Source organism: Lynx rufus, unplaced genomic scaffold (genome assembly GCF_022079265.1).
Source record: "Lynx rufus isolate CCGP_SWC_20201006 ecotype Redwood Valley unplaced genomic scaffold, mLynRuf1.p SCAF_1, whole genome shotgun sequence".
NCBI lineage: Eukaryota > Metazoa > Chordata > Mammalia > Carnivora > Felidae > Lynx > Lynx rufus.
In genome coordinates, this window is record NW_025814823.1 from 52,127,743 (window position 1) to 52,199,831 (window position 72,089).

At 39.8% G+C, this 72,089-nt stretch overlaps 1 protein-coding gene and 1 long non-coding RNA gene across 2 annotated transcripts in view; both read right to left on the reverse strand.

Annotated features, from left to right (window-relative positions):
• Positions 1-30,468: 30,468 nt before the first annotated feature.
• Positions 30,469-54,035, reverse strand: EDNRB (endothelin receptor type B). The gene is made up of 7 exons (XM_047080908.1): positions 53,355-54,035; positions 37,564-37,676; positions 37,225-37,429; positions 35,475-35,624; positions 34,939-35,072; positions 34,300-34,408; positions 30,469-32,857 (listed from the first exon to the last, which is right to left on the reverse strand). The coding sequence occupies exons 1-7, from the start codon at positions 53,832-53,834 to the stop codon at positions 32,723-32,725; spliced, it is 1,326 nt and encodes a 441-aa protein (XP_046936864.1). The 5' UTR covers positions 53,835-54,035; the 3' UTR covers positions 30,469-32,722.
• Positions 54,036-70,644: 16,609 nt separating this feature from the next.
• Positions 70,645-72,089, reverse strand: part of LOC124514124 (uncharacterized) — a 6,311-nt gene continuing 4,866 nt past the window's right edge. The window contains exon 3 of the long non-coding RNA XR_006962599.1: positions 70,645-71,169. This is a non-coding gene — a long non-coding RNA (uncharacterized LOC124514124). The remainder of the gene's footprint in view (positions 71,170-72,089) is intronic.

Genomic DNA, 72,089 nt, shown 5'->3' on the forward strand with positions numbered 1-72,089 from the left:
AAAAAACAAAAAAAGAAAGAAAGTCTGGAAATCACCTTAGAGTCCTACAGAAAATGAAGAAACGTTTACTTAGGAAACCCTAATATCTCAGTAAAAACAGTAAAAGTCTGTGGCACTTGAGCTATGACCTCTTCTCTCTCTCCCTTCCTGTTTAGTTCATGATGGCAGGAACTCCAATCTGGATGGGTGTGGCCAGAGAGACAAGGCTTCTTCTCTTCCTGTAACTTCCAGTCAAGGGCTAAAGTATCTCTCCCAAGAGAGGGAGGTCATCAGCCTTTTTCATCACCACCCCCCCCAAGCTTTGTGCTGCAGAAGGAGAAATTCCAGGCAGGTGGGTGTGGCTGAGAGACTGGGGGCTCACCTACCTTTACCCAACTCCTCTGGGGGGGGGGGGAAGGGGCCAGTAGAGGCTCTACAGGAGGCATGACAGACTGAAAACACAGGTGCTCTCATTACACTTGTCTGGCTTATTCATTGGATAGAGGACCCACACCAGGAGAGAGAAGCTGAGAAGACCAGAGGCTACAGTCTTTGCCTGCTGTCCTGATCATAAAGCAGAGGTGTCACTCTGAGAGTAGCAGCACTGTCCTGGCTCCCAGATCTGGGGCAGCGACTCAAAGATTTTGCTTTGGATGAAGAGGTAGGATGGCAAAAAGGGCACTGACAATCTCCTTAAAAGAACTGATTTATTTGTAACAGAATATGGGGAGTGTAGCTACCTTATCAGAGAGAATCAGAGAAAAAGAAAGATAAAAAGAGCTCTCTTGAGGCCAGAACAAACCTCAAAGACTAGCCTCAAAAACTACCTTTGCAAAGGAACCTAAATTTAATTGGATCAGGCTCTGGAGCAATTTATGCCCCAAGGCATAGTCTAAACAACAGCACAATCAGTCAGCAATTAGTGGAGCCTAACAGACGGTAGTGATACTTAAAGAGGCGAACAGTTTAACAAAGAGAGCAGGGAAAAAGACAGTCCAAAGGAGCCCAGCTAAAGCTACTGTCATCCCAGGGTGGCTGTGCCATGCCCAGGGCCTTGCCCTCCGAGGGGCAACATCAGAGGTTTCAGACTGTGGGGGAAAGAGACTTCACTAAAGTAGTACAGCCACATCATTAAACAAATAAATAAGCAAACAGCAGCAGTAATACTCCCTAGGGGAGATCGGTGCCTATATTTGTTATAATCGCTATTATCATACAATTATGATTATTGTCTAAAAATGCCCACAATACATTATCTAAAATGCCCACACACAGGGAAAAAAGCAGGCAACAGACATTTCCAGTGAGAGGCTCAGATGTTGGACTTAAGAGTCAAAAACTTCAAAGCAGCCATTATATAAAGGGCCCCAAAACAAAAAGAAACCATGCTTAAAGACGTACAGAAAGATATGATGACTATGTCTCTTAGAGAGCGTATAGAAAGAGATAGAAATTATTATTTTAAAAAAAGGACCAGATGGAAATTTTGGAGTTGAAAAGTATAATAACTGAAATGAAAACTTGATTATACTAGGTCAACAGTAGATTTGAAGTGGCAGAAAGAATAAACTAACTTGAAGAAAAACCAATAGAGATTCTGCAATCTGAAGAACACAGATTTTAAAAACGAAGAAATATGGATGGGGTCTCAAAGAAATGGGAGACACTATTAAGCATATCAACATACATGTAATAGGAGTACCAAAAGGAGAGGAGAGGTAAAAAAGAATGAGGACAAATTACATAATGGCCACATATATATATTATATATTATATGTATATATGTATATATATATATGTGGCCATTATTATATATGTGTATATTATATATGTGTGTATATATATATGTATGTGTATATATATATGTACGTGTGTGTGTATGTGTGTGTGTATATATATATATATATATATATATATATATAAAATGGCTGAAATATGAGGAATAGATACATGGAATCCTAAAGGAAATTTTACTTTGAGGGAATCATAGGCCTAGATTGGCATTCTAGACCCCACACCAGGCTCTCTGTTGTCTTGAGAAGGCTAGCTCTAGGCCCTGTGTAGTTAATGCTGGCAACCTTCTGACTTATTTACCCTTGGTGTGGGGAAATGACTCACTTCTTTGAGTAAATCACATTGAAAGGGAGATCTGAATGATACATGAGAGTGGGGGAGGGTAGTGCATTGGTGCTCCCATTTAGGACAGAGGGAATGTGTAAAGTTTCTTTGAGACAGAATGGTGTCTCAAAGACATTGTGTGCATTGAGACTGAAGGGAAGCAGAAACCCATGTGAGGCCGGGGGGAAGCCAGTGTTAGTTCATGAGATTTGTAAGCCATGGGGATGATGTTTTAAAATTTTCAATTTGAGGTAATTGTAGATTCACACACATTTGCAAGAAATAATAGACAAACTGGGTACCCTTTACCCAGTTTCCCCCAATGATATCATCTTGCAAAACAGCAGTACGACATTGCAGCCATATGTTGACAATGATAAAATCAAGGTACAGAACATTTCCATCAATGAAGAGATCTCTCATGTTGCTCTTTTAAGGCCCTATCCACTTTTTTCTTGCTTCCACCACTTTCCTATTCCCAGGTTAACACTAATCTGTGCTCCATTTCTGTAAGAGCAGTGACAAATTAACTGCATAGCGAGATGGTAGAGTTTGAAGAGCAATTAATTACTCAAGACAGATGTTTTGCAGTGGTTAGACAATTCAAAGGAATCTTATGAAACTGGATCAATACCAGTTTTGGCATGTCACACAATATTGGTAATTCTTAATATGAATTTGGTATTCAGCTACAGATAAATTAGAAATTTTGATTAAATAATTTTGAGTAAAGAAGTCAACAAATGAATTAAATAGCAAAATTGATTGGCCAAGTATAGCTCAGTTATCCAGAAGAGATGTCCAAGAACGTCTCCCAGAAGGCTTCAGGAGGGGTTACAATGTGGAAAAAATAAAAGAAAATTGAAAAGAAAAGGAAGATGGAATGTTTTGTCATTTTTTATTTATTAAGACAATCAGGGTTTCTCTTTAAGTGGGCATCCTTGCACTGGGCTAGGCAGATCCTGACAGACTCAAAACTTCATTCCTAGGGTTTGGAATACTCAATGAAGAGGAAGGAGATCCAGGGTGAGGTAGGCAAGTGCCCATGTGGGGCAGGCTTAAAGTGTGTCAAGAGATATTATACAGATGCTAGTTGGCTGAGAAAGAAAATGGCCCCAAAAAGCTGAGGTTGGGAACACAACATAGATCTGATTTGTTTAATAATTTTGTCCATGAACAAGCATGTTTTGAGACACAGATAAGGGTGAAAAGAGAGCATAGGTCTGTTATTCTCAAACTTGATGCACAGGGGAATCACCTGAGGATTTTTAAAAATGATCAGTGACTCAGTACCATCATCAGAGACTATGGTTTTATTGGTTTGGGGTATGATCTAGGCACCAAGATTCTTAGCAGCTTCCTAAGTGATACTGATGTACAGTCAAGGTTGAGAGACTGGTTAGATGTAGGCCTGTTCACTATGGTAAAACTGATGGTTTATATATTTACATATGATTCTTCCTTTTCTAAGGAACTTGAGTTAGGGTAAATAAGTGAATTTACAAGTAAGACAATTGGAATTAAAAATAGCCCCAACAAATTTAGAACATCCATAGAAATGGTTCTTAACTGTCCCTCCACATGTGAATGATCTTAGAGAGCATTTGAAATATTCTAGTTCCTGACCCCAATCCTTGGATCTGGGCTGGACTCTGTCCCAGACATACAGTATTTTTGAAACAGAAGATCCTAATGTACAACTAGGCTTGAGAACTGCTCAAGCAAAATGCAACTTCAAATAGATGCTACCAGCATCTGAAATAAACTTATTATCTCATTTAATCATTAAGTTGAGTTCAAAGTTCCCGACAGCTAATTCAAAGGGGCTACATGTTACATAGCTACCATTTTCTGGATGAAGTATATAAAACTCTTTTTTAGAGATGACATATTTCTGGAATAGAATTTAAAATTAAATTTTCCTGGATTGTCTTCACGTAAGGTCTTGAGTAGTGAGTCAGGGCTGCAAACAAATCCACACAAAAGACACTGGCAGGATGCTTAAATGAATACTTCTCATAGAGAGCTGCTATGGTACAGAGGATACATCTTTAAAATGGGTCTGTGAAGAAAGTTTTGGCTAGCAAAGAAGCAAGAAGACCTGAGAGAAAGTCTTTTATTATTAACCTAACTTAGATATTATTCAGTTACCCCATTAGAATTAGATCGCTTCTCTAGCTTGGGGAATCATAGACTGCCAAGGAATATCCCTGAGACCTGAAGTGCGCAAGTCCTTCAGTGTTCCGTGAAGAGATTCCATAAAGATCTGTCTCAGCTTTGGCAAAATTCCTTGGTTATTTGAAGTTCATCCATTGCCTTTGGGAGACGGGGAGGGTGAGATAATGAAAGTAGATAGAGAAACTTTAAGGGAAAAGTCTACCTCTGAGACACAAGAGAGGTGGGATCTGAAGGGACCTGAGTCCTGCTTTAGGACCTCAGTAAAAGGGATCTGAGTGGCCATCCAGAAGTGGGATGCTAAAGCTTACCATCACATGTGTCTTGGAGCATATGGCTCTTGTTGTAGCCCACATAGAATATCTGCTCTACAGCTACCAGAAAGAGAATTCATTCATGGAATAACTTCCAATCAGCACTTGACAAGGGTTCAGAATGTGTGAGAGCTGAAAAAGAACCTAACAGACAAGTGTTTTGGCATTATTTGGTTCCTTGAGTTCTGTCCCTAAGTAGTCCTCTTGGTAACCTCGTTTGCCTTGATATTCTTGGGTTGTCTCTGTTAATTGGTTTGAGTCCTCCTTGAATTTCGGGTATCTGCCCCCCCTCCCTGGGATTCATGGTAGTAAACTGTTAGTCCCTCTTCTTAGTGAAGAAAAAGCAAAAGGGATCAATCATTTCCACCAGTGTGGGGGCTCACATTGTAAAACCTCAACTTTCTAGCTAAAAGTTTGCAAGTGGAAAGTTACTTAACTCCTCCGTGCCTCATTTAACTTATTTACAAAATGAGGATAATAATTTTGCTAACTGGTAAAGTTGTTGTAAGAATTAAATGAGATAATGCTTGCCAGAGCACTGCACAACTCCTGACACATGGTAATCTCTCAATAAAACCTAGCTATTTCTGTGGTTATCACAGACATCTTCATCACCATTGCTGTCATCATTTTCCTGGGAATGGAATGCAAAGTTTTCCCAGGTAGGCAAGACAATAAAATAGGATGCTTATTTCTGGAGTACCAGGTTTACTAGAAGATTGAGTTAGGAGGGGGTGAGAAACATTTTTCATTAAAACAAACATAAATGTATTATGAAATAAGTTTTAAAAATCCCAGGGATTTTTAGGCTAGAATATGAGACATCAAAGAAATTTGTGCTTGCAAAACTTCACAAATCTGTGCAACTTTATGTTAAGCCTCAAAACCTCAGAGGTTACACATCCTCTCCCCTCTGCCGTCCATGAAATTTTTCTGGAAATGTTGGGAAGGGATGACTAGAAGAACTCTAGGATTAGTCACATCTGAAAGTGTTCCTTTCTCTAGAAGAGATGTACGCCATTGTAATTCCCTCTGGATGGGTTAGGCACTGTTGAGTTCCTAGTGATGGTGTTGTTGACATGGTGCTTGTAGGAGTCAACTCAAGAGACTGTGAACAAGCAGGGCACGCTCACAAAACTCTGTGTGTTGACAAGAACTGCTGCAGGGAGACAGCTGCTGACACTCTGCGTTCCTAAGAACAGCTGGGAGAAGGGAGAAATCACCAAGCCCTGGTGTGAAATGCGAGGGCAGCAGCTGTTGACCTGCTGACTAGCACCACCACGGGAAGCAGTAGATGGAGTTCATCCTGAGAGATGGTCCTTTTAGGATTCTCCCAAACCCTCCATTACCTCAGTATGAGTAGCTAGAAGGGAAGAGTGTGTGTGTGTGTGTGTGCGTATGTGTGTGTGCGCGTGAGTGCGTGCATGTGTGTGTGTGCCACACACATACGCACGTGCAAGGGAGAGGAATGGGGAAAAGTTAAAATTAGATTGGGATTTGTGGGAAGTGATGTTTTTTTCTCAATCGTCATTGAGAGGGACTAACGGTCTCTGTGGGATACCAGTCCCAGTGGGACTGGATGCCTGGGAATTCAGAGGGGACCCTTGAACCAAATCAGAGAGAGCCAGTAGTAAGTAGGCAACTGGAGCGTTGGTGTCCAAGGCAAGAGAGTTTAGGGAAGAATTTGGAGGATCTAAATGATGCCAGAATTAGCTGTCTCTTGGATTCTTTCTCAACTCTCAGGCTTCCAGCTGTGGAACCTTTTCAGGTACTTGGTGAAACTGAAATCTCTTTTTGAATTTGGTAGAGCTGGTATTCTGTGTGAACTTAAAAGACAGCCACAGTTGAGCAGGTGCCAAGTTGAATCCTGTAGGCATAACCCAGAGGAGACTCATTGCTGCTGTGCATGGGTAGAAGTAGAAAAACTCCAGTGGAGCAGAGGTTTGTACTTCTTGAGTATTTGAACTCATGCATGATATAATCTGCTAAGAACATTGACGTAACTGGAGTCTGCCTTCAGGATTTATGCGCTTCTTTTGGGCTCTGTGATTCTAACCAGTGTACATTTTAGGTGACTATGGCCATCGGTATGTAAATTATACAAACATCTGCTATAAGCACATAATGTACACATATAATATATATATATATGTATAAGTATACATATTGAATATACATACATACATATATATAAGTATTTAAGTTACATTTCCCACTTATATTTGCAATGAAGAGTCTAGTAATAAAGAGGTTAAAAACATGTTTTTTTAAATTGAAAATAGTTATATAAACTGAATTAAAGTTTTACAATTTTTCTAAAATTGAATGAAAAGGAAATTAAAGTCCACAAAATACCATGGAGATGAATTCTGATTCTCATTGAGCTTTTCTGTTTTGGCTCAAAAGAATCTGAATAATATCCTGTTATAACAGGGGATTGAAATGAATGTCTGAAATGAAGCAGGTAAATGATTTTGGCTCAAGTATACTTACGGTGGCTAGACAAAGTATGAACTTCTATAGCCTAAAGCTTAAAGCGTGGCCCTCTTAATATTAAACATATAACTCTACTAATTTCATCCAAAATCAGAATACACTGAAACTTGATAGGAAAAAGATACAAATCATTTTATAGTGAAGGGGATGTTGCAAGGAAACTTGTGTTTTACCTCATTTTCAGCAACATTGCTCACTGAGTCACTGCCATCAGCAGATTGTTGTTAATTTTTCTAATATCATTCTTATTTTTATATGTTGTTTTGATAAAGATGAGTCAAACAGGTTACAACTTTATTTCTCTGAATGAGGTTGCTATGACAGCATAACCATAATAGAATACTGACCCTTAAACCAATGACACTGATATTTCTCGTTGCACATGACAAATTTCCATTAATTACTGGTGGAAGGATGGATTTAAAGTCATGATGTTGTAAAAGCAGCTCATGTAAAATCTGTAGTTGGTCAAAATACTTAAAAAAATTTTTGGAAGTATGATTTTAAAACCTTTCCATGTGAGTTTACATGCTTATCTTTCTTAGGAGGCTGTATGTGGATAGTTCCTCTGTCTCTTTTCCTTCAGAATATTGATAGTTCTTTGTGGGAATTTTTCTTTTACAAATATTGGAAAGTCACACTCTTAAGGATCCATATATGAAATTTATATGAACCTCCATTACATACTTACTTTTAGATTGTTTGTTTAGTATTTGTCCCCTATGGTATCAATATCTGCTAAATATGTTCCATATGAAAAATTTCCTCTAATTTAGGACCCATGAAGGCTTTTTCCTTCCTGGTAAAATCTTTTTGTTCCCTGATATTGAAAAATGATATATCAACGTGGTAACTAGCTCATAACCAACTGTACCCATTTCACTGAAAAGATATAGATCTAGATTTATTTTTTGTTCATATTTTACAGATTTTTAAAATGTAATCTTACTTCTAAATTATCAACTTTTTGAACTCACTTTCTTTGTTGTGGACTACCTCAAATCCCGTGTAGAAATGAAATCATTGTTAAGTAGACTGTCCATGACTTTTTCAGGGTCCATGCGAGGGCATAAATGGGTCACACCAAATTTTTGACCAAAGCTGGCCAAGTCATAGTACGGTTCTAGTGCTTGTACAGATAAAAAAAAAAAAAATAAGGAATAAGGCCTTTTAATGTTTACTGTCCTCAAAGAAGTTTTTAGGATAACCAGGCTGGGCTGGGCCACAGTTTTTCAAAAATTTTCTGTCACAAGGAAATTCAATTAACCCTTCTATGCTAATTATTGTATTCTTTCTATGTGACCGTGGAGCCTTATTGCAAGGAATTTGCAGAGACAATACTACACCCAAAGTATGATGCCAACATAAAAATCTGTAGTACTCTGAAGACTAATAAATGGGATATTTTAGAATTCAGGGACTTTGTTTTACTTCTCAAGTTATCTCCATAGGCAGTTTTCTCTCAGATTCTTTATTTCAAGACTTAATTAAATGGGTCTTCAGAAGTCCATAACCATGCATATGATTCCTGTCTGTGGCAAAACAAATGAATTTTGTGTGGTGGCGGAAATAAATCTCTGTAAGTCTAATTCTCATCTGAATGGGTTTTAATGTCTTTAACTTTTGCTGGGTCCTCTTTGCTATTTGAAAGGTTTTCTATGCAGTCTCCTGGAGTCAATGTGAATGTTTGGGAAGCTAGTCCAAAAGTGGTTCGCAACAGCTCCAAATCCACTGGGAGAGATTGGAGGGCATGATCAGTGAAGGAAGAGAAAAACTTCGGAGAAACTAACTGTCTCTATGCTGCTCAGTCTCCTGTAACAGTGAGTACTCAGAAGAGCCAGCTTCTGAAAAAGGAGAGTGATGTTATCTCCCAGGCAAACTTGAAAAGAGAATAAACAATGCATTCCACTCCGTTAAAGTACGTCACACTGCTGATTTCTTGCATGTAAGAGTTTACCAAAGAAAATCTGGAACCACTAAATGCTACTTGCTCAACCAGTACCCTGTAACCATAACATTCAGCTCCTTGAAAGAAAGAAAGAAGCAAGATGAGGAATATTTTGAAGTATCCAAAGTCCCTCTAAATAGCAGATGCACCAGTCAGTCATGAAGAAGGTCCATGATGTCTGTCGGTCTTTGTCTATAACTCAGTTTTAAATTTTATAAGCTTGATAATGCTATGTGTTTTTTTTTTTTTCAGTTGTATGAGAGAGGAGTTAAACTGAACTGCCTTAATATCAGTGATGTCGTATTTTATCAAAGTCTCCTAGGATATAACAAAAACCCTAGGAGAGTGGGCACTATATTAAAAAAAAAATTGGGGAACCTGGGTGGCTCAGTTGGTTAAGCATCCGACTTTGGCTCAGGTCATGATCTCACGGTTCATGGGTTTGAGCCCCGCGTTGGGCTCTGTGCTGACAACTCAGAGCCTAGAGCTTGCTTCATATTCTGTGTCTCTCTCTCTCTCTGTCCCTCCCCTGCTTGAGTTCTGCCTCTTTCTCTCACTCTCTCCCTCTCTCTCTCAAAAATAAACATTAAAAAAATATAAAAAATCAATGTTTTGTTAAACTTTTTGTCAAAATCAGTTCAGAGATTACCTTTCTGTTTTAGAATAAGAAAATAAGAACAACAAAAATACTTTAGAGAGAACAGTTATATACATTAACCTATAAGATTTCCAGGGAAAATCAAAGGCAGATGCTTCCAGACTAGTTAGATTGACTTCATAGAGTACTTAGCAAATGAGAAGTTTTGGGGAAAGTGTACTTGAAAGTCCTGTGGATGCATGGTTCCATGTGGTTATCTTGTTCCCTAGGAAACCATCAAGCATTTGCTCTGTTGTTTCAGAATTTAAAGATCCTTTTGATGGCAGGACACTACACACTGACACTTCGATGGAAGGCAGAATTCTGTTGTTAATGCCTGCGAAGGAGAGAAGGCTCCTAGGCATGGCCATATAAAGGATTCTCCCCGAGGACAGGGTACTAGCTAGCTGGAGCTGTAGAGGGTACCTTATTGTGGCAATGGGGTGGGATTATCTAGGTTTCTGGGCTCCCTGTGGCTATGCTAATTTGAATGGTTTCAGGTCCAGGATTATGGGGGTTGTTCCTAACTGGTGAATACCTACCTGGCCCTGGGGTTGATTAGGGCTCTTAAAGGAGCCCAGAGTCTGAGAGCTCAATAAGGGCAGTAGTTTGGAGTATGAAATTAATCAGCTGTTCAAGAAGAGGAACTGGCCTCTAACTAGTCAGAACCTCAAAACTAGGTCAAGCAACATGTAAAGAATACAGCAACTATATCACATCTGTGCTTAGTATTGTATATAGGGTACAGCAGGTGTGTGAGAAGATGTACTACTATTAAGTTCTGGAATGGAAGAACTGATTTCTGGCAGGACCAAATTCCAGTTTATACACAAGTGTTCTGCAAGGTGCACAATAAAGAGAAAATAAGGTATCACAATTACTTCAGATTCTGGTTCAAAAATCCGGTATGCGTTTCTGCAGGCTATATCTCTCTATAGACTTTAGTAATTCCCTGTGAATGTCTACTTCTTTCTTTAAAAACAACTGTATTGAGGGACGCCTGGGTGGCTCAGTTGGTTAAGCCTCCGACTTAGGCTCAGGTCATGATCTCACGGTTCATGAGTTCTAGCCCTGCATGGGGCTCTGTGCCGATAGCTCAGAGCCAGAAGCCTGCTTTAGGTTCTGTGTCTCCTTCTCTCTCTGCTCCTTCCCTGATCATGCTTGGTCTCTGTCTCTCAAAAATGAATAAACGTTAAAAAAAAATTAAAAAAAAAAAAAAAGAAAAACCCACCCAGTCTGTGGTATTTAAAAAATAAATAAATAAACATTAAAAAAATAAAAAAAACAACTGTATTGAGATACAATTTACATGTCATAAATTTTATCTGATTTAAGTATATAATTCCATGATTTTTAGTAAATTTACAGAATTTTGCAACTGTTGCCACAATCCATTTTTAGAACATTCCCACTATCCTGGAGAGATTCCTGAGGCCACTTGTCATCAGATTTCTTTTCCAGACCCAGTCCTAGACAACTGTTAATCTCCTTTTTGTCTGTACAGGTTTGCCTTTTCTGGACATTTCATATAAATGAAATTATACATTAAGTAGTCTTTACATTTGGATTTTGTGTCTAGCTTTGATTTAGCATAATGTTTTCATCTATGGTGTAGCATATATCAGTATTTTGTTCCCTTTTCATTGACGAATAAAATTCCATTGGATGGATATACCATATTTTATTTATTCATTCATCAGTTGGTGCACAGTTGGGTTATTTCCATTGTGAGGATATTATGAACAAGGCAGCTATAAACGTTTGTATAGAAATCTTTATGTGAACATATGTGTTCATTTCTTTTAGATACATTCCTAAGAGTAGAAGTACCTGGTCATATAATACATTACTATTCAACTTTTTAAGAAATTGTCAAAGTATTTTCCAAAGCGGCTACACCATTTTATGTTCCCACTAGCAGTCTATGAGAGTTCTAGTTTTTCTACATCGTCACCAACATTTGTGATTGTCTTTGTGATTATATCCATTCTAGTGCTGTGTGTGAACATTTACTTCTCAGTATTGATTTGGTAGCATGTTTATAATATGTCTTTACTGTAGAAAGTCAATTCTATTCCTTGAAATAAGAAGATTATCTTCTGTCTTGGAGCTTGTTCACCAACCTCAAGGGAAGCCATTTGGTTCTGGGAGATGGGAGAGTACCTGTGCACTCTTCTTGCAGGGTTCCACAACATGTGAGGAACATTTCCCTATTGATTACCTGGGTCTAACCAGAAGCTCATGAAAAGGTCCTATGATAGAGGGAAGAAAAGTGCTTACTTCAAGCTTCATCTCTGACAATGATGCAATGGTGACAAATACCTTAGAATTAATTACTGTTGCCTTGCTGTCCTTAGTTAATTGGCAGCATGTGGCAGAAATACTTGGGAGTGATAGATGGTAGACCTAGACAAGATTTTTTGTGTTTCAAAATGGGGAAAGAAGTTGGTGTAATGAAGTTTAAATTGAGAGTCGGAATGAAGATTTGTATTCATATTAGATTACTACTCACTGGACTCTTGAACGTGTTCTGGGATTTAGTTGCCTTATTTGTACAAGGTGAATGGTAAAATAATCCGAGGATTTCGTATTTGTGTTGTTGACGAGCTTTCCTACCTAGAAGCCCAATATGTTAATCAGAAGTAGGAACATTTGCTGTGTTTGAAATGGAGTGAGACACCAAACTCCTAAGGTTTTGCTTTCTCCTGGTGTAGTGCCATCAGAGATCCCTAGGAATCCACCGTAAGGAAATCATTGACTTTATCATCTGTAAAATTCCCACTTAGCAACTAGGAATCTATCAGGAATCTAGCTTTCCGATTTTAGGAAAAGTTTTCTTCTGTTGTGTTGTATGGACTTTACCACTATGAGCAAACAGTTGGCATTAGGGAAGCTCAAAACAACTCATTTGTATTCTACGTAGAATTCATAAGCTCAAAACAACTTGTTAATAATATTTTGCATAAAATTCAAAGAACATAATGCTACTAATAATCCAGACTATTTTGTAAGGCAGAAATTGTTCCAAAAAGAGGTTGAGAGAATTTTACCCAACTTGACTCAAAGGGTTAGAATAGAAATGCTTACAGTTTTTGTAATGAAATCTCTTGGGAGGAACCATTCTTAACATTTCATTCTCATAATGAGTGGGCTTCTTTCATAAATTTACCAAACTAGTTTTGATAGCTAGTACACACCCATTACTGAACCAGGTCCTGGGGAATCTATTTAATTGATACATGATTTTCTTTATATAGGGAACATGGTCTCAGAAGAATATCTGGTGCGATTTATTGGAAGAGGTCTAGCTTTTGTTAACAATATTTTCAGGTTTTTAGAATTATGATAATCTCCTTTATTTGCATGATGAAATCAGCTACCTGTTGGCACTCAGCTACCTTGGGAACATTCTTTGGGAACCCAGAGCATCTGATAATGTCACAGCTAAGGTAAGAATAAGAGGTGATTTGCTCTCCCTTATGGGCAAATGGGTATGATTAAATGGAAAGATGTTGAGATTAAGAAAAAAAGTGAACAAACAGAAAACATGGTAAACAAAGGACTTTATATGTGCTGGGAAATTGTCTTAAGTAAAATGTTCAGTCTCAAGAGAGAATTTAACTGTTCTTCCCATTGGTGCAGTTTGATTATGTATGGTGTACTAGTTAAAGTCCAAAAAATGTTAGAATGGCATTTTTACCCAAAGGTACATTTTTATTTTCTTTTTAAGACAAAGGGAGACTTAGTCTGAATTCTCTTTACTGTCTTCTGTATTTCCACCCTCCTCTCTTGTGCCTCAAGCTTTGTCAGGTATCTAAAAACAGTAGGGAATTCAAATAGCATTGCAAGGCTCAATAAAATGTATATTCTATCCAATGAAATGTATACAAAACTTGTGTGACTTGTGTGTCCTTGTTTCTATCTTTATATATTTGGAATAATAAACTTTTCTAACCTCACACACCTTATAAAGATGCCATTATTATTTTTTTTAATTACTTGCAGAAAAGACTAATTTAGGTAGAGCCTATTATTATTACCTTTAAGTTATCTTGCTCATTTCTGAGGTAACTAACTTCTTGGATCTGAAGTTATCTCATGGCTTAGACCAGCAATAAAAAAACAGCTATGTTTTTTTTTGGTAGGCAGTTTTTTAATTATTTTTTTAATGTTTATTTATTTTTGATAGAGAGAGAACGTCGAGCAGGTGAGGGACAGAGAGAGGGAGACGGAGAATCTGAAGCAGGCTCTGTGTTGACAGCAGTGAGCTCCATGTGGGACTCCACTCAGGAGCTCAGACACCGCGAGATCATGACCTGAGCGGAAGTCAGATGCTAACCTACTGAACCACCCCGGTGTCCCTCAATAGGCAGTTTTAAAGTTGAAATTGTGGAATGTTAAGGAAGGAAACATACACATGTTTACTTGTTCCACTGCAAATATCACCAGGAAAAAAAATACCTTGCCTCCTATCTCTGAGTTGTTATCTTATACCTCTCAAAGGGACCTGGTCGATTATCCATAATCCAGTGTCTAAACTGCCAACAGTAAGATCCACTCTCATCATTTTGCACTTCTTTGAGGAACTTTAAAATATAGAATTGTTTTCACTATACAGTTGTTGCCTTCTTTATTTTTTAATTTAAAGAAACTAGAAGAACATGACATACCATTTGGATGTCACTTCACGTCTTTTTAGGAACACAGGTTGTAGAAAATATGTTCATTAATCTAAGTAATTACCAGGAACAGCAGTCCCAAAGCAGGAACTAGGTGATCTACTAGAAAGAGCACAGGACAGGGACTCAAGACTCCTGAGCTCTCATTCTGGCTCTATGGCCAACCAGTCATATGATTGGGGCAACAATACTCAACAATTGTCCTGGAACCCAAAAGGTACACCATAAATACTTGGTGAGTGGATGGATTAACTCAGCCAATATTTATTACATGTACACCATATTCAAGACACTGTTGTAGTTGTTAGGGTTACAGTAGTAAAGCAAAGATTTATAGTCCCTACTCTTATAGAGCAGAGATTCTGACTAAAGATAGACAACAAAACAAGTGAATCTATGGTGTGGGAGATCTGGTAACCATTGCTATGGAGAAAAATAAAGCAGAGAAAGGAGGTGACGTAGACTGAATTTATGGTTTATGGTTCCTGCAAATTCATGTGTTGAAATAAGCTCCAAAGTGATGGTCTTTGGAGGTGAGGCTTTGGGAGGTGATCAGGTCATGAGGGTAGAGCCCTTATAACTGGGGTTAGTTCCCTTTTAAAAGAGGTCCAGAGAGCTCCCTCACCTCTTTTGCCATGTGAGGAGACAGGGAAAGATAGCTGTTTATGTACCAGGGAGGAAGCTCTCACTAGACATTGAGAAATAAATTAATGTTTTTTATAAGCTACCCAGTCTATGGTTCTATTAGAGCAGCCCCAACTAAAACAGGGGAATAGGAAATACCAGGCAAGGAATAGTTACTGTATCAAATACGGTGGTCTGGAAAAGTTGACATTTGAGTAGATGCCTCAAGGAAGTGAGAAAGAACACTGAGTCAGAGAGAACAGGTACATAGGCCCTGGGCAGGAGTGTTAATGGCAGGTTCAAAGAAGAATAAGGATTTGTATTTCCCTGATGATGAGTAATGTTGAACATCTTTTCATGGGTTTGTTCACCATCGAGATATCTTCTTGGAAAAGCATGTATTCATGTATTCTGCCCATTTCTTAACTGGGTTGTTTGTTTTTTGGATGTTGAGTTTGAGAAGTTCTTTATAGAGTTTGGATACTAACCCTTTATCAGATATGCCATTTATAATTATCTTCTCCCATTCTATAAGCTGCCTTTTAGTTTTGTTGATTGTTTCCTTTGCTGTGAGGAAGCCTTTTATCTTGATGAAGTCCCAATAGTTCATGTTTGCTTTTGTTTCCCTTGCCTTTGGCAACATGTTTAGTAAGAAGTTGCTCTGGCCAAGGTCAAAGAGGGTTCTGCCTATATTCTCTAGGACTTTCATGGTTTCCTGTCTCAAATTTAGGTCTTAATGATAGTGAACAAACTGAGGGTTGGTGGAGGGAGGCGGGTGAGAGATGGGCTAGATGGGCGATGGGTATTAAAGAGGACACTTACGATGAGCACTAGGTGTTGTATGTAAGTGATAAGTCACTGAATTCTATTCCTGAAACCAATATTACACTGTATGTTAGCTAACTAAAATTTAAATTAAAAACATTTAAAAAGAAGAGTAAGGACATCAATGTGGCTGCTGTGCAGAGTGAGGAGAGAGGAGGGAATTGGGAATGTGTCAGTAGCAAGATGTAATACCTGTAGGACAGAAAATTGACTTTCAGGTTTAATGATATGGTGGTATTGGCCTACCTTAATGGGAGTGGTTTCAGTGAGGTACTGGGGAGTAAAAATTCTAGTCTGGCTTTAGTCTGAACTAGATAGAAAGCTTTTGGGGTTGGGAGCAAAGCTAAGCAGAGAAGAATGATCTATCTGATTTATCCCAAGAAGAGGTTCTGAGGAAATAAGGACAGAAGCAGACAGGTTATTACAGTGATGCAGGGGAGAGATGATAATGGTTTAGACCATGACAGTGGCATTGGATATGGAGAGAAGTGGTCAGATTCTACATGTATCTTGAAGGCAGTAGAATTTGTTAACGTGTTAGAAGTTGGTTATGCAAGAGAGAGAACGCAATGGTGGCTTCAAGATTTTTGTTGTGAGCAACTGAAAGAATGGAGTTTGTCATTAACTGACCTGGGGAAGCTTTGGGAAAGGCAGGGTTTGGAGTGGAGGCGGCAATATCAGAACTTTAGTTTTGTTTATGCTAATCTGAAGACAGCCACTAAACATCCAAGTGGACTTATCAAGTAGGAAGCTGCCTATACAAATCTGAAGTTCATACAAGAAGTTGAGACAAGCAATGTAACTTTGGGAGGCACCAGCATACAGAGAAAATTTAAAGCCACGAGACTAGATGACATTATTTCAGGAGTGAATATAGAGAGATGAGATAAGAGGTCTGAGCACTGAGCCCTAGGATACTCCAATGTTTAGGGTTTGGGAAGATGGAGGGCATCCAACAAAGGGAGCTAAGGAGAGGAAGAGGGCATAACAGCCCCCAAACCAAGAGAGGACAGTGTTTCATGATGAAAGAAATTATCATATGTGTCAAATACTGCTGACAGATTTAGAAAGGACAGAACACTGACTGTTAGATTTAACAACATGGTAGCCATGGGTAAACTTGATAAGGCTGGATTTAGTGGAGTGCTGAAGTGAAACATTCCAACTAGCTGCTAGATACTGTACATATGGCATTCTCTATAGGGCAGTGTTTTTTTTTTTTTTGTTTTGTTTTTTACCTTCTTTCAGTTATGCAGTAATGACTGTAACATGGTATTTATTTGCACTTCAGGGGCTCATCATCACACCAGGAGCCACAACCGTAGGCAATTATGTGGTGATATAATAGACATATTTACAAGGTGCAATAGAACCATTGATGTTTGGTTTGTTTATTGTATTATTGTGGACATACTGGTTTTTAATATATTTGATGGGCTTTGATCCATTATAGTCATTTTTATTGTTCAAATGGCACGTCTTCGGTTGGTGGGAACCCCTTTAAGGTGGCTCCTGAGTCTTCGGTAATTTCCTTGCACTCTGGTATTACAAGAAATACCAGACTCCCCTTGTATATATCCTGCTTCGGAGCTGAGGTCAAACATTTCTCCAATGAGCGTCTGCTCTTTCCAGTGGCTAATAGTAGTTAGAAATTATAATGTGGGCACTTGAATCCATCTTGCTACCATACTTGCTCATTTTTTTCCAAGGCATTTTTAGTGGAAAGAACTAGAAAATACATATTTTAAGAGAAAATACATTGTGGGTTCATAACGATATTTCTAATTTAATATAGGATTACGTAGTTTCTACTTAACTTCTTTGATTTAATATCTATATCTGTTTTTTCACCAGAAAAAAAAAATCATGGTTTAAATGACATTGACATTAGGTTACAAGGCATTCAAATTGCAAAGTGAAGCTGAAAGGCCCTTCTTTCTATAGATCACTGTGGGGCTGAAGTGATCTGAGGACTCTAGGGTGCACAGTACTGTTTGGCATGTCAAATGAGACACCCGGTTGGAAGATGGACAGTAAGAATTTTGAATGACACCTATCAAGGTTAGTGTAGGTTGTTTATATGATTTGGAGCTAAATGTGTTCTTATGCAAGTTTCACTCGGAAATTCATGGATTGTATCAGAAGGAAGGGCCATACTCTGAATTAATGGAAAGAAGGGAAATTTTGCTGCTTATCAAATACTAGGGGCTTTACAGGAAATTCATGTTTTTCAGTGTTTTCTTATCCAGGGCTGGGTTTTACGGAGTTGGAGGTATGGAGTCTGTTTGTATGTGCATGTGTGTACATGTGTGTATGTGTGCATGTATGCGTGCGTGCGTGTGTATGTGTGTGTGTGTGGTGAGGTAGAAGCAGGATTGTATAGGGGATTTAAAAAATTCCTCTCAGTGCTCAATCTACAAGCATCACAGTTTAAAAGGTAAGATTACATGTGGCCCCTGGCTGGAGGTGGTAGTTAATAGCTTTGTAAGACCAGCTTATTAATATTAGCACATAGGATGGAAGGGACGTATTTATTCATATCCACTTTTTTTAGGTTTATTTATTAATATTGAGAGAGAGAGAGAGAGAGAGAGAGTGAGCACATGAGCAGGGGAAGGGCAGAGAGAGAAGAACAGACAGAATCCCAAGCAGGCTCTGCACTGTCACCCCAGAGCCTCATGTGGGGCTTGAACTCATGAACGGTGAGATCATGACCTGAGCTGAAATCAAGAGTCAGAAGCTTAACCTACTGAGCCACCCAGGCGCCCCTCTTCACATCCACTTTTTATCAGGTCCCTTTGCACACCACATATTTGTTACCGACCTCTAAAGAGGAAGAAAAGCAGGCTGTATCCTGATTTTGTTTTCCCCTTTTGATTTGATGGTCTTACTACGTGTGGTCTTACTGCTTACCCCTAATTTTGGCACAGCTGGTTTCTTGGGAATCACAGTATTTGGAAAAAGATAAACTAGAAATCCTTTTGATTAATTCATAACTCTTTCGAGTTGAAGGTTGTGGCCAGATCACTTCATGGAAGTGCTTTTGAAGAGATTCTGCAGTTTGGGGTGAACATTAGGGATAAGAAAAGCAGGCCATTTCTCTTGCTGTCCTTAAGTGGTCAGTTGTATTAGAGGAAAGTTATAACTCACAGTGATGGGTTCTCTGGATTAACACCAGCCTAATTAATTTGTTTCCAACTGCTGTTGTGAGCTGAATAGCTTATAATTCGTTTTGGATGTACTGGGGTTTATCTGAATTTATTATTCTATTTGACCTATTGACACTGATTTACATCAGACTGAAAACGGAAAGCTGACATCCAAAAAATAATTTCTCAAGCAGTAGTCTTGGAAACAAACTAATGCTTCCCTCTAAAGTGATTTCTTGGCTCACACTTTTCTTGGTGAAGGCAAACTCAAAATGTTTTGTTAGAGTACATGTGTGTTCAACAATATCTGTCTGGATAGTAGGCAAATGACGTTTACAGAAGAAAATAGAAAAATAAATCTAATTTCATTATAATATCAGTCACTTTCCTTTTCCCTAAAAGAAAGGCCACTTATCCATCTAGGTGATCTGAGTTCAGGTCACGTTGCTCTATTTATGACGAGTAAGACGTGGTGTTTCCCTACACCACTGAGTTCAGAATATGCTCCGAGCTTGAGGAAAGATGAAGAAGTACACTACTGGAAAATCTCATCTCATTGCTCTCACTGACTGTAATCTATGGATAAAAGAAAAGAAATCAATTCAGGAAAGAATTATAAAATCACGCAATTTGTTAGAGGGAAAATTTTTTTGAAAGTTTCCAGATAGTTGGATTATTTATCCAGAACAAGAGAAAACTTAAGGCTGAAAGAACAATTGCTTAAAATTATTTTAGAGAGTATTTCTTATAGATGTTTCACTCATTCAATAGACATTACTTGGCCACGTGTGCCAAACATACAATGGTGAATAAGGTAGACGAGGACCCTGGCCTGAAAAAGTTTTGCCTGGGAGAGCCTCCCACCCCCAAATCAAGTAAGGAATGAATAAATCACAAATTGTGATAAGGGCTGTGAAGGAAGCATGCAAAGGGCTCACATAGAAAATAAGAGAAAGAGTCCAATAGGAGAGTCCTTTCTTTTCAGTCTCAGCTTAAAATGTCCCCTTTAGAATGGGATATCACCTTTAGAGGAGGTAACATTTAACTGGGATCTGAAGTGCTCTTGGGTGGCTCGGTTGCTTGAACGTCTGACTTCAGCTCAGGTCATGATCTTGCAGTTCGTGAGTTTGGGCCCTGCGTCAGGCTCTGTACTGACAACTTGGAGCCTGGAGCCTGCTTTGGATTCTGTGTCTCCCTCTCTCTGTGCCCCACTTGCACTCTGTCCTTCTCTCTCTCAAAAATAAACATTAAAAAAAAAGAGGGAGAAAATAAAATAAAAATAAATAAACTGAGACCTGAAAGAGCTAGCCATGCAAAAAGTGGCAGGGAGTGGTGGGGAGGAAGCGTTCTAACTTCTCTGTATGTGCAAAGGCCTCGGGGCAGGAAAGTGGTTGGCTTTGAAGACCCATAGGAAAACTACTGTGCCTAGATGATGGAAAGCAAAAGGGAGAGTGACTCAAGATGTGGAAAGATAGAAAAAATCTACATCATGCAGACATCATAGCTCATGTTAAAGATTTTGGATTTTATTTCAAATATAATGAGAGTTTATTGACGAGTTAAACTAATGTAGTGACATGATCCAACATACATTTAAAATATTACAATTTTACAAATATGGAAGTAGAGAGACCAATCAATAGGCAGATACAGTATCCAGATGACAACAGTTCTCCTTCCTAGGGAGAGGCATGGAAAGGAGAAGATGCATGGATTTGAGAGACACAGTGGAGTAGAACCCAGAGGTAGAACTTCCTATTGCATTGGGCATGAGAAGTGAGGAGAAGGAAGAAATTAACGTTCTTTTGAGTTATTGGGGGCTGGTAGTACTCTTTGCATAACAGGGCATACTCAGAGTGGTGGCGTGGAAAGCAGGTGTGGTGAGAAAATGAAGTTTTATTTTAGATATGTCAGGTTTTCTATGTCCATGGGACACCCACGCAGAGATGTCAAATAGGCTGTGGTAAAGAGAAATGTGGAGGGGCGCCTGGATGGCTCAGTCTGTTAGGCATTCCAATCCTTGATTTTGGCTCAGGTCATGATCTCAACAGTTTGAGTTTGAGCCCCGCATTGGGCTCTGTGCTGACACTGTGGAGCCTGCTTAGAATTCTCTCTCTCTCTCTCTCTCTCTCTCTCTCTCTGCCCCTCTTCCACTTGCACTCTCTCTGTCTCTTTCAAAATAAATAAATAAACTTAAGAAAAGGTTAAGATGGCAAATAAAAAAAGAGCCAAGTGGAGCATGGCCCGGGGGGGGGGGCTGGGTTAATGATATAAATGTGGAAGTCAGCAGCTGCCTCAGCGCTGTGGGATTGGATTTCATCCGGTACGAAGAGAAGGAGGGAGGGAAAAGACCAAGGCTCCACAGAGCACAATAGAGGCTGGGTCAGGAGCCACAGGACCCTAAAACAGGCTGGGCAATGAAGCAGAATGAAAACCAGGACATGGGGCACAGGAGCCATGGGGAGAGAGTTTAAAGGAGGGGAAGCTGGTCAGTCGTGCTGAGTGCTCATTAGCGGTCTCAAGCACAGAGTAAGAACTATTGAGTTTGACAACACTGAGTTTTGGGTGATCTTGACACAGGTGTTTCAGTGGAATGGTAAGTCTAGAAGACTATTTGCATTAAGTTGAAGAATTAAATGGGAAGGAAGGTCATGGAAGATAACCTTCTGTCCTACTCTCTTCAGACCCGATATGTTCTTGATACATGGAATAATTTTATGACAGTCAAAATCAATTTCCTCTTTAAAAGAAATGTAAACTCTCTTTTTTTTTTAAAGCATTTTAAAGCTACTCAGCTCCTGACGTATCTGGAATGCTTAATGGAAAGTCAAACTACCAATATTAATTATGTTATGTGACCTAGAATTTAAAATTTGTCATCAGTCACTAATTGTAGAGTTTGCCTGCCTTACCCAAGTCATCTCCCACAAAAATTTACATCTGCATTTAAGTGATTACGAGCTGGTAAGGTTAGAAAAGATGCAAAGGCATAATCACCAACTTCCAAGGAATTTACAGTTTAAGTTCAAGCTGCCACCCAATATTTATAGAAAGCAATTCTATAGGTAATTCTTATAATAATCTCAACAAATTCCTTGTTGTCCCTAACATGGTTTATTATATATAAGGAGACTATTCTGCATAACCAGCAAATTAAATAGAATGTATTTGCAGCACCCCAAAATATATTTTGTAAATATATGATTATATGTATCTTAGTAACAACTTTTCAGAGGCAACAGGATGAGAAAACAGACAGGAATGAAAATTAATCAAGAGTTGTCTCTTTCCTCCTCCTCCTCCCTTCCTCCTCCTCAGTCTGTCTCTTTCCCCTCCTGTCTAAACCTCATCTCTCCTATGACTCCAATTCCATCTCTTCACACTTTCTCAGATTTTTCTTCTCTCAAATATCTCCCTTCTTCTGTATCTCCGACCTCTCCCTCACTAGCAATTTGCCTCCATTATTAATGTAAACTCTCTCCAGACTCTCGTGTGTTGATAAAAAAAGTTGAATGCTTTACAAGTCCCTTAAGCGTAAGAAGTGTCAAGTTCAATTCACGTAAATACTTCTGTTTTCACTTCTGGCACACATACATGCACATCCTTTAAAATAATTACAGGCTGCCCTCCAATAATCCTGTTGGTGCTCTACAGTTAAGTTTGGAGGGGAGGTGGGCGGGGGGGGGGAGGGGATGGGCTACATGGTGATGGGCATTAAGGAGGCATTTGTGATGAGCACTGGGTATTAGATGCAAGTAAAGAATCATTAAATTTTACACCTGAAACAAATATTGCACCGTATGTTAACTAACTGGAATTTAAATACAAATCTGGAAAGAAAAATAATAAAATAATTACAGGCTGGGTTTTCCTTGTGAATGGCATCACCCATGCTCAAAACCTAGGATGGGGGTGGCTGGGTGGCTCTGTCGGTTAAGCGACCAACTCTTGACTTCGGCTCAGGTCCTGATCTCATGGTTCATGGGTTTGGCCCCTGCATCAACGCAGAGACTGCTTGGGATTCTTGCTCTCCCTCTCTCTCTGCCCTTCCCCTGCTTGCATGCATTCTCTCTCTTTCTCTCAAAATAAATGAATAAACTGAAAAAAAAAAGCACTGACTCTCTTTTCCCTTTCATTCATCACTAGGTCCAGTTTATTTACCTTCTTTATATCTCTATAGTCCAGCTACATCTTTCCAGAATAATCACCCTAGTCTAGGGCACAATATCTCTTACCTTAATCACTTATGACCCTTTAACTGGTTTCTGGGACTTCACTTATGCTTTCCCTCCATTGTCCACAGTGCATCCATGGCGATCTTTCTAAATGCACCTCCTAGATTAAAAGCCATTAGTGTCTCCCAATTGCTACCCAAGTCAAGTCTGAACTCTTCAGTATATAAATCCCTTTCTGAGGTGGCTTTTTTTTTTTTTTTTAAACTCACCTATCATTTTCTCCTTGCCTCTGTTGACACACACACACACACACACACCCCTTCGGTGGTCATACCCTCTTTAATCTCTGTGCTATGTACATGGTGTCCTCTCTCCTGGAAGAACTTTCCCTGTTCTTGTCCTCTTTTGGCTAGCTTCTACTCACTCTCAGACTTCAGCTTAAATGTCTCTCACCCTAGGAAGCCGTCCTTAAGTGCCATTGATTCTGGGCTCCTCTGTGTTTTCCTATCAGAGTTCTTACCAAACTCCATGTCATGGGATTGATTTTTGGTCTACGGACAAAAATAAATGAACAGCTGCGCTTATTTAAGATTTATTACTTTGTTTTCTCCACAATCTTTTAAAAATTTTTTTTTTCAACGTTTATTTATTTTTGGGACAGAGAGAGACAGAGCATGAATGGGGGAGGGGCAGAGAGAGAGGGAGACACAGAATCGGAAGCAGGCTCCAGGCTCCGAGCCATCAGCCCAGAGCCTGACGCGGGGCTCGAACTCACGGACCGCGAGATCATGACCTGGCTGAAGTCGGACGCTTAACCGACTGCGCCACCCAGGCGCCCCACAATCTTTTAAATATGTACTAAGACAATGAATTTCCAAATTGACTACAGTATCAATTTAAGCAATTGAATTATAGCTTTCCTGGTCTGAAAGTATACCAAGATTATGCTTATCCATGGATTCTTGGTTATACTATGTTTCAACTTCTTGGAAAAATCATTTCTGTAGTACCACCTATAATGTATTGAGATGAAATTCAGTTTCAACTACCCTTCAGTTTTCTTTTCCCCCATATCCTTTGGTTTGCTAAAGAGTTTAAACTTGCAAGAATAAATTTAGGAAGGCACTTGAATTTGCCTGTTTATTATATTGAACATATTGTAGTTTTAAAATCTGCTTTGGGATTTATGTGCTCAATAGATTAGTCAACACGACAAAATGCTTCCAAATTGCCTGTTTAGTAAAGTAACCTGTTTATACTTCTGTCAACTCCAAAGAACCCAGATACTCAGCATTAATAAATATCACTGTGATTAAGAAGCATAAAAAATCTAACCAGAATGGCTACAGAGCTTATGATTCAAGATGTGTCCACATGCTTCGCTGTACTTCTATTCCATTTTTTAAAATTAATTTTTATATTTATTAAACTAGTATATGTACCTAGTTTCCTGTAATAATGCTTATAATGAATAATAGATGCTTCCTGCCCCTACCTCAAATCCTTTGGTCTCATGAATGCCACAGCCCTAAAATAATGACATTTTTTTCTCATTTTTTCATAGACTTTTCTTATTTTTCATGTTTTAATAGTTTTCCCTTCATGTTTCTAAAGAATATATGCTTACTGCTGTTTCTTTATTTCTAAATTGGATGCTGTCTATAGACTTCCTGTTTCTCTTTACTTTTTATTTTTATTTTTTAATTTTTTAAATATTTATTTATTTTTGAGAGAGAGAGAGAGTGCGCACACGTGCGTGCAAGTGGGGGAGGGGCAGAAAGAGAAGGAGACACAGAACCTGAAGCAGGCTCCAGGCTCTGAGCTGTCAGCACAGAGCCTGACGCCGGGCTCGAACTCACAACCCGCGAGATCATGACCTGAGCCAAAGTCAGACACTCAACCTACTAAACCACCCAGGCACCCCTCTCTATACTTTTTAAATTGTGAAATATAACACATATACAGAAAAGGGTGTAAGATATGTATACTTAAAGAAATATTAAAAATAATAAAGAACTTTCTGACCCAAAATGTCAATAGTGCTGAGGATGAGAAGCCTGTTGTAGAGCATGCCACTGTGTGGATCAGTCCCCAAATTTGGCTCTTTAAATGATTACTGATGGAGTTTGAGTTTTTCTATTTTTTATGGAAACAAACAATACTTCTGTGAACATTCTGGTATCTATTTATTGGTCATAAATTTTAGTCCTAGGCTAGCATATCTCCAGCTTTCCCAGATGGTTCCCAATTGTTTTCCAAAGTGGTGATTAAATTTTTATCATAGAAAACTAAGATTTCCTTTTCTTGCATCATGACCATAATGTACTACTTTCCTTCTCCCTTTTCTTCCAGTTTATTTATATAACAAATCTGGTTAAAACAAACTTCCATGTTTATTCTGGCAAAGAAAATTTGCTTAAATCCAAGTCATGGATCTATGATTATATATATATATATATATATTTTTTTTTTCCCTACAAGAGAAAAACTTTTTATGTGCGTGTGGAGGGGGGGTATTAATAATTGCTTAGTTACTTTTTGTTTGACTTTCCATGGAACCGTCATTCGTTTATCCTTATGCTTTCCTGGAACGACAAAGTCCTATAAATATGGTAAGATAGCAGTCAGTCTCTGTTCTGTTTTTTTCCTTGGAACTATTCTTTCTTTGCTCTTCTGCTCTGACCCAGACTGACCACCTTGCAGACTGGTTGAATATAAGCCACCTGTCCCTGCCATCATCTTGCAAATCGTTTTTGAGTCTTTCCTGTTCTGGATTCACCTGTTTCCTGGTTTTCTTAATTTCCTCCCTTAGTTTGCTTAAGCATCCTTTGGTAGAGTAGCTTTACATTCTACTTTTCCTCAATGTCACCTTCAAAATTCTGTTATTATATTTTATTTCTGTGAACATATTTTCAATTAACCAAGGTGCTTTCTCAATCTTTGAATGCTTCTTTTGTTCACATAGCATTCTGTTTTTGCTTCTTGTTTCTTATTGCTCGTGGAAAATTTCTTTTAATTTTCTTGAATTTAACTTGTTCCCCCTGTGCTTTTTCTGTTTTCTAAGTTCCCCCTGTTGTTTGTTCGTTTGTTTCAGGTTCTGTCTTTAACATTAGACGTTTTCTTAAAGGGTCTACTGGCCTTAGTCTGCTAATTCATATTGAAAAGTGTGGCAAATTGGAAATTCTACTTATGTGGGCAGAATGAAGCAGGCATACAACTCATTGTGATGAGAACCCTCCTCACCCCTGTATTGATACCTATGGGTATCTTCTTCTTGAACTGATTTTTTTCCCTGGAACAGAATCTTCAATATTTTGCCTGGGATGTCTAAGGCTGCTAGTTGCTCTTTTGGTGGGATGAGGGGTAAATTCTGACTGCCCATGAGGCAGATGTTTCCTTAATCCTTTGATTCCAGTAAGAGACCTCATTTCCACCTTCAGCCTGTCCTCATTGTGACCAAGTCCATGGATAATCTGGCACAACACTCTAGAGAATAAGCCACCTGTCTTTTAGCTGGTTAGGGAACAACCACCCATTGTACAGGCTAGAGATGGATGCTAGAGTCTAATCTTTTAGAGTTTGAATCAATTCTTTTATTTTTGGCCTCACTTCAGACCCTGGCCTCCAAAGGTACCTGCCACCTCCAATTCCTGAGTCGCTTCTGAGATGTGAAACATGGTACCCTGCCTCCCTGGTAGACATTTAGCAAAGAGGACTGAAATCTGAGTAAGTTGTCCTGTACCATCTGGTGTTTATCTTACACAATGTTAGTAACATTTCTAGTCATCTTGTGTCTGCCTTTCATCTCTGTCCTCGTGGGTTTATACCATTTTTTAATATGTTTTTTTATCATTTTAATGGAGTGTTTGGAAGGATGACGAGAAAAGCATATATGTTTAATACACTATTTTTAACCAAAAGCTTTACCCTTCGCTATTGTTAAGGTAACATGATACATGAGATGTATATACAGTATATATATATCTATATATCTATATATCTATATATACTGTATATATAGTAGACATTACTGAGTGAATAGGAGTTGAGGAAATAGAGATACATCATCATCACACCATCACACATACGTACAGTAGCTGCGCTGGACGAAGTTTCTGACGCGTCTCGAATTACCAGTTTCAAAGGTAGCTTCTCATTCTCCCATTCCTCTTATTCGCATCCCATCCATGTTTCTGCTTGGGCTCCCCTGACTTCCATGGGACGGGTTTCTCTTGCTCCCTGCAGCCTCCCGAATTTCTCTTCTCTGCCCACTCCTCTTGCCTTGGTGACCCCTGTTGTTTTATTTCTCCATCTCTTCTTTCCTTTTTTTCCCCCTACTTTTTCTGATTCTCCTTGAGCATTTCATTCATCCCCTTTAATTGGCATCTCTAAACCACTCGAAGCACACTTTTGTCTTTAACCCAGATAGACGTAAGTTTCTCCACGGATCCTCCATGGTACCTGAAGCTCATTATATCCCAAACAGAATTCATTCTATCCTCAGAACTCTTTCCTTCTCTGCAGTTCAATTGCTGTCTCTCTTTTCCCTTATTATTTATCTAAGTCAAGGATCAGCACATTTTTTTTTTTAATTTTTTTTTTCAACGTTTTTATTTATTTTTGGGACAGAGAGAGACAGAGCATGAACGGGGGAGGGGCAGAGAGAGAGGGAGACACAGAATCGGAAACAGGCTCCAGGCTCCGAGCCATCAGCCCAGAGCCCGACGCGGGGCTCGAACTCACGGACCGCGAGATCGTGACCTGGCTGAAGTCGGACGCTTAACCGACTGCGCCACCCAGGCGCCCCTCAGCACATTTTTTCTATAAAGGCCAGAGAGTAAATATTTTAGCCTTTGTGGGCCGTGGGGTTTCTGCTACAACTACCCAACTGTGCTGTTGTCCTGAAAGGCAACTATAGTCCATATGTAAACAAATGGGTGTGACTGTGTTCCAATAAAACTTTACTTACAAATACAGGCCAGCAGGCTGGATTTGACCCTGAGCCGTAGTGTGCTGATCTCTGATCTAAGTTCATGATCATTCCAGCCAGAAACCTCTAAATTGAGCTTTATTTCCACATCAACCTGGTCAGTGTGTCTGGATGACTATCTTTTCAACAGACCAGACCTGTTTCTACCATCCCCACACATTTTCCGTCTCAGACCCTCAGCTTTTTGACCTGTCAGTTGCAGGAGCTGTTTACCCAGTCTCGCTGCTTTCTGCCTTGTAGTCCTCTGATCCTGCTCCACACTGCTTCCAAAGTAGTCTTACAAACACCGAACTCATTTTGTTATTCCTTGTTTAAAATACTCAGGGCTTTGCAAATATCTACACTCTAGGACTTCCCCAAGTTTAGGTCCATAAGAGCTATTTGAAGTCTTTGTTAAATTAAATACTTCTGGGCCTCACCTCAGAGGTTCTGATTGGAGGAATCCAAGTCGGAGGCCAGGAATCTGTGTTATAAACAAGACATCCCAGATGAGTCTGTGGTGTGCAGTCCTCAGACATTTGAGAAACACTGGTCACGGGGGAGGGCAAGCCCCACTGTGTAGAACACGGCCGCTCCCCCGCCCCCCCCCCCCCCCCCCGGCTTGCCTATCTCTCCAGCCCTACCTCTCATGGCTCTCCCTCAGCCTGCTAGGACTCAGGCCCTTTCCCTGAACTGGCCATGTTGCTTTACCCCTTTTGGTTCTCCCACTTGACATTTAGCCAGCTGTGCCATGGACTCTTTGTTTGACAAACTTCCTTTAAGGTCAAGTAACTGACTCTTCTGGTGAGTTTCCCTAAACTTCCTGATTCTTACCATGCATGTATCTATATACCAGTACCTATAACTTGTTAGCTGCCTTGTTTGTCTCCCTTATTAGACTGTAAATTTCTAAAAGGCAGGGATTATGTCTTCTGCATTTGTGTATGCCTATATGTTAGAGGTTACACTGAAATTATATAGTAAGTACACTAGAAATTTGTTGATTTGATAAAAGAATTAGACTGGGGATATTAATATATATTTTAATAACATTAACCTGAGATAATTAAACTGAGGCTCTGAGATGTTCACTGACTTGTTTGAGGTCACATTGTCAAAACAACTAAGGACATATTTTTCCTTCCTTCCTTCCTTCCTTCCTTCCTTCCTTCCTCCTTTCCTTCCTTCCTTCCTCCCTCCCTTCCTTCCTTCCTTCCTTCCTTCCTTCCTTCCCTTTGGTGATTTTTCCATTACACATGCTGCCTTCTTAACATGATGCACTTATTCCCTGTGCTCACATGAACCTTGAATCCTGGAAGTGTCCAGTGGGATTTACCAATTTGGGTATATTTATTCAGTCTGTTGATTACTTAATGTTGTCATTTCTGAGGATGACTAATGACCAAAAGCAAGTCATTCAGAATCATTGCTCTTATAAAGAGCTTGGCCTCTGCGCTGTTTGGATTTCTGGCCATTTCCATCTTTTGATTTTCTTCCAAGAATCTAAATTATATTTATTCTGCCTACTCTCCATAATAAGTTGTGCATGCATTATTATTATTGTAACTTGACAAGTGACTGTTCAAGAGAAGGTAGCATCTTGTTGGTGACGGCTTAAAGAGAGTAACACTTATGTTTGCTCTTCCTGTACTTCTCACATAGCCCCTGGAACTCTGAACACCTATATCTCAAATGCTCAGCTGAGATCAGGCAGCTGAAATCCAGCAAAGGTCAGGGATCGCTCAGAAGGGTCTGGAACACTAGGCTGGGTTTAACATCATTGTATGGGAAAAGAGTAAATGCTAATTCTTGGTTATTTTGGTCAGAGAGAGAAAGAGACACAACACATGAGCCTTGAGGGCAGTGAGTTTGTGGTTACTCAGGACTCATTTCATTTTGCCTTGTATTAAAATTTTGTTATTATTTCTGTCTCCTATCAAATAGGAAACTTGCATTTTATTAATTTCATCCTACTCACACATAGCAAACACTCAAAAGAAGCTTGTGAAATGAAGCGAGTAATCCCAAAAGCTCATTTCAACCTTTCCCCTTTGACCTTTGGTCCAATAATTATCAACCAGTGAAATGCTCCAAAGGCAGGCAACCAGGGATAGGAAGACAGGAGGGGCCATCGCAAACTATCAACCAGATCATCAGCCTTGGAAAATTGAATGTCTTGTGTGTATATCTGGTTATTCACAACAATAAAACACAACAATAATGCAGCCTGGAGACCAGAAATTTAACAACTCTTATCCTTCCATGATCATTGTATGCTTAACATAAATAATGTCTACCCATAACATTTGTATAACCTTTAAACACTTAATCAATTGGTATTTAATAAATTATTGCCTGCGCAGTGAAAAATAAGCTGGTCTTTTTTTTTAAAACAATTTAACTTTTTATTGATTTTGTTTACATAATAAGGAATCAGCAACTACAGTAGTTGCCACTTTAAGTGACCACAAGAAGACAAAATACATAATTATTTTACATGTTTATATTACAATTTTATAGAGTTAACTACAGCATACCCATGTTTTGCTGCAACCTGAATTCCTTTGGCCATCTTGGTTTTAATTATGTCCAGAAATCATATTTGCTTCTTACCAACTTTTATCAGATGTTAACATTTTCAAATCAAACATTTTTAGAAAAGCTACTGAAAGCAGTTTCGTTATAAATAGTCCATGTACATACTCTTTGCGTGCGGTTTCAAAATTTGGCAAGATGATTACAGACCACAGTCTGATATGGAAAAGGAAAGGGTATTGGGATGTAAGTGAGGAGGAAGAACCAAAACTCAGTACATGGTAATAAAAATGAGCTAAAACTTAAGTGGGAATAAAAAATATATTAGTTATCCAAAGTTAATTTAAAATCCAAAGTTTGAAATGTCTTTTGTGTTGACAAGTGTCTGAGAAAGTGATTGGGAAGAAACTAATAAACAAGACCGTGAGTGATCTGTAAATAGAATCCATGTGGCATGTGAATTAATTATTGTCATTTCTTTTTGGCCACATCTTGGGGTTTTGGTTTGCTGTATTGTCACATTAGATGCTGGCAGAAAACAACATTGCTAGCTCATTTCCAGCACGTGGCCCAGGGTTACTAAAGGGAAAAAAAAAAAAAAAGTAGAAACTCTGCTATATTTTAAGACAGAGTTAAAGCTCTTGGGCCCAATTTATCCCTGCAGTCACTCTGAGAACATTGCACTGTGTTTTGCTGGAACAGAATCAGGACCTTTTGCATTGATGTGACGGGGCAATGACGAACGTCAGGCTAAGAATGGGAATCCGTCCCCGTGGGTTTCCTCCCACCCCACCTCATTTCCTCTCTCTTCCGTTCTCTCTTGTACATAGTTTCACACACATATCATCCCAAGTTAACCTAAGGCGCTCTGCTGGGGAGATGAAAGAATTAGGCAAGAATGCACAAAGAAAGAGGTCCTTACAGTCCCCAAAAGCACTTTTGCCTGTATGTGACAAAAAAGCACCACATCAAAAACTGTTTTTTATTAGTTATTTATAAAAATGATATAAAAATTAGTAATAAGCTTTACAAGTAGTTGTTAAATTGATTAATTTGTGTGATTTCAAAAAACAGTGTTTTAATTATCATATTACACCTACGCCAGAGACCATTTTGACTGCAGCAGGTGGGAGAGGACCCTGCTTTCTCCTGCGCCCTGTGGGCCCTGCTCCAGGCAACTCACGTCCTGTCCCTTAGGTGGTTACTGGCATCTCTCCATTGTAAAGGTACTAAACGCTGGGGCTGGCCCTTTGTTGAATCATCTGCATGTCCTATAATTGTAGCTAAGTACTTGCAGATGACAAAATACACAAATAGTGTTTCAACTACAGTAGTGAAAGGAGAATATTTTAATAATCTTAAAAGAAAATCATAGGTAGCATTTTCTTCGCAGAATACATGAGTAGGAGACTTCAAAGCAGTCTTTTGGGAAAGCATTCCAAACCTTCTCTCTCCTTCCCTTTGTGACATTTGGCCTTATCTGAATGGAGAAAGATTAATGATTTTCAAAAACCTCAATCTCTCTGATGCTACCTCCTGATCCTTTAATTATGTTTCTAATGTGAAAAAAAAAAAAGATACACCAGCTAAACTTGCTTTCACATTTTATAGTCCAGCCAATGGTTTGACACCATGAATTAAGAAAAGGTTCTTTTAAAGGATTTTTTAAAATTTTGAATTGAGCCATTTAAACTTTACTTAAAGATTCCATTTTACAGTGACACAATTTTCCTTTATATCAGATTCACATGAATTTAAAACATAAACCTCTTGAACAGGAATTCAGAGTGAGTTCAACCTAAACCTAAGCGGTGCAGGAATGTACTGGAAGTTATTAAGAGCTACACTGGAGTGCTGGCTGTGTAAAATTAAGTGCTTTCACGAGGAGGCTTTCTTAATTCTCAAGGCTTTTGTTTTCTCAGGCAATAAATAGCTCACAGAGAGTCATGGGTCACTGTGAGTGTTAAGAAAATCATCACTCTTACACTTTTACATTGTTTTGTGCAAGCACACAGTTGTTTTGTTTTGGCAAACGCCTCCTTGTTTTAGTGACTTCTGTCCACAATAAAGAAAATGAAATTAAGTGACTATTCCTTCTCCTAAGATGAGCTGTATTTATTACTGGAGCGGAAGTTGTCATATCCGTGATCATTAGCTTTGAACTTCAGGCATGACTGCTTTTCCTCCAAGGACTGTTTTTCTTCAAATGACTGGCACCAGCAGCATAGGCATGACTGTACAGAGCAAAGTAACTCGTTAGCCGTTCACATCAGTTACTGTCATGACTCTTCCTACTTTCTGGGGTTCTGACTGTCTGGGCACGATCGGGAGTTCTTGGCCACTTCCTTTCCATGCTCTCTTATTTTTCCCTTTAACAGCATATAATTACACAAGTAGTATATGATAGTTTTTTATACTGGAAAATACAGGGAAAGAAATGTATATCACTAAAACTCACCTTTTCATTAAAATTAAAAGGGAAAAGCACTCATTCTTGATATTTACTCTTGCTTACTTGAGAAATTCTCTTAATATTTGATAAATATATAACTCAAGACTTCTTCCTAGGCAAGTAGAAATATTACCACACACCATACATATAAACACACGACCGTGTATGTGCATGTGTGCATGAGTGTGTTATCTTAATAAAATTGTACTATATGTACTACTCTGTAGCCTGATTTCTATGTCAGTGAATTTAATGTTGTATTGATGTTTTTGTCAGCCATGTGTTATGCTCGTGTGCCTTTTTAATACCGTCACACAATGAACTTAGAAAGTACATTAATGTCTCGGTTTGATCCATCCGATTTCTTTTCTTGGATTTTTTTTTAAATCCCCAAACTTTGTTCATACTGTTTGCTTTCTGAGGATCTGTATGTATAAGGAACTGGGAGGTCCATTGTTTTCTGTTCTCTAAAAAGAGGGAGTCGATCTTGATGAACGTTCTCTTCTAGCTCTACAATTCATGAGCTTATGAGTGGGCAAAGAACTTAAGACTGATTTAGATGTTTTGAGGAAGCTGAGTTCTTTCCAGTAATGAGCTACCAGGGACAAATGGATCATTCCCATATAAGGGAAGGGAATATGTCATTCATATTAGATTGTCGAAGGAGTGAATGAATGGATGGATGTTACAATGCAAGTGGCCAAATGAAGAATAATACACGTATTCCACATCAAGTAGCACAACTCTGCTCTACAAGCAAGGTGGCAAAGAGGAGGTAGAACCTGAATTACATGTCTCCATTAGACTTGCTATTCTCATGTCCCATATGAAGAAGATACTAAGTTAGTTATAATCCAAGCCATGCTGCCTTAGTCCAAAACCTACTGAAAATGGGAACAAGGCATTTAACTCATGTTTAGCTCTTATCATATGACATCTGTCAGACATCAATGCATGTCCTTTTTGTTAATTTTCTGAGCATTTCTCCAAGTACAACTGATTGGTTGAGGCAGAAGGGAGTGGTTGATGAGGATTTATAGGCAGAAATCAAGTAGAGTGAGTTTTGAGCAGAAGTCATATTTTAAAAAATTATCTGTGCTCTAACACAAAGGAATACTGTAAAATAATTAACTAAATCTCTTTAGATATAAATCTGAATCGTTTGGAAAGGTTATATTTGATGCCAGGCTAAAAAAGAGCTTTTTTATTTTGAAATACTCTCACCTTAAAGCAGTTTTTGAATCTTTTGCTCACCAAATACAGAGCTATAGGATTAATGCAGGAATTCAGGGAGGCCATGTTGATGCCAATGTAGTCCAACACCAACAAAAAGCTGTAAGAAACATTCCAAAACATGTCTTTGTTGCTTTAAGCCTATATTCCTTGCAAACTCTTGAGTTTTGGGGGAAAAACATTACTCATATACAATAGTTTGACTTCATCACTGGTCTTTGCTCATAATGATCTCTCTCTCTCTCTCTGTCTCTCTCTGTCATCATGCCCCTCCCTCCCATGCCCAATTCTCACTTTGACAATAAAATCTCATTCGGAAGTGCTGAGGCTGGCTGAGAAGGCTTTGCAAAGTGCCAAGGAGAATCGGAGCTTATATTTTCAATAGTGCCACCCACTCAACATTTCGATCATTTTATGATCGAATGGAGAGAGCTCTGCCTCTCGATTCTCAGTGTTCTTATTAGTCTGCTTTATTCCTTCCTCTACAACAGGAGTGAAGGGGGAAAAGTGAGAATCGTAACTGCTCCCTCAAGACTAGCAAAATGGTACTCTGTCTCTGCAAGGGACCAGTGGGAAAAAACTTCTGAATGGCGTTTACCTACAAAAATCGGTCTAGTTTACTTTTCTTACCTCAAAAGTTCACATCTATTAGGATCATTCTGATCATAAAGAGTGAGCTTCAAAATCCTGCTGAGGTGAAGGGGAAGCCAGCACAGGGCAAAGACGAGGACCAGGCAAAAGACCGTTTTGGCCACTTCCCGTCTCTGTAATAAAACCATAGTCAGGGACTAAATAGAGGACTCAGATAATCACAGTGTCCCCACTTCCCAAACAGAATATTTAATATTGTTTACAAAAAGCCAGTGGCATTTGTACAAATTCAGAACATCAAGCTTTAAGTCGAATAGTTGATGTGAATTAGAAGTAAAGTGACTCGAGATTCACCTTAAAAAGGTAATGGATCTTTCTAGATCTTTTTAGATTACGTAGAACAGAATTATCTCTCGATAGATAATATAAAAAATATTCTTTGTATTTTCAAAAATACTGGAAGCAAGAGAAAGGAAGTATGGTCTAGTGTATAATAATTTTAATTTGTTGTCATTGTAATAATTTTCTTATTCATAGTTATAATCGTGAGTCAGCACATATTTCTATTTTCTTACCTGCTTTAAGTGGTCATTTAAAGCAATCTGCATGCCACTCTTCTTTCTCAACATTTCACAGGTCATCAGCGTATAAAAAAATGCAGTGATGGCCAATGGCAAGCAGAAATAGAAACTAAACAGCCACCAATCTTTAGCTGTCTTGTAAAACTATGGAGAAGAGAAAATTCTATGAGTTAACATTCCTCCGTAAAAAACATCTTCTACACCACACGTTAAATTAAAAAAAACAACAACATACTCATCTACTTCTAAAGTAGATACATTTCCTAAACACTATATAGGATATTTCAGGCCACATCTACTGAACAAATAACTAAATACTTATACTAAGTATAACAAACATTCCTTAAAGGGCATTTCAATTCTCTAAGGCAGTGTGCTGTAATTCTGCTCAAGAATTTAGGCAGTTGGGCAAAATTAAAAATATTTGGTAATTCAAATATTTTTGCCTTCACATAAGCAAATTATCCTTAAGCAAAAACATTCTTAAGGTACTCTTTCTGTGAAATACCACATCTGAATATGTGAAGACATCCTAGTGTTTAAGGGAAGCATTCACTTGTTAACAAGTGTGTTTCCCAGACAAAAATAGATGTGGAAAGGTCTGCGTTAATTATTTAGCTAAGAAATGTATGAATCTCACTTATCAATTAGAAAATCAAAGCTGCTTATGACTTAGGCCTTTTTTTTTTTTTTTTTTTTTTTTACTTTATTTTTGCTCTATCTTTTTTTCCAACTGTGTTGGAGCAGAATTTATGTAATCTATGCAGAAAACTTTTTCCTTTTAACTAATAAGACACAAGAAGATAGCAATCTCATTCTCAATTTCACATTAATGTCCTTCTTTTTTCTTAAAAAAATTTTTTTTAACATTTATTTACTGTTGAGAGACAGAGACAGACAGAGCATGAGCAGGGGAGGGGCAGAGAGAGAAGGAGACACAGAATCTGAAGCAGGCTCCAGGCTCTGAGCTGTCAGCACAGAGCCTGATGCGGGGCTCGAGTCCATGAATCGCGAGACCATGACCTGAGCCAAACTCAGACGCTTAACCGACTGAGCCACCCAGGCGCCCCACTTCTTTTTTCTTTTAATTACCGGGATACATATAATCCCTAAAGTTGTATATAGTCTTCTTATATGTGAAATAGAAAATAACCATTGGTGACACCTGCATTAACGCCTCTTAATCCATTCTGTTGGGAAGAGTCTTTTATACTCAAGATCTGTCTTCAAATACCAGCATTGCCATTTTCCCCCATTTCCTGACTCAACGTTCTTGAATAAATGGCCAAGACGAAAAATTCTTTGCAATGGCAGCTTTCCCTTTAGATAGAGGGCAGGCTTGCCATTCAGAATCCTTCCACATCCGGGCATCCCCTACTTGATCACTCACTGAACCATCCACTCCCTCTGATGGCTGCTGTGTTGTCTTATGAGGAATACGTAGTAGTTGGCAGTCCTTATGGAGGAGATGAGTAGAAAAGCTATACGTCCAAATCGATCCTCTCATGTGAACTTGCTTTATCTGTATCCCTGAACACCAGGGAATTCTTGTGGAAGTAGTGACCTAGCTTTCCACAGCATGGGTCATTAGTCACCGTTAGCCCCCCGGTCCAGAGGCTTACGCTCTTAATTTATGCCAAGGACAGTCATAAATCGATAGCTTCCCAAGAAGGGAAGATCAGGCGGAAAGTAGCTAAATATTTATAAGGCAAGAACGGAAAGGAAAGGAAAAGGTAAAATTCACCTGCATGAAGGCTGTTTTCTGAGTGGGACGAAGCAAGCAGATTCGCAGGTAACGTCCTTTGTAGTCAATGGTTATCATATCAAAACCCACGGCTTCAGGGACTGCCAGAACCACAGAGACCACCCAAATTAAAACAATTTCGACTGCTGTCCATTTTGGAACCCCGATTCCTTTAATTCGACTCCAAGAAGCAACGGCTCGATATCTGAAGTACAAAATAGAATTATTTGTCAAGCTGCAGAGCCTGCTTTTATTGAATTACATAGTTTAGTTTCTAAGTAACATAGCAATCACTAGTATAGTGTTCAGGATATACCTGGCTTAAAGATACGCTCTTACCTGTCAATACTTAGAGCACATAGACTCAACACAGTGATTCCCACGGAGGCCTTCTGGATAAAAGGCACCAGCTTACACATCTCAACTCCAAAGGGCCAGTCCTCGGCAAGCAGCTGCATTGAGAAGACATGAAGCTCTGTGAGCAAGATTTTCACACGGTGCCCTCTGAACTGCATTACTTAGTGGACAGTAATTAACATGCAGAGTTAGATAACCAATTCCAGTTCTTCTTCTTTTCCTCATGGATTACTCCTTTGAAAAGCATCAGTGTTCGATATATGGATCAGGAGAGCGGTTGGGAATAATGAAAATGCAGCCAGTTCAGGAGAATTTGTTATGCATACACAGTAGCTTAGGATCCGAAACTCCACCATGGGGCTAACTGGGGCCGATCTTGTAAGTTCCCCTTGGAAAACTGAATGTGATGCACTGAAAACATCTCTTCTACTGTCGTGGAGTCTCACATGCTCAGGTCATGGCCAAACCAAAATATAGATGATAAATGTTAAAAACAGATGATAAATATGTATTTGCATATTTCCACTTTACTGTAGTCAACTTGAGTGCCCAGAAACTCAGCGGGAATACGCACACTGCTCCTTGAACGCCCTAGACACACTGCTGTGTTAGGGCTTTACTCTAGGTGTTTCCTTATTTTCGAAGGCTCTTTCCCCACAGATCCACTGGGCTAACTCCCTTACCTCCTTCAGATTTTGCTCAAACCTCATCTTTTCAACATAACCTACTTTAACCCCATTATTAGTACAGTAACTAGCCAGGTGCCTGTCTCTCTTACCCTCCTCGACTTTCCTTTTTATCCATAGCACCTGTCAACAACTATTGCATGTATTATAACATTTACTTGTTTGTTTTGCTTAGTTTTTGCTCTCTTGAATCCCTAGAGTATAAGGCAGAATATGGCCTCTGCAACTGCCTAATTCAGTTCCTGCCATGTTGTGGATGCCATATTCAAACCCCTAAAACATATAGGCACTGGCTCTACCATGAGTAAAAAGACATAAGTTCTTGCTATTATACATATATGTCTCTCCTTCCGGCTTTCACAATAGATGTACAACCATCTCTTGTGAAAACCAGTTAATTTCTTTCTTAGGACAACTGGGTGTGCCCACATTGGTTAATGAATCACTTTAGGTGAACATCTGGATTGAATGTTCCTGAGGTTTTGAAAATAAAGAAAAGTATTTCAAATCAATGTTTTTTTTTTTTTAAATGTTTTAAAAAATAATCTTCCAAAAGTGAAAACTATTTTGAAACACAATTGAGTCTTTCTGTCCTTTCACTTTAGTGAAGTTTCTTTGTGGAGTCTGTCAAGATGTGTGATTGTTCCAAAATGGCACCAAAGGCTGAAATGTGTGTCTAGTATGAATACGACTTCGAGCTCCAACATGAGACCAATTTCGTTTCCAAGTTAGATACAAAAAGTTACTCTGACATGTAGGACAGATGTTGACAAGCTTACCACAGACATGCTTCATCTAGGGTCCTGAAGATCTACAGGGCCAGGCAGGTAACACAGAGGGGTAGAGAAGACGGGTATAAAGAAGTCATTGGTGTCAGGAAGATAATAGAGAGTGGTAGGGTGTGGGGTAAATCCCATCTAAAAGGGGAAGCTGCTTAAAGACCATGATATGATTTCTGCCAAGGAATCCCACATTAAAAACCAACAACAAAACACAACTCTTGATTTTAACTAAAAAAAATTGAATTTTTATATAAAACCTCATAATTATAAAAGTTTTTAACTCATTTTAAAATTTGTTTTTTAACGTTTATTTATTTTTGAGACAGAGAGAGACAGAGCATGAACAGGGGAGGGTGAGAGAGAGAGGGAGACACAGAATCTGAAACAGGCTCCAGGCTCTGAGCTGTCAGCACAGAGCCCAACGCGGGGCTTGAACTCACGAACCGCGAAATCATGACCTAAGCCAAAGTCGGACACTTAACCGACTGAGCCACCCAGGCGCCCCTAACTCACATTTTTAAAAAACACTGTCAAATAACATTGTATCAAAAAAATATATCTGTAGATCAGACTACTTGTGACTTCTGGATTAGTCAATTGGGTCAGAATTCTGCTTGTTCATTCATTCATTCATTCATTCATTCATTCAATAAGCATTTATTGAGCATTCACTATATGCCAGGCACCATTCTGAGTACAGGGTGCATATCAGTGAATAAGGCAAACTCCCTGCTCTCCTAGAGATTACAGGCTAGTGAAGGAGGCATATAAAAAAAACGCACACAAATATTTAATATGGTGTCATATGGTAATTGCCATTATATGAAGAGGGTATAGTGGGATTTGGAATAATTTCTTGATAAGCTTCTCAAGCAACATCTTTCTGAAGAGGCAACATATGAGTAAGGGATCTGACTACAGTAAGAAAGTAAGCCATGCAAAGTGTATTCAGGGTAGAGGAAGGAGCAAGTGCAAAGGTCTCGGCGTAAGAAAATAAGCCTAGTGTGCTGACCTTACACAAAGAAGTCTATTAAGACCCAGGCCAAGTGTCTAAGAGATGATGTTGTAGAAGGAGTCGTCTGAATAATTTTTGAGGAAGTACATTGTCCGTTTTTAAACAGGGAAATGGCATGGTCTTATTTATGGTTGAAGAAGATCACTGTCAGGGGAGCCTGGGTGGCTCAGTTAAGCGTCTGATTCTTGATTTGGGCTCAGGTCGTGATCTCACAGTTCGTGAGTTTGAGCCCCACATCAAGCTCTGTGCTGACAGTGTGAGCTTGCTTGGGATTCTGTTTCCCTCTTTCTCTCGGCCCCTCCCTGCTTGTGCTCTCCCTCTCAAAAATAAGTAAACATTAAAAAAATAAAAATAAGTAAAAAGATCCGTGTGGATGCTCAATGTAGAATAGAATGTGGGGTCGAGAAAGGAAGCTTTGATGAGAGATTGTGGTCAGCTGGACCCGGTGGTAACCTGGGGCTGAACAAATGGGTTGCAGACCAGATATATTTTTATATTTGAAGGTGGAGCCGGGAGGATTTGTTATGGTTTGGATATAAGACACGAGGAGTCAGGGAACTAAGAGGTTTGTCACATGAATGATGGAGCCATTCAGACTCATTCATCAGACTCAGGATGCCTTAGGTCTGAACCGGCTATGAACTTAAGATACTTGAAAGGAACCGCCAATTGCCCTTGGAAACATAAGAATAAAAAAGTTCCGGGGCGCCTGGGTGGCGCAGTCGGTTAAGCGTCCGACTTCAGCTCAGGTCACGATCTCACGGTCCGTGAGTTCGAGCCCCGCGTCAGGCTCTGGGCTGATGGCTCGGAGCCTGGAGCCTGTTTCCGATTCTGTGTCTCCCTCTCTCTCTGCCCCTCCCCCGTTCATGCTCTGTCTCTCTCTGTCCCAAAAAAAATAAATAAATAAACGTTGGAAAAAAAAAAAAAAAGAATAAAAAAGTTCCAACCAGTTCCAAGGACTCTACCAGACCAGCTTCTTATGAATTATCCAGACACTATTTCTAATTCTGATTGCTCTTAGAGGTATCAGGGGGAAAAAAAAAAGAAAGAAAACAAAACTAACAGTTCTGTGGCACTTGCAAATGGGTTAGGCATTATTCTAAGCACTTTGCACATACCATATTGTTGACATCTCTGAAGAAATCCTAGGACATAGTACTACTGATCCCCATTTTACGGATAAGAAAACTGAGGCACTTAGAAGGTTATTAACATACTGTGTTGGTTTTAAATACGTCCACAAATTCTTTGCTGCTCCTCCCTTCACAAGGTGAAGAAGCCTCGTTTCCCTTTCCTTGAATGAGGGTTGGCTTTAACAATTTGCTTTCTACGAACAGAATGTGGTGAAAGGGATGATGTGTGATGTCGGAGACTAGTCACAAAAGGCATATGGCTTTCTCCTTGTGGTCTGGTGGATCACTCATTCTCAGGAGACCAGGTGCCATGTCAGGAGGACACCCAAGTGTCTGTGGGCAGGCCAGCATGGCAAGAACGTAGGCCTCCTGAAAACGACTAGCAAAAATTTGCCGGGGGCACCTGGGTGGCTCAGTCGGTTAAGCATCCGACTTCGGCTCAGGTCATGACCTCACAGTTTGTGAGTTGGAGCCCCGCATCGGGCTCTGTGCTGACAGCTCGGAGCCTGGAGCCTGCTTCCGATTCTGTGTCTCCCCCTCTCTCGGACCCTCCCCCACTCACACTCTGTCTCTGTCTCTCTCTCGAGAATACGTAAACGTTAAAAAAAAAAAAGAAAGAAAAGAAAAAAAGGTGAGACTAGCACAAATTTACCAGCTGTATGAATGAGAGATTCCTCCAGCTTTAGGCAAATCTTCAGAAAACTGAAGCCCTTGGCAAATACCTTGACTGCACCCTCATGAGAGACACTGGACCAGAAGCACCCAGCTAAGCGGTTCCTGAATTCTAGAGCCACAGACAAGGTGTGAGATAATAAAAGTTTCTTGTTTCAAGCCACTAAGTTTTGGGGTTATTTACTATTCATCATTTGACAAGTAATATATCTGTCCTTGCTTTACTCACTTGGTTACTTGTCCTGGTAACTTGGTTTATTACTCACTGAAGTAACCGATCCACGTTTGAACCCACATGGTCTGATTTTAGAGTCTATATAGCGTTTTGGAGAAACCGACCATAGAAAAAAGATTGTTTAGAATTAAATCGATATTCGCATTTTGACCCATACCTATGTGTCAATGGTAAAAATATCTAGATGCAAAATAAAATCTCTTAAGCACGTAGCCATTTCATTCACATAATATCCAAAAATTAACATATTTCCAAATATCTTATTTGCCTCAAACTATTTCCAGATATGCAAATATTAGGATCACCTAGGTGCAGGCATCAGATGAATCAAGATGAATGAGCGTCCAGGCCACTGAAGGGAAAGAAGTCTGGCCAATGGAAAGGAGCCCTGTACTGAATCCAGGCCCTGTTTTGAGGTTACTATTGTTTTTGGCTCAGCCCAGAAATTGGAGGATTGTTCTTCATACCACTGGGAGGCCTGCAGCTCAACCTCTGACCCAAGTTATCACGGGGGATAGGGAAACACAAACTGAAAATTGTAACCGTTCTCTTCACGTTCGACACAGAGATAGTCAGAAACCGAATCATAACTGAGGGCTTACAATTTTCTAATCTACCCTTCCAAAGGGAAAGGAACTGCAAACCAGGGAGCATTAACCTTCATCAGCTTTTTTAGCTTTGCAGGCTTTCAATTCAGGCCCGAATGCTGCTGGTCCTGGAAGGCCACAAAAGATGAGAGACAAAGTGCCCACTGTCACTTCTGTTATTTTGTAATGAGAAGGGTGACTTTGGCAACCCCTGCCTCTCTCCAACCAGAAGGCTTTGTGGAGACTCTGAGAAGCCAGCTACCCAGTGGCAGAAACCATGCCCACTTCTGACGCTCATCTTGGTCTTAATGGCTTCCGGTAAGTCTTGGGCAATTTAGTGCCGGGAGCTTATGTAAAATGCAAAGACATCAACCCCTTGCTTAACGGTGAACAAAACCCCAAGTGGAAGTGAGGGAAGATTTACTAAAGTTTAAAAACAAACATCACTCTCAACCAAGGTGCCATCTTTAAATTTCAGTGGAAGAATGTTCTTATAGATTTTTATGATAACTGGAAATTAATTATTTCACTCTTCGTTGACAAAAATCCTGACATCCAACACCTAATTTGAAGTCCAACAATATAGCTTTCCTCTTGTAGGGGAAATTGATTCTTTTTATTGCAAGAGGAAGTAATTCTAACTTTAAACCCAGCAATAACACATTCTTATTCCTCATGTTGAGTTTTTTCTTTGGACTTCACTCCATTCAATTAGATAACTTAAGGGCAAGATCTGAATACTGAAAACAAATCAAGCACGCAATCAGACAAGTCTCTAATTGCAAAATCAATGTTAGAGTTCTATATTGTTTCTTGGTCCCTGTCACAGGAATTAAATGTCTAGGTTCTGCTTAAAAGTAAGTTTGAATATATATTACCTACCACTAATTAAATGTGAACCAGTTAGAAATTACTCCCATAACTGTTTCTGGTTTTCATATTGCGATGACTCAACCAACCAAGAGCTCTTGACAAAACTGTTAGGTCCTACAGCGTGGTGTCCATTCGACACATGATAGCCCACGCTTGTGCTCATCCCCTTCCCTTATGGTTTACACTGCTTCCCGAGAACGTTTCTTTTGTATGAATAAAAACAAATAAGTAAATCAACACTAGACTGAAAAAAGACGTGATCGTACTGATTATAAGATTTCTACTCAAGGATGACCATAACTGCATAACTTTATGTTGGAATGGCTGTTTATGAAAGAAAAAAAGGCAATAGCATACAGGGGCACCTGGGTGGCTCAGTCGGTTGAGCGTCTGACTTCGGCTCAGGTCACGATCTCATGGTTTGTGGGTTCGAGCCCTGCATCGGGCTGCCTGCTTCGGATTCTGTGTCTCCTTCTCTCTCTGCCCCTCCCCCACTTGTGCTTTGTCTCTCTCTGTCTCTCAAAAATAAGTAAGTGTAAAAAAAAATTTAGAAAAAATACAAATACATTATTTTTCTATTACATTTAACAATTATTTTTATATTATATATTTTTTCTTAATTTCTAAAAGGATAAATAGCATGAATAGGAAATAAATATCCTCTTTTTATAAGTATTGTTAATGATTCCTACAAAATCTCTCCAACTGGGAGATTTACATTTTTCATTTCTCTTTTTAATTAAAAATCACATTCCTGAGAAATTAAATGGAGAAAACCCTGTTAATACATACCACTGTTAATGCCCAAAGGAATTAAGCCCCATAAAGTCAGGGAATTTGAAAGTTAACCGTCTTGCACTAATAAATGTCCAATCGCTTCATTAACCTTATATACTATTTTCTTTTCTTATTTTTTAAATCAAGAGTATATACTGAGTTTTAACTGTTTACTTGTTTCAGAATACTCTATCACATTTTTAACGTCCAGCATAGTGCCTGGCACACAGTGGTCACTCATTAAATGCCTGTTGATTAACAGTGAATGAGTGTGCAATGGATGAATGCATGAATGCAATCATAAGGCAGAAATCTTATGATAAAACTATTGTCATGAACTTTCAGTTCTCATGTTTGGAACAAAGTCTTTAGAGAACTGAGATGGCTACGCATTTATTGTTTGTTTGTTTGTTTGTTTGTTTTTGTATTGTCTATTCCATGCCCTTCCTTCCTCTTTCCAGAGGATCAGGTCTTCTTGACACATGGAGCCAGGGCCCTGAGGGATTGCCGGGTGATGGTTGGCTCTTCTCTTTTTGGAGTTCCGCCTTCCAAATAGGCTAGAAAAAGTGAAAAGCAAAAGTTCCTCTCCCATCCTGTCGCTCCTACTCAAAGCTGCCAAGGAAATGACTGACATAAAACAGAACTTACTGTTTCTCAATATCTAATGGGATCCTACCAGGAGCTTTAGTTGTAAATTTGGTGGAGATGGCTGCCTAAGCATGGAGATGCTGTAGGACATGATTGTTTAAAAGGCTGGGTGAGCAATGTATTTACAACAACAACCAGGGTTACTTTGCCAGACGGCTGTGATGAAGTGTGAACATTTCTTTCAAATGACTGGTATTATAGAAATGTTTTTACAGTGAGAGTCAAAAGAGGGAAATAATGGAGTGGTTGTGTTTCACAGCTTTGGGAAAGGGTGTATTCTTCTGCTTTTATCTCTGTTTCCTGCAGCAGATAAGAATTTTTCTGCATTTGAACTGGCATTTTAAAGATAGAGCACGCTTATTAAGGGATTTTCATTTCTTTTTTAATCGTACGTATGGACAGAATTTAAGGTAAGCTGCTGGTCAGGTACACAGAAAATATTTTCTTGACGTATGTCGTACCTGTGCCCTTGGGGACAGGTATCAATTACAAGTTCCATTCTGCATCCATTAAAATGCACTTAATCACCTAAAAATTAGGTCGTGAGGATTAGAAAAATGTGGGTCAGAAATAATGCCAGCATAACCCCAGGGGTGACACTTCAACAGACCACAGTGTGAACAATGCCCCCTGGAGTTGGGCGAGACAGAGGTTCTGTCTCCAAGAATCTGTTGCGTGCACACCCGCAGAACAGAGGGTTTTTCCTGCTCTGGAAACATTCCTATGACTTGCTTAAATACAACATTGACTCCATGAAGGTGAATGGAGTTTCCTGAAACAAAATCTCCAGAAGCAAAAAGAAAAGATTAAAAAAATATATCTTAGGAGAAATTTAAGTTTACTTTAAATATATTCTCTGCTGGTGTTACAATGAAATCTATTTCCAAGTCTGTAACAGGTCAATACATAGATTGCTACTCTCCTATTATTCGAATTTAAGAATAATCCACAGTTTGTGCTTAAAAACTCACTGACATGTTACATATTCTGAAGAGTCCAACTAAGAGCATTAAGAAATGCTGTTTACAGACCTAGTAGATTTTTTGATTCATGTAGTTGAACTGTATCTTCTATGATCACTGTGACACGTGAAAAATGTCAGAATTACAAGCAGATGGTCTCACGGCTCAGAAAGAGACTCTGAAACTTCATGAAGTCAACAAATCTTATTAAATCATCTCATGTCTTACCTAAACCTAATTCTATCCAGAAAATATCTTTGGGACACTGGTAAGCTACTATGAGAAGACATTTGATTACCATGCAATCTCAAAGCCCTTTAAAATAATTTGAAAACACTGAGCGACGGGGAAGAAAGATATGTACAACATAAACATCCAGAGGATAGTTTTCCTCCTTTCTGGAAACTACAATTGAGCTAAAGAGGACAGAAGTAGAGAGAGGACACAAATCAGGGGGCATGAAAGTGGCTGTGAGTCTTAGGGACAGAGAATTGCTCGACAAATTCTCTGTCAACTTTGCTAATAAATTTCTGACTCAAGCATGAGCCTCTTTCTTGCTCTTCTACCACCACACTTGGGCTATTTTCTTCATTTACCTTTTCCCCAGAGGGTCTATAGGGGGAAAGAGAAGTAATCAATCTCTAAAATAAAAGCACTGGCAAGAGGAAAGGACAGAAGTCTAAAATTAGAGAAGTTGTTGGGTAAGGTGTACCCGACATACCACACTCAGCTGCCTCCCAAATGTAACCAACCTCGTCAAAGTCTTGAAAGAGATTGTTTCACATCATAAATTACATCTTGAATCTTATTTAAGCTCAGGCTTTATCTGTCAACACCCTTTGAAGCACTTAATCATTTATTAGCATTTGGCATGTTTCTCTAAAAATAATCAACTATAGCATATTAGCCACACAGAGATCACCTTATATGGTTTTTCTTTGCAAAATGAAGCACGTGGCTCCCTGGCCTTGAGACAACAGGGTCTTGGCTATGTCATCCTCTTGTATACCTATGGAAATATCTTCATCCTGAACAACTCATTTAAAGTGAGCAAAGAAAAAATGTTGAGCCTTTGATAGATAAGCCTGGGCATATTGAAAGTAACATTGCCGTGACATTTTAAGAGGCTTGGATTTATGGAGTGGCCAGTGGCAGATCAAAAGCAAACGCAAGGACCGTAGAGTTAACCTAGCGAATCTTTCATTGTCCAAGGCCAAGAGTTTGCCAACCATTTTGTCACAGGAATCCACGTGTGTAACAATAAATTGGGAATGTGAACTCTTGAGTTTCTGGATTATTTGAATTATGCTATTGACCTATTATGTAACTATGGCCAATGTTCTCATACAGGAAGAGGAACAACTTCACCCTTCTTTTTCATCTGAACAGTTATAAAAATTATGATTATCAAAGTCCCACTGTCCTTATGTTTTATGTGTAACATCTTTTGTCCACAAGCATCTGTCTGGTACTGACTGTTGCAGGCACGACACTAGGAGGGTGTTGGGGTATTAGTTTTATCTGTTAGTTGATTCTAGGTCATTCAGAGCTAATAGCCTATTAATACTTTTTAAAAGCTAACACTTTACATGTGCTTAATCGGTGCTCCTTAATTTTTTTTCTTTTTTTTTTTTTTTTTTTGCCTTAAATAAATGAATCTCAACATATCTAGGTTCCACTTTGGGTTCAAAGAGCTTCTGCCACTAGAATATCTCTAAATATTATAAAATGTTAGTAAAATATCTCAGTTACTTAACTGGAGATGAGGAGTGTTATTATCTTGGAAGAAATCAGACTCCCCTATCCAATGATACTTTTACTTCTTATGTTGCTCTATGTGCATGAACCTCCACTTACCGATCAGAAAATTATGACTTCAAAAGTTAAATCTGATGGAGTTCCACTAACTTTTACTTATAACTATGAAACTAGTCAATTGCACATAAACTTGTTAATTACTAGAAGTAGTCTAAGTTTGGAAGTGAGGAAGGTAAGTTTGTTCAGAAAGATAGGGTGTCATAAGCAGAAAATGTCTGATTACCTGACAAGGTCACTTCACTCAAAACTCATTTGTAGGTTCAGTGAAGCAACTCCACATTTTTACATGCCAGCATTTAAATGTCAGGTATACCCTACCTTAACTAGTTAAACATTAAAGATCAGCGATTTTGCCTTTCAGAACTATGAAGGCAGGCTCATTGCCTCTAATAGTAGCTTACGAAATCTTAACAGCAAAGCCATTCAAAGGCACTCCACCACCGCTGGACATCTGATTACACGTGGATCCTTATCAAACCAATGTCCATACCGATAACCTGTCTTCCAGTTCACAAGCAGATTCGTTTGCAAATGCAGTTTGCTTACACATAAAGGAAGTTACATTTGAGAATTAACCGTATTAGCTCAGTTACCCATGCCCATATAGCACTGAGAGTGAAATTGTTAAATGAAACCCAGAGATAGTTTAAAAACTCATTATTTGCTCAAGAATTTTTAGTTGCTTGAGAAGTTAAAAGAAGTTAAGTAAATTTTAACTTGAACTTGCCACCAACCTTTGTTAAATATCACTGCCAAACCAAACGAAGTCAAACGAACTAACCAACCAATCAGCCACCAACAACATAAAACCTTCACGGCATCCAGAAGTATACCCCTGCTTTGCTGTTTGTACACAGCTTGCTGTTTGTACACAGTTTGTACACAGCTGTACACAGTTGGGACAGCTTTGACATCAGTGCTACCGCAACTTACTAGTCAGATAGGTTCTCATAGGCAACAGACATATCGGTTACCCCATTCACCGCAGTCTATACAAGGAAGGACACAACTAGCCTGTGAGTAAGAAGAGATTCATCCTCACATCATATACTTATAAATACTGGCTTTTGGTTCAGGTACATGTATATAGACCATGTAAATATTGGCATGGTGATCCATGTATATACTAGAGATAGACATTAATACATGTATATCTGTATGGAGATGTTATATAAAATAGTGACCCAAACTAAGAGTACAACCATAACTTTGGGGCATAAAATAGAGATATCTATCAAAATCACAAATGCACATACCCTTTGATTTAGTAATTGTAGTTCTAGAAATTTTCAGATATAGTCACACATGTGTGCAAAGCCATTTGTATGAATCTATTACTTGTAGTCACGTTTATAATGGCAAAGCTGAAAAAAAAAGCCCAAATTTTCATTCTTATACACACACACACACACACACACACACACATTTATTTTTTTCTTACTAGGTGCCAGGCACTGTGCCAAATGCTATTTACCTGTCTATTTATATGTGTTTATATGTGTATACACCTGTTGCACAGAGATATAAAGATACATACATACTTTTAAATATTCGCTTTGGATGACTGCCTTTTCCATTTTCATCTGGATGGACTTACATAATGTAACATGTTAGAGCCTTAGCAGACACTGCTGCGAAGGATAAACCAGACTCTTCTTTTCAGCATATTTACATGAATATGCATATGTGAAGTACTTCAACAGTTTCCTTTGTCTGGGTTTCCTATGATACCTCTGTGGCCTTCATCATAGGATTTCCTCTCAGCCATAGGATACCTGGTGAGAGGACTGATTCTACCTGAAAGTTTCCAGAGACCTAGTCTCTTGAGGTAGAACAGATGTATATCCTAAGGGTTGTCAGCACCTCCCTGTGAAGTCCTGTCCCATTCTACAGCAGTATCAGAGACTATGACATTTTGGGGTTTGTCAACTTTTTTGAATGCTAGATTTACTGAACTCCAGATTAATGTAATAGATTCACATTGATGTCCCTTGGGTGTGCCAACAGATGGGTTACGTGGGCTCTATGAAATTGTAAATGTTGTGTGTGTGTATGCATGAATGACATTTTTTTGCATTTTAACATATTATAATTATATCTTATTAATTATAATATATGTCAATTGTATATAATATATACAATTAAATGGATTCTGAAAGATAATTGTAATATCCCACAAAAACAAAATTAGAGATCATTAGTTTAGGGGTGCCTGGGTGGCTCAGTTGGTTAAGCGTCCGACTTCAGCTCAGGTCATGATCTCAGGGTTCGTGAGTTCAAGCCCCATGTCGGGTTCTGTGTCTACAGCTCAGAGCCTGGAGCCTGCTTTGGATTCTGTGTCTTCCTCTCTCTCTTCCCCTCCCCTGCTTGTGCTCTGTCTCTCTGTCTCTCTGTCTCTCTCTCTTAAAAATAAATAAACATAAAAAAAATTTAGAAATCATTGGTTTAGAGATTAAAGTCTCCCAGTTTAGGATAAGTTTAAATGGCATTCATAATTCACTTAAATTACTTTGTGTTAAGTATAATACCTGATTATGCTGAGGTTCTAAATGCATTTTTAAAAACTTACTTATATGGTTGGGCGCCTGGGTGGCTCAGTTGGTTAAGCATCTGACGTTGACTCGGGTCATGATCTCACAGTTTGTGAGTTTGAGTCCCACCTCAGGGGAGCACGAACCTCACTTCGGGTGAGCTTGAGCCCTGCTTCTGGTGAGCCCCGCTTCTCTCTCTCTCTGTCTCTCTGTCTGACCCTTGCTCACTTGTGCCCTATGTTTCTCTCTTTTTCAAAAAAAAAAAAAAATAACTTACTTATATGGCATCACAATTATTTAGGAGAATAAATGGCTTTTAACTAGTCTGAATTGGGTGTTTTTTGTAAAATAAAGCCTTTAAAATAACAGTGATATTATCCATATTATGTACTACAGATCATCTGAAGGGGAATTTCAGGAGATAGAAATCTTCACATGACTCAGATTAAAGCTGGAAATGTTTACCAAGTACCCTGCCGTGTGGCAGTGTGTCCTGTAATCCCACCAGGGCATGCAAATGAGGTTCTAAGAATACTGCATGCGAGAGAAGGGAATGCTGGGTCTGAGCTCACTCAGTGCAGAGGGACAGGGAAGGCCCCAGGTCTAGGAAGACTTAGAACCTTCTGGGTTCTAGGGCCCAGATGGCCCGGGTCAAAGCCGTAGTTTCACCACTGTCCAGTGGTGCGACATTGGGCAAGTTACTTCCTCACCTGTCCAACACGGAGTTTTCCTGTAAAACAGGGATGACAACAGTACCTCCTCCCTGGGGTTTGCTGCAATGATTTAGTGATACTGACCAAGAACCTAGTGCATAATAAATGGCAGCCATTATTATTATATTATGCTTCAAGCGACACATGTTTACACGCAAGATAAAAATAAACTAAAAGCTAGTATGTAGCATTCCACGTTGGCAAACTTGGCAATGGGACCTTATTCTTTGTGATGGATGTGTTTATGACCAGTATTGATGAGTGGGGGGCCAGATTTGTAATGACTGTCTGTTTACTTCAGAAGTAAAAGCACAGTTTTAACAGATTGAATGGCTTCAGGCAAAATGATGCAATTTCCTAGGGAAATCATAAAGAAAACTGAAATGAAAGTAAAAACTGTGTGCCTTCCACGCCCCCCACCCCGCGAGTCAGATATTCTCTGGTTTATCAAATGTAATCATGTGATCAGAGAAAGTAAGAAAGTAAGAAAGTCCTCCCCAAGGAGACCTTTGACACAATTCTATGCAAGCCTAGCAAAACTGGATTGTAATCTCCCTTTTCAGATGGCTTTTTATTTCACTCATTTAAATATTTTGCAACATCCACTCTACAGTTTCTCAAGTTAGTTTTGATGAATTGAATTGAAATTCTTTTGTCAAATTGGAACAGTAAGAGTTGGTCGTTGGGGCTGCTTAAGAAGTAAGTGCATCACTTCTGGCTCCAACAGAACTGTGACTGCATCTAAGGGACCATTTTCGATTGCACCTCTCCCAGGAAACACTCAGACTTCATGAGAATAAGTTGCCATGCAGCATTTTAGGATTTCTTCTATTTATCCCGCATTTGTGGGAGTGTTTCCTTCCAGAGCCTGGATCTTAATCCGAATCCTATATCTAAACTTCAGAAATTGCTAGAATTCCCTTAAAGTATGGTTATTTGGATTAGGATTAAAGGCATGTCTTATGGTGCTTCCTGCCACAAAGATCAAAACATCCCCTATCACCCCTTCTCAGCCTCCATGCCACATTTTCCCCCCTGTACTGAGCCCTGGATTAGTTTCAGGCAAATTCCCAAAGCACATTCCCTTTCCCTTACACTTTGGTTCTGTTCTTATGTGTGACTTTCTACTGCTGATCATGATGGGTAAGCAGAGTTTTAGATCCTTGCATGGGCTTTAAAAATTTTCTGGCTCTTTCACCCAGGCTCTTTTCCTTAACACCACAATACCCCAGTAGCTGGGCACTAACAGCCTCATTGTAGAGTTGAGGAAACTAAGGCCCAGAGATGTCGGGATGTGTCTAGAGTTCCAAAACAACCTGGAGTCAAATAGTGCGGGGGTTTATGTCCTGCCCTAGCTCTCTGTGCCCGGTTCCCTGTGGTAATCACAATCAACGTTAGCAGCTGAAACCATTTAGAGACTTCACGCTGAGTGCTCTTTGGTTTGTTCTCAAGGTAATCGATGGGGGTACAGCTTGTACTTTGGACCTGACAGATTGGGGCTTGAATCCCACCTCCATCTCTTACTAACTGTGAGGCTTCGAACATCTTGTCGATCATCTGTAAAATGGAGAAATACCTACTTGCGGGCTGTCAAAAGTAGTGAAGGGAAGTAACCCATCCTTTCCAGGGCTTGGCCCGCTGTAGACATGCACTAAAGAGCAGGTGCAGTGCAGTCATTCACAGCAGGTGAAGCGTGTTGGTGTACTCTCTAATCTGGTCTCTTTCTTCTAGCCCATTTGTTTCCTAAAAAACCCAATTCCAGCTCCTCTACTTTTAGGGCCCTCCACAAAAATGCCTCCCAAGGTTAGCTTGCATATGAATCGCCCAGGTATCTAAAGATGCGGATTCTGCTTTTGTAAGTCTCGGCCGGAGTTGCAGTTCTAACAGGCTCTCTGGTGATATCGGTCCTGCCAATCTGTGGACCACATTTTTTTTTTTTTTTTTTTTAGAGACAGTGGGCCCAGTGAGCTAGGCTTAGGGACTAAATACTTCAGGACCAGTGGTTCTCAGAGTTTACAGTTCATCCTCATCACATGGAGGGCTTGTTAAAAATACATACTACTAGGCTCTATCTCAGAGTTTCTGAAATCAGTAGGTCTGAGGTGGGACCATAAAATGTCTTTTCTAACATGTTCCCTCCCAAGTGATGCTGATCCTGCTGGTGTGGGGATTACACTTGCTGGAGGCTTAGCCTAAGGTTACTGAAGACCAGTAGGGAATTTGTTTCCAATGCTAGCTGACTTTTAGGAGGCTATGGATCTTCTAGAGTAAGCATCCCCCAAAGGCTCTTCCGTCTTCCTCCTCCTACCTAGGCACCCTCCCGTCAAAATTGGCCCTTTACCTTGTAGACAGTGATGGGGATGTCAATGATGATGTGTAGCAGGTCTCCCAGAGCCAGGCTGGCTATCAAGATATTAGGGCCGTTTCGCATGCACTTGTTCTTGTAAATGATTCTCAGCAGTGTGGAATTCCCGATGATGCCCAGCACGAACACTAGACAGGACACCACCGTGTTGATATACTTGAAAGTCTCCTTGATCTCAATGGATCTCTCGCACGGAGGAGGCGAGCGTGGCCGGGCTCCGGTTGTTCTCCCTGCTTTAGGCATCTGCGGGGGTGCAGAAGTCGACGGCACGCTGGCGTTGGCATCCTTCGGCCAGGAAACCTCGGCGGGGGGCGTCATTATCTCTCCGGGTCCCGGAAGTGGCAGAGTGGCCCTGGTCGATGGGAATCCCCTCTCTTCTCCCAGGACCCCCGCCACGCCGCAGGCGATGACCAGCGCCAGCAGGGCGCGTCCGCGCAAGCTTGGCGGCGGCCGCATGCTGCTGCCTGCTCCAGTGGGCGTCGGGTGGCCGCTCTGCAGCTGTGAGTCTGGAGAACCGCAGGGAAGAAAGACTGGAAGCTTGGGGCAGCTACCCCAGCCACGCCCCTGCAAACCGCTAGCGCAGAGCGCAGCCGCGCGGCGAGCGTCCGCGCGCAAATGTAACTCAAGTTTGCGCGCCAGTGCTAAACCGGCGCGCGTGACACTCCTGAGTCGCTCGACTGTCCTTCCCGAACCAGCTTTCCCTGTGCTTTTTTCCTCCCTTGCGATCCCCCGGGGGATAAGTGACTCGCAGTGGGGCGGGGCATTCTGGAAGGGGTGTGCCAGAGAGAGAAGGCTGGGTGTCTAGGGCTTAGCTTTGAGCTCTTTGGTGCGTCCCGGGGAAGCACAGACGTTCTGGCTAAGGGTGCGTGGGGACTAGGGGGATCAAGGCACCCAGAGGCCAAGGGCATATGCCAACCTCTGCATTTTGCTCCGCAGGGAACGCGGACACCCGGTGTCTGAACGTCGTCAAGACTCCTCCGGGCGGTGGAAGCCGCTACTCCCCAGCCGCCTGCGCTTGGATCGCCCCGGCGCCCGCCGGAGTGCGCCGGCTGACCCACACGACTCGTCCGACTTGGGGGAGTGTCAGCATGAACTTCGAAGCGTCTGTCCCCTCTAAGTGGCTTCAAACTTTTATTTGCTCTCCTTTACTCCAACCTCATTTTAATTCATTGTATCTATGCGTCCTTTTTTTTTTCTTTAATTAGATTTAAAAGTAGATATCCCCAAACTCCCAACCCAAGCTGAGGTCCCAGGACAAGGTTCAATCACTAATTTTAACTCAACACCAAGCCAGAATGTTTACCTCGCGAATGGGAAGCACCGGGAGCAAAGCGATGAGCGGGGACCTCCTTCCCGGGACGCTCGGCTCGCAGGTCGGTTCCAGCCCGCTCTAGGGGGCGAGCACGCCTCCCTTCAGGGCCGAGCGGTCCGGCTCTGAGGAAACGCCTAGGGAATGCCAGACCAAGTAGCCTCCACAGTTGCTCGAGGTCTCTGCCGTCCCGAGACAAGTACTTTTATTCATTCGTCCTTTCCCCATCAATCACCGCCAGACTCCTCCCGCGCCTTCCGACCGCTCTGCAACCTTTCCCCCTGGGCGACGCCTGGACAGCATCAGCAGGAGCTGCCCGCTGGCCAGGGCAGTCCCCGGCCGGGGACGCGTCCGAGAGCCTGCTGCTTGTCAGCGTTCTGGGTTCTCCAAACCACCAGCCTAAACCGAGGACAAGTTTCCACGCACCAGACCAGAACAGGGTTCTGTATTGAACGAGTTAACCAGGACTTTCAGTGCGGAAGGCGACTTCTCTTGCCTTTAAGTACCTATGCCGCGGTGATGTAGACGACCTGGTGAATTCGGGGGCTGTGCTCTTTGCTGGTTTTGGTTCGCCCTCAGAGTTCAAGTCCACATCGCTCCCAACACAGAAAAGCTCTCTGTTCGTTCTTCTCAAGCCCTGGTGCTGCCCTGGGAGAGGGCTGGCATTCCTCCTTCATTTTTTCTAGCAGTGGCTACTCTTTCTTCCTCAAGTGCCCTCAAGTGTTTTGTTAGGCCACCTCGGGGTGGGGTGTCCTACCCCACTGTTATTCTGTCGGGGGATTTGATACCTATAGGGTACATATAAATAATCAGAAAGCTGCCTTTCAAATTCAAGGTGATTTCTTTTATCAGGCAGAGCGATAAAATCCTTTCCGCCCATCTATTCTTGAACTCCCTTTTTATGGGGGTAGAGAGAAATAATGGTGAGTGGCAGTTTTAGCTGAAGATTGTATGAAACAGGTCAGATATAGGCTGTGCAATGCACACTGGCTCTTCCTCTGCTGGACTCCACCCAACTAAATCCCTGTTCAATCTGTAACGTTTCATGCCCAGGAGGAACCATTCCGTGTAGAGATTCACGCAGAGACTAGGTGGTTCATTCATGGCTTCACAGCTAATTGATAGCATAGCTGGGACAGGAACCGTAGATTTTTGTTGTCTATGCAATGCTTCCTGGGGAACTGGAAATAGGATGTCAATTTCTATTTAAAAGGGTGAATTTTTGGGGGGCGCCTGGATGGCTCATCTTTGGCTCAGGTCATGTTCTTGCGGTCTGTGAGTTCGAGCCTGGCATCAGGCTCTGTGCTGACAGCTCAGAGCCTGCTTCGGATTCTGTGTCTCCCTCTCCACCCCTCCCCTGCTCGCGCTCTGTCTCTCTCTCTCAAAAACAAACATGAAAAACATTTTTTAAAAAGGGTGAATTTTAAGTGTGAAATATGGTCTAAAGAACATAAGAAAAGCAAGCGTCAGGCTAAAGGAATGAGAAATGCGGTCTAGGGTTGTGCGTGCTAATTCCAAACCTGGCTATTTTGGGCGTAGTACTTATCCTCCCTGTCTGGGTAAAAACAATGTCAGCATTTAATTGCTTCATAGCTGAGCTGAGTAAAAATATAGAGTGTTATGCGAATGAAGAATTATATGGGTGCATTTGGGAGTGTGAATATTCGCTGCTTTGGGTTTGCCCTTCTTACCCGAGACTTCTTATACTTCCTTGTCCCTGCAAGGGAAGCCCCTTTCCTTCCATGTTCACTATCACCTTCATTCACATTTGCTCCACCCGGTCTGCACTAGAGTGAATACCCCCAACAAAGTGAGTCAAATGGATTTTTTTAGTTTCCCAGTGTATACGAAAGTTATGTTTACACTATACTGTAGTCTATTAAGTGTGCGATAGACTATATCTATTCTATATCTAAAAAAAAAGTACAGACCTTAATTGAAAAATACCTTATTGCTAAAAATGCTAGTCATCACTGGGCTTTCAGCGAGTAGTAATCTTTTTGCTGCTGGAGATGTCGATGGTTGCTGACTGATCAGGGTGGCGGTTCCTGAAGGCTGCGGTGGCTGTAGCAAGTTTTTAAAAATAAGACAGCAATAAAGTTTGCCACATCAGTGGACTCTTCTATTCAAGAACAATTTCTCAGTAGCATGTGACATCGTTTGTTAGCATTTTATCCACAGTAGAACTTCTTTCAAAATTGGAGTCAGTCCTCTCACACCCTGCTTTACCAACTAAGTTTATGGAATATTCTAAACGCCCTGTTGTCATTTCAACAATGTTCACAGCGTCTTCACCAGGAGTGGATTCCATTTCAGGAAACCTCTTATTTTGCTCGTCCATAAGAAGCAACTCTTCACCTGAAAAAATTTTATCCTGAGAATGCAGCAATTCAAATGTCGTGATAATGAAAAAGTTTGAATTGCCAAAATGGGATAGGGAGACAGGAAGCGAGCAAACGCCATTGGAGAAATGGTGCCAATGGATTTCTTGACGTGGGATTGGCACAAACCTTCAATTTGTAAAAAATGTAGCATCTGCAAAGTGCAATAAAGTGCGGTGCAGTAAGTCAACGTATGCTGGTAATCTAAGCCTCACTGAGATCTATCCCTTCTCTTTCAAGACTGTTAAACACAACTGAGCACTTGATCGCATTGAGGCTTCCATGGGTCACTTCTGAGTTCATGTTAATCGATATCCTCTCCGGGACAGGATAGAATGACAGGTTCTTTCTGTACCATCACAATACCTGCCACCATTGAGAGCAAGAAATAATTTTATGGATCTGATAATTGCATTTTAAGGTATTTAATTATATTTTACTACTCTAGTCATAAGTTTCAGGAAGAAAACCAAATAATTTTAAGGTAAACATACATATTCCACATCTGGGATTTAAAATACGATATCGGTTACCTACCACCTATACGGGGCACCTCATTTCATAGGATCTCATTTATTTCCTCAGGAAAGTCTTTGAAATAGATATTGTTTTTTATGATAATATGGGAAGTGAAATAGTCTCAGAAATTCACTCAATCCACATAGCTGGTTAGTTGTGGAACTAGGATTTGAACAAGATAATCTGGTTACACAGACTATGCTTTTGATTAATTACATAGAGTCTAAAGATGTTTTTATTTTATTTTTTAAATGTTTATTTATTTATTTTGAGAGAAAGAGAAAGAGAGAGAGAGAGCATGAGCAGGGAAGGGATGGAAAAGAAAGAATCCCAAACAGGCTCAGCGCTGCCAGCACAGAGCCTGATACGGGGCTCGAACTCATGAACTGTGAAATCAGGAACAGAGCTGAAATCGAATCCGACACTTAACCGACTGAGTCACCCAGGGTCCCCCAAATTTTTTTTCTTATTTTGAGAAAACAGTGTTTTAGACCTCAGTAATATCCAACTGAAGCTTAACCTGAAGTTGAGTGAAAATATAAAGGTAGCCATGTAAAAGATTTATTATTTGATCCTCATGAAGCACCTTAATCAAGTCACAAGAAATGGAGTCTCAGTTTCCCCTTTTGTAACATGGAGGGAAAGGATTAGATGATGTCTAAAGTTACTTCTTCAAAAATGTCAGTCTGGGGGTGCCTGGGTGGCTCAGTCAGTTAGGCGGCCGACTTCAGCTCAGGTCATGATCTCGCGGTCCGTGAGTTCGAGCCCCGCATCGGGCTCTGTGCTGACCGCTCAGAGCCTGGAGCCTGCTTCAGATTCTGTGTCTCCCTCTCTCTCTGCCCCTCCCCCACTCATGCTCTGTCTCTCTCTCTGTCAAAAATAAATAAACATTAAAAAAAAATTTTTTTAAAAAGTCAGTCTGATGGGCAAACTGACTCTGGAAAGGGACCCGAAGTGCAGCAAGGTGAAATCTTGTGCTAGACTTTTTTCCCCCCTTCTTTTTATATCTCTACTTGTGCCTTGGGCGATTCTATCACAGACAAGGTTTGTTCACCTTATGACTTAAAATCCCATACTGATAAACTTTATTTATAACTTTACCAGTAAAGCACTGTGTAAATTTAATTTGTAAATATATGCACAAAAATTGTATCACATTTTAAGAATCCTGTCCTGAAAATTTTTGGGTGTGAACTGATTTTGAATTTAGCATTTATAAGAGATTTCTGTTGTTTTTGTCGTCGTTGTTGTGTACTTAGTAAATGTGGAATCTTTTACAAAGTTGCTTTTATAAAGGTACTTTTTCAAGTGTCCTAGGAAGTATATCAAAATCTCATATTGGCTAAGATCAGCCATCAAAGACAGAAAAAGGCGGTGAAGGACCACGTCCCACTATCCCTTTTAAATTACTTTAACTAGAAGGTCATGAAGACATGGTTGAATGCACTTCAGAATTCATTCCTCAAAGAGGTTTGCCATGGGGAGCTTGCCCAAAGCAAACCTTTTCCCCTGGTAAGAGAACAAAGAAAAGCCCTTTTAGCCACAAAAAAGTGAATACTTTCATGTAATCCCCTTGATATGAATGTACCCTTGGAAATCTACCTTGCATCCCTTAAATCATGAATGCTGAGGGACAAGGTGTGTGAAAAACACAGAAAGAGTTGGTTCAGTTGCTTCTCCACACATTCCCCGAGGAACAGATCCAATGATCAAATAATGGTTGAAGTAAGGGAGTAAAGATTAAAATGGCTGCACAAATCAATAGCAAACAGCCGGAACCTTTCTTTTCTCGGATTTTTCTCTTATGATTATGTGACTATAGCTCTTGGGCCTTAGGGGTAAGGATACTTTAAAAGTTCTTTTCCGATTCAGGTATACTTTATATACAGTTAACTGGATGGGACCTAAGTGCCCAGTCCGAAGAGTGTTGACAAGTTCACCCCTCTGGGACCCATACCTCATGGGCCTTTTTCAAAATTCATTTATTCTTCGAAAGCAGTGAAATTTGAATCGTTGGGATTTGGACACTATTCGTATTAAGATTTTTATCAAGACATTCTCCTGCTGAGTCCATTTGTTTTATACAGATTATCAGCTGCCGTAACTGAAACAAAATTCATAAAGTAGAGGCGTACTTATAAATGAAAGAAACTAAGATTTGAAACTTTATTCATGGTTACTTGATCGTGCCTAGTTCTAGTCCATGCCCCCATAAGTCATGAGAATTTGATAGACTTGTAGTAATTAGAAATAAGACATAGTTCTTTTCTGCTTATGAGAAATATGAGAAACAGGAAGGTCACACTTCCTTTGTTCTATCTGAGGAAAGAAGCATAGTTTGCTACTTCACACTGTGGTCGACTTTAATTAAAGGTTTTATGAAGGAGTTTGCTCTCCTGCTTATGGCTTAAGTAATTTTTGTATTTCTTTCTTTGATGTAGTTTTAAATACCAGCATGGGCAAAAGAAAAAATGAGGGTAACGTGGTCTATGAACTCTTTAAGCCCGTTCACAAGAGCTCTTTGGCACAACTGTTAAAATGTATTAGAAATTCCAATCTGAGCAAGCACGCAGCCCAACCCGTGCTCTCTCGGTCTGTGGGTGCACGCTTGGCGATTAGGTAAATTACTTTCAGCCCATTCAATCATGGACCAAACACTATCATTACTTTTTATTAGAACAAGTCCAGCAGGTGTAAAGCACTCCTTTAGACAGTTGCTATTTCGGATGGGAAATGGTTTACGATGAGTTTATGGGTCATTTCTACCTCTCACTTTTACCTTTCTTTATTTTCTTTCATCTTTACCTTTGATTTTTCCTTCCTTTAATTTTTATCTTTCTTATTGCTGCTCTTTCAATACCCTGATGGAGTGTCCCAAAGAATGTGAAATCGTCAAAGGCGGTTAGAAATAGAAGAGAAAGAGAAATTTGGAGATTTAACAATCTGCTGTTGAATCAAGGAGAGTTGCTACTTCTTCAAAGAAAGGAAAAGTTCTCGGCAGTACCGTATAGAATATGCTAGAAGGCACAGAAAAGAATTTCCACGTCAGGTCTCTTTTACTTTTTAAACAATTGTATTTTATCAGTGAGATATTTTTATTTCATTTCTGCTAATAGTTAAACTTCGGATTTGATGAAATCTTTTTAGTCAAAATCTGCTGACATCTTTGAAAAGTTTCCTAATTTGAAAAACCTAGTTGTAGGAAGATAGAACTACTTGAACCAAAATGTCAAGGGAAACAGTGGTATTCTTGAAAGCTTCTCTACTGTACAGTAGACGAATCCTTTGATTTCCAGCCTCACCTAAAATAAATAGCTCAGCTGTGGCATCTCTTTGTCAAGGTGGGGGATCATCAGGGGCTTTCAGAGCTGTGTGCAATGTTTATGGGGCTATTTCTGGGGACGTCTCTTAGAGATGCATACACGGGAAAGTGCCTCTTCTCTTTTAGGCCTTCTAGGAAGAACACTTATTGCTACTGCTTTTAATTCTGTTGGACGTACACTCAGAGGTGGGATTGCTGGATTCTGACATGGCTTCATCAACCACGGATTATCCAAATGAAATCGTTCACGTAGTCTTACAGGAGACGCACAGGAGCCACGCTTGCCTCAAGGGCAGCCAGGTGGTGCGAGGCTGGCATTTGAGGGACCACTGCGGAGGTTGGGGTGTACCAGTAGTAGGCAGGGAAGCGGGCAGGATACAGCAATAAGGAATCCAGAGAGCAGCTAATCCTTTGAACATCGACATTGTTTTTGGTTTTTTTGTGGCGGAAACACACATAACATAAAATGTAGCACCTTGTGTACAGTTCAATGTGTAATCCAAACTGCTAACCTCCATATCTTTTTCATCTTGCAAAGCTCAAACTCTGTCTCCTTAGAAAACAACTCCCGTTTTGTGCTCCCTGTAGGCCCTGGTAGTTACCATTCTACTTTGTTTCTATGAATTTGACCACTTTAGATAGTTCCTACAGGTGGAACCGTTCAATATTTGTCTTTTTGTGACCGGCTGATTTCACTTAGCATAATGTCCTCGAGCTTCATCCATATGGCAGAATGTGACAGGACTTCTTCTCTTTTAAAGGCTGAATAATATTCTGCAATATTCCATTGTACGTGTGTGCACTACGTTTTGTGGGTCCGTTCATCCGTCTGTGGCCATTTGGGTTGCTTCCACCTCTTGGCTATTGTGAATAGTGTTGGACTGAATGTGTGCTATAGACTGGGTGATTGTGAGCCTCTAAAAGGTGTATGTTGAAGCAGAGTCCCCAGGGTGATGGTGTTTGGAGTTGGGGCCTTTGGGAGGTAGAACCCTCATGAATGAGATTAGTGTCCTTATAAAAGGGACTCTAGAGGGTTCCCATGCCCCTTCCATCATGGGAGGACACGGCAAGAAGACGGTGGTCTATGAAGCAGGGGGTGGGCTCTTACCAGACATCGAATCTGCAAGCTTTGATCTCAGATGTTGCAGCCTCCAGAACTGTGAGAAATGAATGTCTATTGTTTATAAGCTACCCAGTCCATGGTGTTCTTGTTGCAGCAGTTCCAACGTGAGTGTGCAAATATCTTTCTGAGAACCTGCTTTCTATTCTTTTGGACGTACACCCAGAAATGGGATTGCTGGATAGTAAGGTAGTTTTACTCTTTTGAGGAACTGCTCTACTGTTTTCCATAGCAGTGTACCATTTTACAATGACAATATCTATATTGTCATAAAGATGACAATGACATATACAATGACATACCTATATTGAAGTAAACTACCTTTTAGGAAATAGTTCATAACATCATTGCACAGAAAAATACGAATGGTTAAAATATAAAATGACATAATAAATCTATCTCGAAATGTGTCAGGATTAAAATTGCTGTTTTCTTTGCTCCCTCTCATTTCTGATTCTTATACAATGGAGAGGATTGATGCCAAGCAAATAAACAAATAAATAAGTTAATTTCCGATGTAAATTGCAACATCAAACCTTGATCTTCTAGAGCTTACATGAGAAAAGAAAGTATTTTGATTGCGGCAACAGGAAGGGATTTACCCTTGGGCAGTGTGGCCTGTGATTGACTTGACAACATGGTATGACGTCAGGACTTCTGGGAAGATTTACCCCTTGTCCTCACTGCCCCTCAAATGCATACCTTTCCCTGTGGCTTCCTGAGGTCTGGAATTCCACATTCAGGAACTAATGTGCTCATGATCGTTTCTTGAGAGCAAGTTTTTTCCTAATAGGAAAATTGCTGGGTGGGAGGTGGGGTGGACAGGGCCGGAAAACGAATTCCATTTTTCAGTCAGAGAGTGGCCGGGTGATGTGACAATGGAGTTTGAGAAGAATCCTTGAGATGCTGTGTGCCATATACCAGGCAAGCTGGGAGGATATAGCAGAGGGGAGCTGGGGATGGTCCACACTGGCTCCAAGCCCCCCACTAGGCCACAGTGAAGTATTACCTGGGACTGTAGCCATCTCAAGGTTTGACTGATGGAGGATGTACTTCCAGCTCACTCAGTGACAGGCCCCACCTGACCCACTTCCAAGCCCACTCATGTGGCTCTTGGCAGACCACAGGTCCTCACTGGTCAGAGACATCAGTTTCTTGCCTTGTGGGCTGCTCCAGAGCATAGCTCACACCCTGGCACCTGGCTTCCCTCAGAGAGAGCAAACGAGAGAGTGAGAGTGTCCAATATGAAATTCACTGTCTTTTGTAAGCTAATATTGGAAGTGACATCTCATCACTTATTCTGTATTCTATTTATTAATGCAAGACACTAGAGCTAGCTCACACTCCAGGGGAGGAGATTGCACAAAGGTATGGATACCAGGTTGAGGTATCCATTGAGGCATGGTTGAGGATTAGACACTTGAACTATATCCTGCCTTGTTCTGGATTGGTGTGGGGACTGGACAGACCTGAAATTACACAAGAAGGGTGTTAGCTGACCCATTGTGGGGGAAGGGTGAGGATTGGGAAAGTCTGTGTCTAGGAACTAGGTCAAGGGCCACCAAGGGTGGGGGTGCTCGAGGCAAATTTAAGAGAAATTCCCCCTTCTTGAGAATTTGGTAAGAGACTAGTCTTGGCATTTAGTAAATTTGGCAATCAAGAACTTCATGGAAATGTTTTCATGGTATTTTTTTCAATTTCAAGTTAGTTGAAAAACTATGTGATGGTTATCACGGGAGCACTGGATAGAATTTATCTTAAGTAAAAGCTATAATTTCTTAAGACTGTCACAATTTCTTTTCTTCTAGCACCTTTATCCATCCATCCATCTAAATATTCATGGTGAATAATCCCGATCTTGTGAGGAAGTCAAGTATTTATTAAAAAAAAGCAACACTGTTACTTAGGTATATCTAATCTTTTATTTGCAAGCAAATAAAAAAGCAATTGAATTAATCTTTTATAAAAATCTAGAGGGTAAATAAAATATCACTTTAGTATATGTACGTATATATATATATATACACATATATATGTGTGTGTGTGGATTTAATATTCTATATTGCTGAAATGTATCATATTTTCAAAGCTGTAACGTTAACCACCATTTTATGTCAAGAACCAAGTGACCTGATCTTTGGTGGTCTTCATTTACCAACAAGAGATATTCTGAGGAAATGTTTCATCTCTTTTGTTTACCACAGGGTGGTTTCAGTATTGTTACCAAATATTTTATATATATTTTTTTCATGACAGTTTTTTTTTTTTTTGGTATAAAATTAGCTAGAGCACATGATATTTTAAGGAGCTTTGTTTTCAAGGGGAATGTCTTTTCCTGAAAATGTTTACCAGTGGAGGCATCAAGAACGTGTTTGGCTTAAAATTAGCTCGAAAAACACACATTTAAGTTATTTACTCTAAAATATATAAATGCAAATGGATCTGCCTGAAAAACAAAAATGCCCTTTCTCCTTTGGAATTCCAGACATAACACAGCTTCTGCGAAGTCAAGAAAAAATCAAGTCTGAGAACAGTGCTGTCTTTATTTACCTTTACTCCAGGGAAAAGCTGAATTTTCTCTAGGGATAAGAAGCAAAGGCAAAAATGTCATTGTCTTAGTAACATTTTCACCAAATTATTTAAGTATAATTTCCTAAAGATTTCTTAAAATATTTCTAATGCTTAATTGAACAATAACAACCATTTTCCAACCCCCAACTTTTAAATTAATTTCTATAAGTATCAAATTTACTTAGAGCCTACTCCATTAGTAAAAGATGAACTAGGATCCAAAGTCATAATGGTTGATTCAACAATAAGCATTTTCAGTTGAAAAACCCAGTTATAGGGGCGCCTGGGTGGCGCAGTCGGTTAAGTATCCGACTTCAGCCAGGTCACGATCTCGCGGTCCGTGAGTTCGAGCCCCGCGTCAGGCTCTGGGCTGATGGCTCGGAGCCTGGAGCCTGTTTCCGATTCTGTGTCTCCCTCTCTCTCTGCCCCTCCCCCGTTCATGCTCTGTCTCTCTCTGTCCCAAAAATAAATAAAAAACGTTGAAAAAAAAATAAAAAAAAAAAAGAAAAACCCAGTTATATTCCAACATGTATCAGCTTTAAATTTTAGGTGCAGACACTGATGAAGGTCAAAAGTTAGTGATTCATTTCCTGCACTTGTCACTATGCTGCTTGTTACAACAGATTTCTGGAAGTGACTGACAAGGGAAATGATCGTGCAAAGGTCTTGTTTGTATGGCATGAGTAAATATAATGTGGGCCCGATACCATGAAGTGTTTTGATTATTAGAAATTCTCATAGAAGTCCCTCATAGCATATGAGTGAGAGAACCAAAATATATAGGACTCTATCTTCCCAGACAGTCACAAATATGATGCAAGGGGAAGAGAATAAGATAAACATATAAAGATTGGTCATGGTAGGATGCACCTTTCCATCCACACATACGTGTGAATACTCTTTTGATATTTAGCATTATATTGGCTTCAGCTTGGTCTTACAATATAGCTTCCGTTTTTTTTTTTTTTTCCAACGTTTTTTATTTATTTTTGGGACAGAGAGAGACAGAGCATGAACGGGGGAGGGGCAGAGAGAGAGGGAGACACAGAATCGGAAACAGGCTCCAGGCTCCGAGCCATCAGCCCAGAGCCCGACGCGGGGCTCGAACTCACGGACCGCGAGATCGTGACCTGGCTGAAGTCGGACGCTTAACCGACTGCGCCACCCAGGCGCCCCAGCTTCCGTTTTTTTAAGTGACCTTTATTTTTTTTAAAGCATATTACAACAGACTTTCCCTTCTGTGGCTAGTATTTGCTATTAATTTTTTAAACTAAGACCTATCTATGTTGGAGCAATGAGGCATCAATTGTCTTAGTTCTGATGTGGGCTAAATATTTGTTAAGGCCCTGAAGACTGAGTTGTACATGGCAGGTCAATTCTCTAAAAGATTTCTGATAACAACTTTCCTTTTAAACCTCTGAACTAAAAACAGAAGAGGAGCATGTCTTTTTCAAAAGAGGTGGCCTGGAAAAGAGAAGAGAATGAACCTTGGTTATTTATTTAGCTGAGAGGCCTCATGTGACTCATTTTAGCTCCATGTATCTCTTGGGTAAAAGGGAGAATAAGATAGTGCCTCCATGAAAAGTTTAAATTCTACGATGGTTGTAAACATTCAGTACAGTGCCTGGAATAAAATGACTGTCTAGGAAATATCAGAGATCATTTTTATTAATATATTTTCTGGTTCCTCAAAAGTAGATATTAAGGTGGGTACACTTGTTAGACTGCATGATAGAGTCTCTTTAGCAAAGGCTTGTTTCTAATAGACTTGATGTATTTTGAATTGATGGATAGGTAAGTCTGTGCCATCGTTTTTGGCCGTTGTGCCGGGTTACCGTCTCTTGATGGGCAACTATGCAATGATCATGAAATAAGCAAGACTGACCACCTCAGTGAATGTTCTATTGGTCTTCAAAGATGTGGTCAAGGTCTTTATGACCAACTCAACAATAACCAAGGAAGCCAAGGAAATGGAAAGCAGTGAAAGCCAGTTATGTAAGCAGCATATTTTGCATCAGTTACAGAGCTACATAGACTCAGATGCCTTGTTAATTTCAGCAACTTCTTAAAATGTACTATCATGCATGAAGTGTAATCCCAATAAGCTACTTTTGGAAAGGACTGTATAGATAACTGGAACACAACAGTATCCGTTCCAATTTATACGTCAGAATATTTCTTCTTAATTTTATATTTAATATTATTAAATATCTGTAGTGTGGCACCACAAATTAGTATAAATGATTTCTTCATTCTTTGGATGTTTGTTCTCAGGAAGACAATAGTGCTGTGATGGAGAAATGGTTTCAGATAGAAACTTCCACAATGGCGGACACAGACCATCCACATTAGGGCATATCAGAGATGAAAATCAAGTCAGAAATTTTGATAGTTTGTAACTCACTAACTTCTGAAAAATACATACAAAACACTATTTTTAAAAATCCAGCATTTATTGATTCATCTGTTATGTGCCAAAACGGAGCTTTTAGCAATTCCGAGCTGTTCTCAGAAACAAGGAGACTTTGCTAAATACATGCAGTGCCTAAAGTTTGGTCTTTGCGGAGTTTAACATGCACAGCTGGGTCTTATTATTGGCACCAGTGGAATTTGTAGCACTCTCTATTTTATAACACTTCCACACCTACTTTTACCTTATAAGGTAAGATCCAAACTCTAAATGTGTATTATACACAGGCCTATATTTAGCAGCAAAATAATGATTTTTGCAAGCCAAAGAGAAACAGAAATTCTGCCCCCAGATGCTGTTTTTGACAAGCAGCATCTAAATAGTTGCTGCCCAATGTCATGGTAGTTGATGACTGAGATGATTCCAGCCTGTTTTCCTACAGCCACTATGTAAAGCCAGATTTCTGTTTTGTAATACAACATCTAAAATACTTACATGCATAACTGAGACTAAAATAAGATGAAATTTTAAGTACCATAAGCACATTGATGAAGTGGCTAGTTTCATTAGACTTTATGTTTAAAGTCATGACCCCAAATGCGACTCTCTTCACAGTGTTGAGGAATTTCTCAAATATTTTATAGCAAGTCCTATTCTTAAAGAGCCCCAAACCTTTTAATCAACCTGATTATAATTGACATTCTTGGAGAAGCTTTCTGACCCGTCCGAGTTTCTTCCTCTCTGGGAACTTTCTTGGACATACAGGGTGAGATCCCCCAAGTGTCCACTGTGTACCATATGGCCCAGCCTTGGTGGCCATCGGTGACTGATGGGGAGAAGCAAGACCTAAGCTGTCCTAACAATGACTCTCACAGTGTCGTTGTGGTTGTTGTTGTTGTTGTTTTGGTTTGTTGTTGTTGTTTCGAATAGATCAGGGAGATAATTTTCTCATAGGAGACCTTGGTAGCTTCCATCAAATGACACCAGTCCGTGCACAATTAGGATAATCTAGCCAACTAGTCAAGAGCAGTGGGGAAGAACTTTTTTACTTTTGAGTTTTTCCATATGGCTTTTTTGAAGCCTAGAAATAGCCCTCCCTTTCCTTAGATTGGGCATAGTGAAGTCTTCTTTCAAAATCAGTTTTGTACAAAATCACAAAACTACAAAATTAGTTTCAGTGTGGCTGAATTATTATTCAACAAATATAATAATCCAAATAGTTATGACTGATGCAAAAATCATGAGTAAGAGCTGTAATAACTCCCTATGTAAAATAAATCCTATCCTAGTACTTGTCTCCTCTTACTCTAATTATACTTCTATTTGATTGTCTATCCCACTCACTAGAATATGAGCTTACACAGGTAAGAGCTTTTTCTTTCTTGTTCGTCACCAAATTCATGATGCCTAGAATAGTGACAGGTGCATGGTAGGCTTTCAGTAAATATTGGTAAGTGAATAAATTGCCTAAATTTAAAGGTAGTATCCATTAGCATATCTCTTTTCTGGGGGTTGGGAGGAGGTATTTATCTCTGAGAAATATTAGTGGATTAAAACCGAATGTGTGTGTTTGTTGTGATGCTGGGTTGCCCTAGTCGGGAGTCGGGAGTGCCAACAGGCAGCACAGTAGGGGTGGCATATGAATGATAGCTTGATTACCAGTTTTTAAATTACATTTCGTACCTGGGGGAGAAATGGTTTGTTACACTTTTTCTTTGTAACTTGTCCTTTATCTAATAATTATTTTCTTTGATGCTTAAGTTCCTAAGAAAATTCTTATTCAATTGGATCTAATTCATGCATTCATTTCACTCATTCACTTATTTATCATTCTGAGTGTCTGCTGAGACAATTTTGAGTGTCTCTTGGGCCCATAATTATTCATGTAGCTGTTCCTGATTAGATGCTACTTCTTTACCTGCTTCCTTTCACACCTTTCTCTCTGTATCTACTCTACGTTAGAGAACATGCCCTGCCATTTGGGGCGATCATTTCTTTTTTGTTTGTTTTTAAGAAATTATCTTTTCATCTTTTTTTAAAGTTTATTTTATTTATTTTGATTGAGTCAGAGAGAGAGAGACCACAGGAGGGGCAGAAAGAGGAAGTGAGAGAGAATCCCAAGCAGGCTCTGCACTGTCAGTGAGGAGCCTGATGTGGGGCTCAAACTCAAGAATGAACCATGAGATCATGACCTGAGCCAAAATCAGGAGTCTGATGCTTAATGGACTGAGACATCCAGGAGCCCCTGGGGCGATCATTTCTTATCTGGGAAAACCCGGCTTGAGAAGAGATTCTACCTGGTCCTAAGTGCTTTACACAATCAAAAAACCAATAAAACAAATGTAACTAGTTATAAAGATCTCCAATTATTATAGCTAATAAACCACACACAGATAGTTTTTGTTTTTGTTTATTTTTAATATCACTCTGTTTTCTGAACTTGGGCAATGGTTGACTAGCCAATCAATGGATGCAGTTCTTATAGACCCTTCCTCCCCATCTCTTTGTTTTAATTATGTATTCAGTAGATGAGTGTTAACTATCCACATGCCCCATAGGAATAAGATGATGAGGTGGGCATGGTCCAGGCTGCTCAGGAGCTGAACTGTACTAATGTGTCCTTGGTTGTATCTTCATATCTCTGCTGACATTTTATGTTGGAACACTTCTCTCTTGGTTAGAACCTTCCAGACTCCCACAGCCATTAGGTCTTGTTTATTTCATAGGTTTGACAAGGATTTTTCTGTCTCTTATTGTTGGCTGTGGGATTTTGACACATGTTGAGTTAGATGATGCTTCTTGCCAGGACTTAATTATGTGTATTCTTTGATCACTTACTAGAAAGTCAATCTATCTCCACGACGATCAATTTACATAGTGCTAATTATGTTCATATTTGGGAGTGTCTTTATTATACCTTATATTTTAAAATTTCTTTTGGGATTTTTAGGGGCTCCTGGGTGGCTCAGTAGATTAAAGGTCCAACTCTTGATCTTGGCTCAGGTCACAATCACATGGTTTGTGAGATTGAGCTCCATGTCGAGCTCTGCACACTTGCTCTTGCTCTCTCTTAAAATAAACAAATAAATTTTAAAAATAAATAAATAAAATTTTCTTTGGGATTTTTAGATTTTGAAGGTTTTATCTGTTTCTTCTTTACCTGTGGTGGAAAATATGTCCAATCACAAGTGCGGTGCCTTTGATCAAGGTCCACTGTGAAAAGTAGGTGACTATGTTTAGGGTGTTAGGAGGGAACAGAGACCTGATGTGCCACAACATTTTAGGACAGAAATGATATTTGAAGATTCTGGCCTTCAACAGAGATGCCAAGAATTCTACTGTCATGGAACTCTTGTGAAAATTCCTACGAAGACTTACATTAAGTAATTTTCAGATGGGAATTTACCTCATTATTTTATTTTATTTTTAAAATTTTGAAATGTTTATTTACTTTGAGAGAGAGTGAGCCTGAGTGCGGGAGGGGCAGAGAGAGAATTCCAAGCAGGCTCCACACTGTCAGAACAGACCCCAAGACAGGGCTTGATGTCACAAACCCATGAGATCATGACCTGAGCCGAAATCAAGAGTCAGACTCTAAACCGATTGAGCCACCCAGGTGCCCCATCCCTTATCATTTAGGATTTATTTTGAATTCTCAGATCACACACTACGTAGGTATGACCCACAATACAACTAGATTCTTTCCCAGACACAAAATACAACAGTAAATTGTCCTTGACTTACAAACATTGAAAATAAGATTATTGAAACATCTGAACAGAACAAACACAAAATGGCATGGAATATCCTCTTATAAAACAAATATTTAAAGAAATATGCATGTAGGAAATATTTGGAATCTGGTCAGTAATCCCTATCTGATTAAGAAGACTTCGCCATGATCTTATCACTACTATCCATCAGCATGTTTGTTTATTAACTCACCCTGAAACATGTCTTTGTGCCAAATCTTTGACACGATTAGGATTTACCTCCCAAGTCTTCAGAGCAATTTAGCATCAAACTCCCTTCAGACTGCTTCTTGGATTGTGTGGGTTACTTAAATAGATGACATTTGTTTGCACTTCTGGGTATCTGATCTTTAGTACTTTCCCAGTATCATCTCTGTTCTTTCTTCTAAGAGCTGCTTTCTCAGTATCTAAGAGACAAAGGAAGAAAATGAGAGGAAGGAACCATATGGGTTTTCTCTACCCTGAAAATACAGGATTATTTGTTATGTCTCCTTGAAATGAAGTAATTTCCATGTTATTAAATAGGAGTTAAATATCCTGTCATCATCTAAAAATAGTTATCTCTTTAAATATAATGGTTAGGGTAGTAGCTCAGACCATTCAATAAGAGCTCTCTTTAATTAAGAGACATTAGATCACAAACTAATTTTTATTCAACTGTGTCCTGAAAGATTCGATTGTTTCCTTTATGAAATATAAGACGAAATAATATCCATGTCCAATTTTAAAATACAGACATAACTATCTTGGTGAATTAGATTATCAGAAAAATGTGAAAAGAGAGCCAGTTGAGAATAGGGTAGGAATAGATCCAAAGGTAGGGACTAAAGTATTGAAGTTTAGACACTGTCTCAGAAAAGGAAGGCTGAAGAGGGTACAGACATGAGGGGATGAAGCCAGGATTGGGGGGGACTAAAGATGCTCAAAGATGCAGAGGATTCTGCAGTAAAGTGGGTATCAGAGACAGCTTGACCTCTTTTGCAATCTTTTCAGTGTCTCTCCCTGGATCCAGTTTATCAGAATACACCTACATACTGACATATGAAAAAGACATGAGGATAACCAATCAACCAATTTCTGTTGCTTATTTAACAAGGTTTATTTTTAAAAATAAGAGTAGAAATATTTCCATTTATTGAGTGGGATCTCAATGATGTATCAGTCACTTAATTTCCTTATGTGTATTGCTTTATTAAAATCTTATTTAAAAAACACAATGAAGTAGGTATTTCCCCAGCATTAAAGATGTAGCGACTGACGCTCAGAGAGGGTAAGTCTGTGCCTATGGCCATAGGGCAAGTAAGTGACAGATTGAGAACCTGAGAAC

Coding starts and splice junctions, on each gene's coding strand:
- EDNRB (XM_047080908.1), bottom strand. CDS start 53,834: ATGCGGCCGCCGCCAAGCTTGCGCGGACGCGCCCTGCTGGCGCTGGTC. Junction 37,430..37,563: donor TGTGCTCTAAGTATTGACAG/GTAAGAGCGTAT, acceptor TTTGTACTTCAG/ATATCGAGCCGTTGCTTCTT. Junction 35,625..37,224: donor AGAAAACAGCCTTCATGCAG/GTGAATTTTACC, acceptor TCTTCTCCATAG/TTTTACAAGACAGCTAAAGA.